The sequence below is a fragment of the Colossoma macropomum genome, unplaced genomic scaffold, assembly GCF_904425465.1.
Source record: "Colossoma macropomum unplaced genomic scaffold, Colossoma_macropomum, whole genome shotgun sequence".
Classification (NCBI taxonomy): Eukaryota; Metazoa; Chordata; class Actinopteri; order Characiformes; family Serrasalmidae; genus Colossoma; species Colossoma macropomum.
This window is the reverse complement of record NW_023494790.1, coordinates 25,347,355-25,419,443: the sequence shown is the minus strand read 5'-3', so window position 1 is coordinate 25,419,443 and position 72,089 is coordinate 25,347,355. Positions and strand designations below refer to the sequence as shown.

General features: G+C 37.7%; 1 protein-coding gene across 1 annotated transcript; it reads left to right on the top strand.

The window, feature by feature from the left end:
* The first annotated feature begins 38,082 nt into the window (after nucleotides 1-38,082).
* On the top strand, nucleotides 38,083-66,637 carry gabrz (gamma-aminobutyric acid type A receptor subunit zeta). The gene is made up of 10 exons (XM_036572761.1): nucleotides 38,083-38,170; nucleotides 39,622-39,699; nucleotides 53,735-53,835; nucleotides 54,114-54,181; nucleotides 55,111-55,328; nucleotides 56,153-56,235; nucleotides 61,461-61,598; nucleotides 62,914-63,066; nucleotides 64,392-64,585; nucleotides 65,326-66,637. Exons 2-10 carry the CDS (start codon nucleotides 39,647-39,649, stop codon nucleotides 65,665-65,667), a joined length of 1,350 nt encoding a protein of 449 aa, XP_036428654.1. The 5' UTR covers nucleotides 38,083-38,170; nucleotides 39,622-39,646; the 3' UTR covers nucleotides 65,668-66,637.
* The last annotated feature ends 5,452 nt before the right edge of the window (nucleotides 66,638-72,089 follow it).

Sequence of the window (72,089 nt, the reverse complement as noted above, 5' to 3'; positions counted from 1 at the left end):
AGGACAGACCTCAAATGTTATTAGATTATCTGGAGAAGACAGCCTTCACGTCTCAGAAATAGTAGTGACACCAGCAGCAGAAACTAGGAATTCAGACGAAATCTGATTGAGATAGAGTGAAGTAAAGCTTTGCCTGTTGTGGTAGTTGGAAAATTTTCACGGCTAGCAAGATGAGAAAATGAAGAAAAAGCAGAATAGACATTTAAAAATAGATTACCTCTCAAAAAATTAACACAGAATACAGACTGGGAAAGCCACTGAATAACTCTGAACCCATTGTCGTGTTCATGAAACTAGTTTGTGTCAACTTTTGATTTGTGACGTGGTGCATTATCATGCTGAAAGTAACGATTTTAAGATGGGTAAATTGCGGCCATGAAGGGAAGCACACGGTCAGCAACAATACTTAAATCGGTTGATAAATGATTAGTATTAACAGGTCCAAAAAGTGCCAAGAAAACATTCTCCACACCATTACACCACCTCCACCAGCCTGGACTGTTGACTCAAGGCAGGTTGGGTCCATGGATTCATGCTGTTCATGCCAAATTCTGTTCCTACCATCTGTGTGTCTCAGCAGAAATCAGGATTCATCAGACCAGGCTACGTTTTTTTCAGTCTTCAAATGTCTTCTTTCCTGTTCAGTTTTGGTGAGCTTGTGCCCACTGCAACCTCAGCTTTCTGCTCTTGGCTGACAGAAGTCGAATCCGACTTGATCTTCTGCTGTTGTAGCCCATCAGCCATCAGGTTTGATCTGTTGTGCATTCTGATGATTTCAGATTTCTGTCTGCTGAAATAAGTCTGGCCATTCTTCATTGACCTCTCATCAACAAGGCGTTTCTGTCTGCAGAACTGCAGCTCACTTGAGTTTTTTTTTATTGCACCATTCTAAGTAATTCTAGAGATCATTTGTTGAGTTATTGCATAAAAGCTGGATATTTTTTTTCATGGGAATCCATGATGTGACCTTTCTGGTTCTATGTGGAATAACCCACATGCTTATCCTAGATTCAGTCCAGAAAACAAGTGTAACAACTCAGCTCTTTATTGTGTCTTTATTTTTAATTTCAACACAAAGGCAACTCTCAAAACTATCTTAACTCAGACTCATACTTCTTTTGACTTTAGTCTACTTTCTTGCTAATAATTACTTCTCTTAACAAATATATTCTCTCTGACATTAATACCCTACTCTTTCAACCAGTGCTACTACAGTAGTATTCAATAGGCTCAGTACAAAACAGTTACAGGCAGTATCTTTCCTGACCCTTGCACAACTGCGTCCATGAATCAATGAATTCAGCTGATGTTATTTTTAGGGAACTGGATATATTTCAGAAAACAGACTGTTTTGGTGCCGAGATTTGACCGTGACTTGCCTAGAGGTCTGTTCCTACTTTCAGAAGCAGAAGCAATCTTTGGTGTGGGCTGCATGGATGGAAGCATGGGAATGAGATTTCCCCAGGCCATGGCCTATTACCGTCCCAGGTGGAGGGAAGAGCCAAATCCTCACCCACCAGTTCAGATCTATCAGTGGGAGGGAGGCAGGCAGGCTTTGATCTCTCCCACATACATGAAAAGTGAGGTAAAGAGGCCATCGATAGTCATTAGATTATATGCTTCTCAGTTTCAGCCTGTTGTAAGCATTTTAGCATGATTTTAGATGGGAAACCTTGATTGTGTATCCAGGCAACCTTTACAAATGGGCACATGCAAATGTTTTGCTATTTCAAAAACACAGATTTTAGGCATCTCGGAGAAGGAGCTGGGAGGACATTGGGTTTATTTTTCTGGTGATTCTTGGTTGAATATGCTTGGAAACTGTTGGCTTCAAGCCATAGGCAGCTTACCAAGTTGCTAAGTAGCTCATGAATGAATGTCTCACATCACTGTCTCACTGTCTTGGTTCAAAAGAACGGGGTTACCATGTGTGTCTTCAGTGCACTGTACGGCTCATAATATATACATATGGCATAATGGTTACATAAATGAACAACACCACAGAAAGCAGAGTGCATTTTTAAGTGCTACTTTCTAAAAGCTAAAAATGTTCAATCTTTCTGTTGAATAATGAATTCTTCATTTTAATGAATTTATTCCCTAATCACTCTAATGAGAGTGAAAATATACTCTTTATTATGTCTTTATGTGTAATTTCATTGCTTCATCATGACTAAGCCTATTTCTTGTTGTGATCCTGAAAGTGTTCTCAATCTGAAAGAATTGAGAATCTAACGTTTTCTTCTTGATGAGTGGAAGTTCTAAAAAGTGATCTTTTTCTATGACCTTACACTCAAATCATGGGAATACATACACCACATTCGTGCATTCATGCTACATGATTTATGTGTAACATACATATTTTTTCTGTTTTCTTTCTGTTTTCCCCTCAAACCATTTGTATGTGCCCTGTTCAGCCTTTCTTTTGTCAGCATGAGTGTGTGCGTGTTGTCTCCTCCGTCTCGTCTTCATGCTAATTTCTTTCTTGGCTTCCTGAATCTGCATCTTTCAGTTGCAGCCTCAGCTTGCATTTGTAAAGAGGGAACCCTGTCCTAGAAACCTATGCAGCCTGGGCTCGTACACTCAGCCTCAGTTAGAATTCAGCAGGCTCTTTGACCATTCACATAGGTCAGTGCTAATAGGAGAACTCCACTGCCGGGTGAAGGAGGGCAGTCTTTGCTAGGTCATAAGGGCCTCACCTGCAACACAAAGTAGGCTTATATGCACTGCAGGGTGTTGTTCAACACAGCAGAAAAAGCAAGCATCTGTTCTCTTTTGAATGCTGCTCATGAAGTGACATGAATTTCTTCACTTTCTAATTTTGGAGCTCCATATTGTTCTTATGATATAATCTTTTGAATTAATTACTAACACACTGGTGTAAATGTCTAAAATGTCAAACTTTCTTAGGTCTATATGTTAATCTGAAGAAATCTGAAGAAATTTTCAAACTGATCAAATCAAAAGCTAAAAAGTATTTTGTCAATGTGTATTTTATAAATAATTTACAACAGAAATCTTAATTTGAGTGTAAATAACAAACAAAAACAAATTGGTACTTTAGAAATTTATCCAAATTATACATCTCATCACTTTAAACCCATCAGTTCTGCAGCATTCGTCCATCTAACATTACATTTAGTTATTGGACATGCAATGATTAATCATTATACCAAAGAATGAAGAAGCTGTTTGGATCAATCTGTGAACACACTGGCCTTTGTTAACTCAGATAAGCAATTTTTACCAATGACAAAAAGGGACATTTAGTCATGGTAAACTCTTACCTGCTAGCTGGTTTTCCCCAGTCACACAATTCTACCAAGTTGGGAGGGTGAGGGCTAGCATGTGCTTCCTTTGAAATATGTAAAGCACCTCCACATCTTTTCAAACTGCTACTAACACAAAATCATTGTATAGCTCAACATGCTTGAAGGAGAACACTAACTGCCAATTCTATTACATCAGTTAACAGTTAGCATTGGCTAGCAATGGGCTTAGTGATGGGGCGGTGGGTGTTCAAGGGGAGTTGGGGGGGGGTTGAGTGGGGAGGCCAATTATGCTGGGCTGGGGCATCACCAGATTTCAAACTTCTAAACTTTCAACAATAGGGTCAATGCTTAGACAGTTGCACCACAATGTTGCATTTGTTTTGAAAGTCAACCTATTTGAATCTCACTCTGATTGCTGATATAGATATATGGAAGGAATAGAACCTAAATAACTTAAACTTAAATAACACAAACCTAAATTCAACTTAATTACATACTCATATAATGCAGAGAAAAAAATGTTAGATGAACAAAATGAATATTTTACATTTTCTTTTTTTAAAAAACATTTTTTTTTCAGTGAGTAAAGCAACTCATTACTATTTTTTTATTACAAAAACAAAAACAAAGGTAAAACAATAACCAATTGAAAATTAAATTCCAGAACATTCCGAAATTAAACTACAGCAGTAAAATACTTTACATAACTGAACACATAGATAACTGCATTTTTTATAAATTGGCTTAAGCATAACCAGTCACTTTACAGATCACCTCGCACACTAACTATCATCTACTTGTCATTTGTCAACCGATTTGAACAAAACCAGTCATTTCTAGATTTCACTGATTAGAAGTACAAGCAAAGACTCTACAATTTCTCATGGATGCCAATCAAATCCATCATTAAGAAATGTAAAGTTTGTGGCATCCAGACCAAAAGCACAGAAGGTGCAGTGGTCAGATGAGGCATTGTGATAACAGTTTGGGGAAGGCCCATTCCTGTTCCTGCATGACTGTGCCCCTGTGCACAAAGCGAAGTCCAGAAAGACAGTTTGATGAGTTTGGTGTTTAGGAACACCAGTGGCCTGCACAGAGCTCTGACCTCAAATCCACTGAATGCCTTTGAGATGAATTGAAACATTGATCATGATTGGGACCTTATCTAAGGAGAACCTGCAGCCTTCAGTCAGGAAGCAGAAAATAGGATGCTTTACTTTTCGACATGACAAAAACCCAAAGCACCCCACCAAAGCCATGGCGATGGCTAAAGTAATGAGCTAAATATCATCAAAAGTCTTTGGAATGTCTTTGAAGAGGACCATCTGTGGTTACCACACAGTTTGACAGAGCCTGAACAGTGCTATAAGAAGGTATGGGCCAGTATTCCTCTTTGTAGGTGTGCAAAGTTAATAGAAGTGTATTCAAACAGGCTCAGGGTCTGTAATACAATTCAACTGATCTCATTTCTTGATGGTCTAAGCTAATATGCAGGTGGACTACAGGACTGAGGCAGGACAACACTTCAGTCGTCAGTGTACCGGTCATCCACCAGGTACAAAACATTACAGCCTGAAATAAGTGAGACAAAACTACTGGTGGCTCTAGTGTGTACAGCAACCATTGTATTTATGAAGTGGATTAAGAAGGTGTGGCTCTGCATGTATTAATTTAAAGTTTGCAAAGTTCTAATTAGTTAGGTAGATCATCATTTTCACTGATGAACTGCCACATCTCCATATGTAGGACATCCTAGGATAGATCAATATTGGGTCTGTCTATAGGGAAGATATGAAGCATTTAATTTTTTATTTGCTTTGCATGGGATGACACAAAATCTCTCAGATAATTGCCTTATACACATATAAATGCAAAAGTAAAATACAAAATAACAAAGTACAAAAATTTAATAATGCTTTCAGAACGTGAGAAAATGCAGTGATACTTTTTAATGAGGTTGTATACTTTGTGACAAATCACTGAGTGTGTCAGTATCTTTTCTAGTGCTCTGTTAAACTGCTGAAATCGTTCTGCTTACACATAAAAATCTATTTCTGAACAGGGTCAATAATGCATGTGTTCAGAGTGGTGATGATGAAATATGTAAAGCCTTGTGCAATAAGTTCGTCTTTCACAGAGCTTTCTGTGAATCAGCATTCCCCAGAGGAAATGACTGTAGGATTAGTCAACTGTTTTATTACAGTATTTTCTGTTGTTGATACATCAATACTTGGATGAAGAAGGAAAACCTTGTGAAGAAAGATCTGTTGAGTATAAAGTATCCTCGTTCTAACACTATCCTTCAACTTCAACTTCTAAACTTTTTAAATGAATTTGGATCATAATAATTTACCAGTTGTTCAAAGTGTGAATTGCCTTTTATTCACCTGTACATGTGGTTAAAATCTGGGCCAATGCTGAATCTCTCTTTCCCTGTTCAAAGAAGAGGGAAAGAAATAAAAGAAGCATGAATGTTCAGAGCTATGGGATATGAAATATATATTGAGACTCTTTTTGTTAAATTCAAACATGTAAATTATAAAGCATTTTCTTGTAACATTGCATAAGATTTTCTAAAAATATATGAAACTCTTCATTCACTTCATAATCTCCCATGTGACAAAGTCCTGTCGTACTGCTCAGGGGTCATAGCGTAGAATGGCCCACCGGAGGGGTATGTACATCTTTGACCTTTATAATGGAAATGATTTACACTCACTCCAAGACATATGACGTCGTTGTCTTTCCCTGTTTATTCAAATTATTCTCATTTGCAATTTTGTTCTGTAATATATTCTGTTAGGCTTCTCTAGATCAGGGCTGTCCAATCTTATCCACAAATGACCAGAGTGGCTGCAGGTTTTTATTCTAAATAAGCAGGAGCTCACCTGCAGCCACACTGGAGCAGGTTTTTTGTAAAATTGGGCTTGTTTTAGTCAAGATTTTTTATCAAATGGCTAATTTTGCATTAAACATTTCAAATGACTGTAAAAGGTAATGCTGTTAGGATACATTGAGTGTAACATTTTTTGTTGTCATGTCATTATGCTCATGATAACATGGTGGGGAATTCTATGCTGTTGTTACTTCCTTCTTGGCTGTTTAGTCTGCTGTAAATACACAGCCTCTATCTAATGTATATGCAGTACATGGTGCTTGATGTATACTTCTTTTATAAACATGGGGCGGCACCCCTGGTTTCACCAAAAAATGCTTTCAACAAAACAGCATGTGTAATATGTTTTCTGACCATACTAGGGCTAATGACTTTCCAGTGTACAGAGATATACATGGCCAAAAGTGTGTGGACTTCTGAAAATCACATCCAAATGTGCTTTTTGAACATCTTGTTCAAAAACTGCAGGCATTAATAAGGAATTCCAATTAATTCTATTTATTGTTCCTACGTTTCTGCTATATTTAGCCACAAGAGCATAAATTGAAGTCAGGACCTCAAGTTCTTCTGCACCTAATTTGGCAAAAAAAAATCTTAATGGGTCTCACTATGAGGCATCGTTATGCTGAAACAGGACATTGCCTTCTCTAAACTGTAAGCACACAGTTTTCCAGAATGTCACTGTATGCTGTAGTAATGATTTTCCTTTCACTAGAACTGAATCAAAATCTTGAAAAACAGCCCCAGACTATTATTTCCCCTCAACCAAACTTTACAATTGCGGCTATGCAGATAGGCAAGTAGTATTCGTCTGGCATCAACCAAACCCACACCCAGATTCATCCATCAGATTGCCAGATGGTGAAGAGTGATTCATCACATCAAAGAGCACATTTCCACTGCTCTGGAGTCCGATAATGGAGTGCTTATACACTACTCCAGCTGACGCATGGTGATCTTAGGCTTGTGTGTGGCTTCTCGGCCATAGTGATCGCCATGCAAACTCAATCCATGTTGGCTCCTGATGATTCCTGAAGGAGGTTGGAGCTTACAATATTCTTATGCGCTTTGTGCTTTAGCTGTTCCATTCTGTAAGTTGCTTGTACTTAAAATTTCCCACTTTACAAAAATAGCACTGTAGCAGAAATCTGATGAACTGACTTGTTGGAAGTGTGAAGTCCTATGACAGTGTCAGTATTTGTCAGTGGATAATGCATGGTGGTATGCTTGAGTTTATGCACCTGCCAGCAATGGGTGTGACTGAAATAGACACAAATTAGAAGGGGCATCTACATATTTTTTTGCCATTAAAATGTATATCATTTCAGTCTAAAAGAGACATCAAGAGGCATCAAGACTTATTTGAAGAATTCATTAAAGAAAATATGATCGTAAAGACATTCACTATTAAATCTTGTGGCAGAACCTACTGTTACTACTACTACTACCACTACTACTACTAATAATAATTTGTAGAGAGAGTTCTACACATAAATGTATGTGCTTAAATGTGTATTCTGTGTGTTACACTATTAGTGTTAAGTTATTTCTTCACCAGAATCTGCATAGCCCATATACTATATTCTGATCACAAGAAGGGATATGCAAATCAAATGTCTGATGGCAGTATTTGCAGTTTATATATGTTACAAATGATTGAGCTTCCTGAAAGTAATGAACTGCACTATTGCTGAGCTATCTTCTGCTCCCAGACTAATTTAGTAGGCAGGACCACTTTGAGGTATTAGCTTTGATCCTCCCTCTGTTTGTTGTCCTTTATCCGTTTGGTCTGCCGTTTGTACTGACTTTCAAATACCACAAACACATCACCAAATTACAGATGCCATGGCACGTCGCGGAATTCATTGAAATATTAACATCTCTTTTAGATGTTCACACCTTGAGACCACTTTTTTGGCAGCGGTAACATTTTTGACTTTCTTGGAAAATGATGCTATGATACGCACCCTCAGCAGTGTGAAGTCGAAGCCAAGCTGTAGATCCTTACTTGGTAATGCTGATTCACAGCTCGGCCAACTTAATTAGGAGGGTTGCTTGTTTCTCTGTGGGACTCTTATCCTATCTAGTTTTAAAATTAAAAGTCCACATTATGGAGTTAATTATCCTCTAATGATATGTCCAGAAAGTGTATGAAGTATGATCTTTCATCTTTCAGGAATAGGATACAATTATTGAAGGAGAATGAAATACAGAATAGAAACAAAATTATGTTCAATGGTTGATCAGAATGTAGTAGATTTTAAAATGGACTCTCCAGATGGAAACGACTCTCCAGATTAGCAAAACAAAAAGAAACACCGTTGTCTTGCTGTTTGATTCATAATAATAGAGTTGTAGAGCTTGCTGGCTTCCCTGGATGATGGCACCATGTCTGAGCATCTTTATGCAAATCTAGAGAATGCCTGATCACTGAAGCTATGGAGATTTGATGAATCTGAATTTGATGAGGGAATGGTGAGTAGCCCAGCTGAAGAGGGCCTGAAAATATGAGTATGAGGGCCTGGGAAGATCAGACAGATAAGAAAGAGGGAGGTTGTTAAGAACTTTGTATGTGAGAAGCAGGATTTTGAAATATATGGTACTTTATGGGAAGCCAGTGGAGATTTTGGAGGATGGCCATAATGTGATTATGTGACCAGCAAGAAAAGACTTGCAATAGTCCAGGCAGCTAGAGATTAAGGCATTAATAAATAAAGAATTTCAGCAGCAGATTGAGAGGCATGGTCTAATTTTGACAACTTTGAGCCGGTGGAAGAAAAAAGTTTTTACAAGAGATCTAAAGTGTGCATCAAATGATACAGTCAAGTCAACGATGACACCTAGATTTCAAACAAGGAGGGAAGGGGGCATCTCAATGAGATGAGTAAGAGAACCAGTTTTAAGGATGACTTTAGTCCAATCGCTATTTAGCTATTTAGTTGTGTTTCTAAGTGACTAAGGGATATATTTTTTAACAGATTTAGTTCTAAGATAAATCTGGGTGTTTCACCCAACAGTTAAAATCCAATATGATATGACTGAGAGGGAGTATATAAATAATGAACAAGAAAGGTCTGAGGACAGAACCTTGTGGAATCCCTTGAGTGACACCAGAGGTGGAGGAAGTATAGCCAGAAAGAATAATGAACTGCATTTCACCAGTTAAATAAGATGTGAAGCAGTCCAGTGCAGAACCGTCAATGCCCGGTTCTGGCAGTCTTGACAGAAGGATTGAATGACACACTGTATCACAACCTGCACCTACATCCAGTAATGTAAGGATGCTAAGAGCACCAGCGTCTGCAGACACAAAAAGATCACTGATGACCCTAATCAAAGCTGTTTCAGTGCGGTGGAATGGATGGAATCCTGATTGGAAAGGTTTGAAGAGATATTTGGAATTTTTTGGCAATGGCTCGTTCAAGAACTTTTGACAGAAACGAAAGATTAGAAATGGGATGGTAGTTATTAAAATTTGATGTGTCTAAACGTATGGGAGTAACTGCAGTGAGCTTATAGACAGAGGAAACATGGCCAAGAAATAATAATGGATTAAGAGGAGTTGTGGGAGAGGGACCAGGGCCAGTAGGCAAGCTTTAGATAAGGTTGTAGGCAGTTTTAGAAATAGTAATGATATCAGCAGTTAGACAAGAATCAACAGTATTAAAAGTGACAGATACAAGGAGAAGTGCAGAAAAAGACAAGCTATTTTTAATGGTCGAGACCATCAAAGAGTTATTGATTCCAGAGCTTTTACAAAGTTCAGGAGAAGCAGCTACAGTACTTTCAAGGGGTTTAAACAGCTTGTTGCTGTTATAAAAAGATGGCAGGAATTCGTAGTGGCACTGTTGTCGAGACAGGAAAGACAGGTAGACTCTGTAGGCAGATAAGCCTCGGCATGAATGGAGAGTATTGATTCCTTGTAAAGTCGTTCTAGCCAATGACCAACCTGCTTCGTGGTGCGTAAGTTAGTGGGATACTGGGGGGAGGACAGGATAAATTAAAACCATTTCATAGGGGCTAATGTATTAAGGGACTCAAAGAGAACAGTGTTAAGCTTTACTGAATGTTCTTCAAGAGAAGAGGAAGCAGAATCAAGAGGAAAATCAGTGGAGATAGACTGGATAAGAGTAAAAGCATCAAGAAATTGTTTCTTATAGAAGGAAATAAGTCTTCTAGTTAGGTGGATTGTGAACAATATGAATTTATGATCAGAGAGTGGAAACGGTAGAGAATGGAGATTCAGAGCAGGTAAGGAGGAAGAACAGACTAAGTAAAGGGAATGACCTTAATCATAGGTGGGACAATCAATATGTATGAGATGGAAACAGTCAAGAAGTGAGATAAAGTCATTTGCGAATTTGCAGTCTAAAGTGTTGACATGAATATTAAAATCACCAACTAGCAACAAGCAGGGAGAAATTGACCCAGCAAGTGTGAGTAACTCAGATAATTCAGATAGAAATAATGCATTAGGTTTTGGAGGATGACAGAGTAGCAATGCAGTTATAGAGCTATGTAATTTGGTAGATGTAGCAGAAGTGCGTTTAGATTATAAAGTATGTATTTTATTGTTGAAGATTACAGCCAGACCACCCCACACCCTGAAGAACAAAGTTTGCAGATGTATTTAAAGGTAGGTGGGGCGGCCTGGTTCAGAGCATAAAAATCACCAGCTTTTTGCCATGTTTCAGAGAGCGTATCAACATTATTATCAATTATCAATTCCTGCATATGGATGACTTCTTAAAAAAAAGAGTGTGAGACATTTAGTGGTGCAAGAGAGGTGCCAGGAGAAGCAGGAGGAAAGGTGCAACTAATTTGGATTAGCAGTGTGACACACCGGAAGGGCTTGGGGTGTGACGTACCCCAGAAAGAGCACACATTAGTGCCATCAGAGTAGTGTGTGCTTCTGTTGCGGTTTTGTCTTGAGCCGGTGGACATATCAATGTCAACATAAAATACCGGTTTTACTAGCAGTAGTAGCAACTGCTCCGCCAGAGAGGGCAGCGGCGTTTCTGGATCCTGTTTATATATGTTTTTTTCTTTGTGTGGTAGAGTTTTAACATGCATTTGTGGAGGCAGGGACAAACTGTGTTCACAGACAGTGGTTTTCAAAAGTGTTCCTGAGCTCATGCAGTGATTTCCAGTACAGAACTGTACTTTGTACTATTTTCATCTAAATATATGGTTTAAATGAGCTTCACATCATTGCATTCTATTTTTTTTTTTTCATTATTTACATTCTGAACAGCATTCCAACATTTGTCAAAATGGGGTTGTAAGTTCACAAAATTAAACTGTCACTATCAGATAAACACCTAAAGCTTTCATCTTTGAAAGACAGGAGAAAATTAAGCTCCACTCTGGCTTCAGATCGGAAAAAATCCATGCAAATCAAACAACAACGCTGCTGGTGTTCTCAGAACTATGGACTAGCCACCCCAGAGTCCAGACCTCAACATCACAGAATGTGATCTGAATTGCTTGGATCATGAGAAGCAGAAAAGGCAATCAGCTTCTAAGACTTTGGAAAATATCCCTGTAGATTTCTTTGAAAAATTGAAAGCAAGTCTCCCAAAAAGAATGGAATCTGTGATAAAGGCAAAGAGTGAACACACTAACTACTGAAAACATTGAAATTCTTTTTAGTTGTTGAGGCTTCTTGTTAATTTCATGTTAAATAAATGTTCTCTGCTTTTTCCCCTGATGCTAAAAAGTCAATCTTTTAAAGGCTGTTTTGACTGGAAGTTAAATACAGAGTGGTCTCTAACCAGACTCTTTTATCAGTTTACCAATCAAGCCAAAGTGAGCAGGTGAGTCAGTCTTCATATTATCACTAGTCACATCTTGACTCCTCAGCCCTGTGAAAAAAGTTGACTATTCACAAGCGAAAGTCAAAACTTCCAGTATGACTTCCAAGACTATGCAACATTTACAGTGTGTGTTAGTTGCTGTAGGCAAGATGTTTCTTGTAGCATAAGCAACGGCAAAACAGATTTTTTAGTAACAGGTTCCAGTGTCATCATTATTTTATCCAGGAGCTGATATGATTTAATGTTTCTCTTTGAAAGAGTAGACCTGTTTGCTGTTTTATTCTCACTGTTGTAACAAAACCTTGTACCTATTTCAATATATCTGTTTAGAGTTTCCTCTAGGAAAATCTGATGCAAGTCACGGTGTCAATAATTCATTTTGCCTAGCAAACTATGGGCTGGTCCAGACATTACCTATTGCAACAGCTTAAAATTCAATATTTGCTGATGAAAGCATACTGTTGCTCAAAACATTTAATTTCTTCTGTGCCTTCATGGCTTTTGCTGACTGAAAGTCAAATGTCTGCAGTCTGAGATGCGCACCAGCTTTAATCAGCACTCTTGAAGATAGTTTTTAGCCAAAGCACGGTGGCACGAACAGGAAACCAGAGAGAATTTATCTATCCACTTTTAAGTGTTTTATCGCACACTTTCATAAAAAAGGTACTAAACTGCCACTGGGGTGGTGACACATCACTTCAGACTTCTTATTTTATTTTTCTATTTGATACATACAGGTTACAGATATGCACCTTCCCCTGAGAAAAGTAGTCTACCCTTAACACTTCATTGCTGTCAGAAAAAAAAGATAGAGATCTCCTTAGATCCCCATTTTTATTCATTTTTTATTTATTTATTTATTTGTGTGTTTGTTTGTTTGATTGCTTAATTACAAAACTTGAAACTGACCTTTACAGCATGTCAAAATGTCATGATGAATGGACCAATAAAAATGGTCTAAAACTATTTGAAAAAAAAAAAAATCAGATTTAAGAAAAGTTATTCCTTCTTCTGTATCAATTTTGGGCACAAGAGAGATATGATATTTATAGACAACGCACTCAGCAAGTCTACTACCCTCCTTCGACAAATCACACAGATACAATATCCATGCTTTACAACAGCTATGAGTGCCCCGAACTCTCTCAAACTTTTTTAAAAACTCTTGTGGTGTACATTCTCATACTGTGTGTGTGTGTGTGTGAATGTATGTGTGTGTGCTGCCCTCTGCTGTACTGGGCTGTGGTCTGAGCAGAGCTGCTCTCTGAGGCTGGTTTTCATAGAGAGGTGTGAGGATGTTCTTGTTCTGTTTCTTTCTCAGACACTTCCTGCTCTGCTTTCAGGGGATCAGTAGTAAAAGATTGAAGAGTTGAGGCTCTGCACCAAAATGCTGAACTACTAGAACCAAGTCTTTCAACTCAAGTTTGTATCTAGAGTAACACAGCTTTTCTTTGGTATACCATCAGATGGCAGTGTTTCATCGCATTAGTATTTCCAATATTTCCAGAAGTATGGGTACTCTTCTAAAAATAAAGGTAGCAAAAGGTTTCTTTAGAACGGACCACAGAGGTTTCCATTCACTTTTATTTCATTAAAGAACCCTTTGAGTGGCTTCAAAAGAACCATGGACCCTGCTTAAAAAAAAAAAATATTCAAAGTTTCTGCTGATTCCTGGTGGTGTCCAATAGTCAGTAATGGTATTTTGTGTTTTTGTGATAGGTTAATCTCACAATGTAATGGATTATAATGGTTTAACAAGTATTCTAAGTATTCTAAGACTGATTCCAGATGGATTTGATGGTTTTCTAATGGGATCTTAAGGTGTCCTACAGCTAGGACAACTAGTGGTCTCTAATGGAACCATCAGAAAGCAAAACCTTTAGGGTTTAATTCTAATGGTTCTAGTGGTCTTTTTTGAGCAGTGTGAAAGGTTCTTTAAGGAACCAAAAGTGGGAGTGTAGCACAGAAGTTAAAGCTACTCATCAGCCAGAGACTATGTGCTTGAAAATCATGGAATGCAATGGGAAATAAACCTTTTACTGCAAGGCAGCAGGCTCAGGGTCCCTCCTTGATGAGTTCTTTGTCCCACTGTACCTTTGCCAAAGACACATACTACATGTTGCTAGAGAAGAATCCTCTCTCACTCCACTCTCAGTGAGCTTCCCCTGCAATAAAACAAAAATTGATCTCTTCCCTTTACTCCCTTGATCACCATGTGTCAAATCAGCAATGATGACTACATGCCACAGTATTCCCCAGCTCTACTCTCAGAATATGAAATAGTGAGACAACCTCTATCACGCTTCTTATGCTCATCCATTACGTGCAGCATATCGTTCTGAATCCTCTATCCACACAACTCCTCCGGTGTAATGAGACATGAAATCAAAGCACTGCCTACCCACAGAGAATAAGCTTCCCCAATACCTCCCATCTCTATCTGAAGAGTCAGCAACACTCAAGATATCTGCACTTTTTTCTGCTGAAAATGCAGCGCACATAATGAGAACATTGCTTAGTATTTTTATCTCTGGCAAAAACAGAGAATTACCCAGCTGCAGAGTAATTAATAATTTACCGATAAGAAGGCTGTTATGTGGAGTCAATGATGGTGTCAACGCCCTGAAAACACTAGCATTGATTAAGAGAAATTCAGCTGTAATAATAGAGAGAAAGTGTGTGTTTCTGTGGTGTGTGTGTGTGTGTGTGTGTGTGTGTGTGTGTGTGTGTGTGTGAGACAGAGCATGAGTGGGAGGCAGAAGTGTCAGGAATTGTTCTGGAGTTCAGAGTTATAAAGCCTTAAGGACAGAAAAGCCTCCCTAGACCCTCAAAGGATACTTACTTAGTTGATTATTTATGGCTTATATTAAAACTAGAATGAATGGAATTGGTTATTTATTCAAATCCTGATCAACTTTCCAATAGCATTCTTTAGCACTGTAATGCCATCATTAATAATTATCATTATCACTTCTGATTCTTACACTGGGTACTTTTTCCCTTTTTACTGTATATTACCTTTAGTATAGTATTATGTTGATCAGTAACTGTGCAGTGTGGTTTCCAAACAACTGTAATTTTAATCTCTTATCCTTACGTATGTACTTACTTATAGAGACACTGTAATTTGAGTGATTATCAATGAGATCCATGATTTTGAGCCAGTATGAATCCCTAGGTTTTACAAATCAGCTAATTCTGGAATGATTTAACTTCTATAACTTGTAACTCTGAGCTCCTTCAGTAACAACAGTCCTTTTCTAACAACAAATCCCTGTAAAAGATATCAGTACCTCTGTTTTTTGGTGATGGGGAAGCTAATAGTTAAATTTGAACACTTGTCCCAGTTCCTTTATACTCACATTTAAATTAGGAAAACTGTAATTTACAGTACTTTTAATGATGAGCTAATTAGTTTGATTATGAAATAAAATCTCTGAATGTATTTTTGACAGGGCAGTGTGACTTCTGTCCTGTTGGGTGGCATTTGTTATTAGCCCAATTTTCTAGCCTAACGCTATTCTATCTGGTATTAACTGTAAGTTTAGTTTTGTTGATTGTTTGGATTCATTAAATTCTAATCATAACACTGAAGTGAATGTAAAATGTTTTGATCCAGGTTGTTTGGGTTAATTTGGGGAAATTACACAGATACTTTATCCCGTACGAATTGACCAGTTGAATCTCTTACAGATTACATTACCAGACCTCCTCCTGTAAAACTAATTCGATGTTCATTAAAGGAGCACTGTATGTGAATTGCGTCTGTTGTGACCAAATGACAAGTCTTTGTGTACTGTAATATCTTGTAACATACTTCAGGGAAACTTCATACACAAGCAATTATGACAGTGACTGACTGTGTATGAAGATGTGTACTAATACAAAAATAAACTGAATTGATGTTTGATTTAATTTGATTTAATTTGACTTTAGAAAACTTTAGAACTGCATAAGCACTCACATTCACCAAAACAAACACTGAAACACAGCATTATAGCATGTGATTTTATAGAACATTGAGACTGATAATAAAGGGGTAGAGGAATGCCTAAATAGTGTACAGTAAAAACACACATTAATTCAATTGGTCATCAAATCAGTGACAACAATGGAAGTTGACACCCGCAGAACACCCCCAGCATTGCACAGTCTAGCAGTATAGGCTGGCAAGAGCTCATAAACTAGGAAACTTGTCAGCCGGATGCTGAAGAGCCATGGGAAAGGTTTGTAATAAAGCAAGTTATTGCACAATAGATCACTTCCATTATTCTATAACAGAGCAGTTTGATTTATAGGATTTAGAAGTCAAGCAAGGCAACAGTACTCCATTCACTTGCTCAATCTGACCCAGTTCCATGAGAGAAAACACTGATCTGGGCTTCTAACACCCATGGCCGTAGCTAGAACTTTTAAAATAGGGTTGATACAGAGATTTGATTGGGTGGCACACTGCCAAGATAAAAAACAGTGTTACTGTATTAAAATGACATAAACTAATTGCATTGTTTGTTCTCTGTATAGAACTAAATCATAACATATTTTAATCATCATGAGGACATGATATGTATGAATCATGTAAATTAAATGCATCAGTTTTTTTTTCAATGCAAGCTTTTAACTTTAAGAAAAATGTACCACAGGTTATACATGAGTCTAACGATTAGAAAGCTAGCCAGACAGCACTGTATAAGGTAACCTACAGCAATGCATGACTAAGTTTTGAGCTTATCTTACCTTATCTTGCCTACTTCATAATGAAACTCACAGAGCAGCACTGCTGAAGGGACCCAGTGCACATTCACTCACCTGTTCACTGAGTAAATTCACATCACAGCAAGATATGCTAATTATTAATTGCAGATCTCTAACCGTGCCTTATGGATGTTAGTTTTAGCAACAACAGTTTGTTAAAGTTTTCTAAAAAATGTCAGCCATCTTTTTCTCTGCACGATGTTCTTCCACAGGAGACTCCATCACTATGCAGAGGTGGAAGCAAAATTTGATTTTCCAAAGGTTATGTGCCAAAGCATCAACAAGGCCATAAACAACAATGTAACAAATTTCAAATGAGATTTTCTTTAACTTCATTTCAGGAAGAGGACAGAACAGAACAGCAGAACAGAGGCTGCCACTGCAGAAAGGTTTTCCTCCTGATGAGTGTGAGAGATGCACTTTTAATCACACTGAATGAGGATCAGTGTGACTCCCAGCTGCTCTCTGTAGTATAGTAGAATGCAAGCTCGTTCAGATGTATCAACAGCTAAAAAACATGACATCAAAAACACCTGTTTCAAAGCTTTAATTTCATAAATAAAAGCTTTAAAACAGGTTTCCAATGATGATCACAATGGTAAAGATAACAAGATAAAAAATTAGAGGCAGGTGATTTAGACTTTGACTTCTAGCAATGTGCATATCATCACTGCAGGGATCAAACCTTGTACCTCACAAAACGTAACTTTCAGTGCACGTTAATGTAGCGAGATTTTAGTCTAAGGGTTTTAGGACTATTTCTATTGGTCTGTTTGTCATGCAGTATTCACACAGTAAAAAGTGCAGCGGGCATTTATGAATTCAAAAATAGAAATACAAGATTTTGTTCTGACAGTAACAATATGTTACTGAACCCGGTCTTTTGACACAGTCATGACTGCATTATAAATTTAGCCTTGTTTTACCTTTGCCCACAGTTGGACATGCATCAGATTGGTAAAAGAAGGGAAGATAAAGTAGGTATTGTATCAAAACCTTGAAACTTGTAACCTTGTTTGGCTTTGTTTATTTATTTATTTTATTTTTGTACACTACTGGAAAATGCATACTGCCTTCTACATTGTGTGAACATTTCATGAAAAAAGGGAAGACAGAAATGGTCCAAAGTTACTTGGAATAAAATTTAATTCCAAGAATATTCATTTTTCCATAAAGTTATTATTTCAGACAGAGTTAAATTATAATGCTTTCTGCTTTGTTTAGAAAAGAATACTTTTTTAGAAGTTTTTTTTGTCTACACTCTCAGAAATAAAGGTACTAAACTGTCTCTGGGGCAGTACACCTCTTGTCTCTGGGGGGGTACCACCATTCACTGAAATTATATTTTCTAAGTATCTGTCTCATCTCCAGTTTTTTATTTTATTGTTCTGTTTTAGAACATCAGGTTATGAAAAGGTACAAATATGTAATTTTCCACTGGCAAAAACTTACTTAAGGTACACAATTGGACCTGAAAAAACACTGTTGTACCTTTAAGGCTACATTTACATTGTTTGTACCTTGATGAACGAAAAGTGCGCCTGCATAGTCTCTCATTTCTAACAGTGTATTCCATGCTGTAGTTGAAGGTTCATGGATCTCTGAATTCAGACAGATGGGATCACTGGGTGTTTGGGCTAGAATCCCATCTGGCCTCAGAGTAACCCTCTTCCACCAGCCTCATCTGCACACAGGCTTTTAATGAACCTTATTACAGGAGCTGCCAAACTTACTGGACTGCCTCAATAATGGAGGTTCATCATGTAGCGGGCCAATATTTTTAGTCTCAAGACGTCTCTTAAGCAAGATGAAACAAAAAAGATACGGTTTATTTTACAGCATACAGAAAAGAAAAATTTAATTCCATGCTGAATTTACATCAGGTGCAGTTACAGTGTACCTGAACCTGGAGAATAAACTTTCAGTTCAAACATGCACAGCATCTCTGCAAAAGATCAAAGTCAAAGATGTTGCAAAAGAGAAGACCAGAAACTCAGAGTGTCTGTGTCTTTGGGGGTGTTAGCATTGCAGCTGTGAGGGTCTGCCACATTGCAGCGAGCACACAGTGAGACCTAATGAACATGATCAGGGAATCATTAACATGTGTGCCTGGGCTGCAGAGGCACATCACTAGGGAAGTCTAGGGAAGTGAAGCTTCTCTACAGTCTCTTTGCTTTTCTGCCTCTGCATCTGGCCAACTGGAAAAAAGGAAGAGCTTCTAAACTGAGCTGGTATTCTTGGTACTGTTCAGGACTGGGTTTCCCAAAAGCATTTTGGCACAAAGATCATTGTTAAATGATAGAACGAGCATTATATTTAACCCTCTCTCTTATATTTACCCCAGGTTTTCCAAAAATATGAAATGCATCGTTCTAGAGAAACTTGTAGAGTGTGAATTGTTCACAGTGGTGGTGATAGGAACCAGATGTCCAAAGCTTCTAAAAAGCTCCCACACATAAAAGCTATTTGATGAAATGTTCACGAATACGCAGTCTGATGTCTGAGACATTGTTTTACCATAGTTCAGAGATAAAGTTTTGGCCTAAAACACATGTGGCTCTCCCCATTTGTAGTGGAGAGGTACTGGCAAGGTGTTATACGCCAAAATAGTCTCCAAAAACTTTTTTTCCCAGATATATCATTATTTTAACATTATCAACATTACTTAGAAAAACTCAGAAGGGATTTATTGGTTTACTGGTCATAAATGGTCATGTATTTGCCTTGTAGACATAGTTACCCCTGGTTCCTATCACTAGCATTGTAAAGAAACAAGGAACCATTTTATCAAACTATTCTTAATGACATTATCTACCTCTCATTAATTGAATTGTGCTGAATTTTTGAAACAATTGTGGAATTCCCCTTTAAGATGATCTTAATGATACAAAGCTTTGGGGAAACTTGGCCCTAAGCAGCAAAGGTTAGAAGAACTAAGAATAATTGAGGTAAACAGTTGCCATATTTTTATGTTTATTAAATTATTTATGTTTATTTAATTAATTTTTATGTTATTAAAAATATCTGTAATTTTTGTACTTGTAGAACTTGCAGATTTAGAGTTAGTGACACATATAGGGCTACTGATGTATACGTCTTGATTGCAAAATACCTTAAACAGTGACTTAAAGACACTGAGTGATGGGAGTATTTTTTTTTAACTAAGCTTACAAGTCAAGCTTACATTATGTTGCAAACATTCTTCACTCAATCCAATTAAGTATGCTGTGCCTGTTCGTATTTAAATACAATATATTTGTGTGAAACATACCAATATAGCCACATCAATTATAATTGGTTAAAGACAGAAATACTGGTTTATCTAATACATTTTTCTGCAATCAACTCTTTACACAAATAATGTCAAGTTACAAAATCTAATAATTAGCATTAGTAATCTTTGTTACATTCATTTACTCTGACAAAACTAATAAACATTCATAAACGCTTTAGCTCTTAATGTGCCAGGCTGATATAATGAAATATGATTTTCAAGTGAACCCCTCCTCCTAGAGTAGATGAGTAAATGTGTTAAGAAAATTAAATCGGGCGGATCGGATGTGTGCCAAAACATGTAATCGCGTTGATGCCCTAATTAGATGTTTCTTTGTGAGGAGGATAATTCCATTAAAAAGCCTTCACTCTCAGGCGCATCAGCTTGTCTTTACCAATAACAGGCAAAGAATGTGATGGCATTTACATACAGATGAGGGATGGTTGGATGAACTTCACCTTTGGGGAGATGTACAATAAACTTTATTCATGCATGCTCTGCTGAAAGAGTGAACACCAACCCATGTCTTCTTAGGAATGCAAGTGTCTGTGGGTGTTCTTTGAGGAACATGAGGAAGAACTTTGTTTCAGGTTAGTCAACAAATTAAGAGTTCAATAAAAGCTTGAGTGAATGATACCCTTATTAATGTCATTCATACATTAAGGAACCTATATCCTATATGGACCGTTCTAATGAATCAGTTCAAACTGTGGTCCCACTGTGAAAAAAAAAAAACTGATAAAAACAATCAAGCATTCAGACCTTACCTATTTGCAAGGGTTTTGTTATCTATTGCAACCCAACACATTAACTGAGATAGTAATAAGTTAGATATATATAAAACACATGGGGTATTTTCTACTAGGAGGTGTCTGTCCCAAACCCTTTTTCAATTTTTTTTCAATTATTTTCAAAAGACTGTTTATTTCTTTTAACATGAAGCTAAAAGATTTAGATTTGTCATTAGTTTAGTTTTTAAATATAACTTCATTTCCAAAAAAGTTGGGACACTGTGCAGAATGTAAATAAAAACAAAATGCAATGATGTGCGAATCATTTAAACCCTATATTTCATTGAAAATACAAAGTACAAAGACAACATATCAAATGTTGAAACTGAGAAATTTTATTTTTTGTTGACAAATATATGCCCATTTTGAATTTGATGCCAACAGAATGTTCCAAAAAAGTTGGGACAGGGGCAACAAAAGGCTGGTAAAGTTGTGTGCTAAAAGAAAAATTAGCAACAGGTCAGTAACATGACTGGGTATGAAAAAGCATCCCAGAGAGGCTGCATCTTTGAGAAGTAAAGATGAGGAGGGGTTCCCCACTCTGTGAAAGAGAAGTGGGCAAATAGTGCAACAATTCAAAAATAACATTTCTCAATGTAAAATAGAATAGAACTTTTCATCATCTACAGTACATAATATCATTAAACAATTTAGAGAATCTGGAGAAATCTCTGTATGCAAGGGACAAGGCCTAAAACCAGTATTTGCTGGACAAGATCTTTGGGCCCTCAGGTGGCTCTGCATTAAAAACAGACATGATTCTGTAGTGGAAATCACTGCATGGGCTCAGAAACACTTCTGAAAATTACTGTCTATGAAAACAGTCGCTGCATCACACAAATGCAAGTTAAAACTCTAAAATGCAAGAAGAAACTGTACATAAACAGGAAATGCTGCCACCTTCTCTGGGCCCAAGCTTATTTAAAATGGACTAAGGGGAAGTGGAGAAGTATCCTGTATCCATTAGCGCACATGGCATGGGTGACGTGCACATCTGTGAAGGCACCATTAATACTGAATGATATATACATGTTTTGGCAACATATGCTGCCATCCAGACAATATCTTTTTCAGGGAAGGCCTTAGTAAGACAATGTCAAACCACATTCTGCGTGTATTACAACAGAATTGCTCCGTATTAAAAGAGTCCGGGTATTAAACTGACCTGCCTGCAGTCCAGACCTGTCACCCACTAAAAATATTTGGCGCATTATGAAATGAAAAATATGACAAAGGAGCCCCCGAACTGTTACGCAGCTGAAATCCTGTGTTAAGCAAGAATGGGAAAACATAACACTTTCAATATCGATCAATTTCAAAAACTACAGCAGTTGGTCTCCTCATTTCCCAAACACTTATAGAGTGTTGTTAAAAGAAGAGATGATAAAACACAGTGGTAAACATGCCCCCGTCCCAACTTTTTTGGAATGTGTTGTTGGCATCAAATTCAAAATGGGCATATATTTTTCAAAAAACAATAAAATTTCTCAGTTTCAACATTTGATATGTTGTCTTCATAGAATTGTCCTTTAAAAATATGGTTTACATGATTTGCACATCATTGCATTCTATTTTTATTTACATGCTGCACAGCATGGGAAATGGGTTTGTAAACATGGCTGTCCCATGTTTTTATGTCATTATTAAAACACAATAAGTTTTAGTCCACACTCGAAGCATTTTAGCCACACCCCTGGAATTTAGAGAAGGAAGTAAGACTGCATCCCTATCCTTGTGGCCACATGGTTAGCAGTTAGATCCCATTGATTGAAGTAAATGTGTTCCAAAGCTATTTTCCTGCAAATTTTAATGCACAATTTCTAATCATTATACAAAAAAACATAAAATTTAAAATGTGGTATAACATTTGCACAGGTCATATTTTATGACATAATATATAGTATATAAATACTACGTATATATATATATATATATATATATATATATATATATATATATATATGGGGTGGGAATCTCTAGGCACCTCACGATTCGATTTGATTACGATTCAGAGGGCTGAGATGCGATTATAAAACGATTATCGATGCATCTCGATGCATCTTATTTTTCTATACAGCATTTCTATTTTCTTACTGTCTGAGGACTTGGTAATGTTAAAGCAAAGTATTTGTAATGATCCATAATGAATTTACTTCCAATATCTTTTATTAATAAATCAAATGAAACGATGTGGCAAGTGAACTGGAAGGCTCTCATTCACTGCTCTTGATTGGAGTACATGAGACGCTGCTGCCACTCATCTGCGATAAAACGCGCAGTTACGGTGAAATAAGATCCAGTGGTAGTGGATGACCACACAGCACGTTACAGCCGCCCTACCCGCTTTCTTTAGTGATTTTATCACTTCGGTTTTGGTCTCGTTGCAGAGACGGGAGGAGGGGGCGGTCGCTGTGTCAGTGAAATATCTTCGAGACGGGACGTGTGCAACATAGTTGTGGCTCAGTTTATAAATATGGACTGTGTGAACTGGAGAGTGAACGGCAACCATTAACATTGTTAAAATACTACAGCAAGCTCTTTAATGTTATGCCCTTTAATGTTATGCAAGCGGTCTTTACCACTGTATCATTTGCCACTTACTCTAACTCATGCATGCACTCTTTGTTAAAAACAAAGGACACAACATATAACATAATATCTCATGAACTATTTTATAACCATGTAAATGTCACCTATATTACTGAGGGAGTCAGTAGGCCACTTTGTTGGGCAGCAGAAGTCTTATGTAACCACTGGCCCAGCACTGAGTTTGTATTCTTTAAGGGAGCACAGTGCATTTAGAGATTAGTTCATAAATCTGAGGTTTTTAAGTCTTTAATACCCTTGCAGCTTTGATATGTCTATGCTTGTAATAAGGACACAGAATGAATGACTGAATATCCCTTATGAGCCTTGTGGTATTTAACTAGTTTGCCTTAAACCCACATCTGCTCGCAAAGCAACTGTTGTCAAAGAACTAAGCCAACATGAGCACAGCAAGATGTAATCTTTCAGCTTCACTCTTAGGTTCTGTTGTCCTAAGCTCTAGTACATTACATGATGATTTAGAATCACTGTTTTAGGCACATGCTGGGAGGCTTCATTCCCTAACTATTTAACACAGATGAGCTCTTTCTGTCTTAATATAATTTGTCTCCAGAGTGACACCATGAAGTGTTACATTTCATCTGCTGCATGGCAATCTGCCTCATTTAAACCAATCAGCTTTATGACCTTATGCGAGGAAAGCAGCGAAGACAGAGAAAATGAAACATAGACATGAAGAAAACTGGACAGCGCTTGTTTGCCAAGTAGACCAACCATGTGATTCAATGCCTATAAGCGTGTTCAACTGTTACGGCATTTCTCATGTATGTTTGTCTGGGCAGGAGTCAACACAGTTCTTTGAAATTGGGGCTGACTTTTATTTTTGGCCAGGCAAATGCAAATTCATTGAAGCCAGACATCTGACTTTGTAACACTTCAATGTGCATAACCTTTTTCACATCCCTCAAGCTTCTTAAATCATTTATATTGATGCAAATGGATGGCAAAATCAGTTCACAGATGATGGCTCTCATTGCCAACATTCCAGCAGATTTTAATAGGAAAAGTGTCAGTGAGTAGTGACAAATTCTTTTTCTGAGTCGACAGTTTGGAGGTGAACTGTCCAAATGTTTTATTTCAAACTACAGCATGGATACCTGGAGAAAATCGGATTATTACCGAGAGACAGTTTTGCACACACTTCAGATATGTGAGATATATGTGCAGAATTTGTCCTTTGCTAATGAGTAGGGAGAGTCTAAACCAATTCACCAGTTGATAGTGAGTGTGGGGGTGGGGGTGGTCTCAGTGGTGTGTTTAGTAGTAATGGCTGTCAGCTGTCCTGTATTCAGTTTTGGCTGTCTTTCACTGAGGGCTGCTTTCTTTTAGAGCTGTATACATTTCACCACTTCACTTTCATCCCAGAATGACAGAATGAGGAGAAACCTTTTCAAATGTCTGTCACAACATGGCATCACATCTGTTTCCTTTGTAGTAGATTATAAATGTGAGTGTACTGAAAGTATTTCCCAAAATAGTACTTGAACTATTGTATCATTGTGTATGATTCTCTATACACTGTTCAAAATGAAGGTGCCAAAAAAGCTTCCAAAAAATGTCATAGAAGAACAACTTTGGGTTCCCTATAAAAAAAACTTGGATGGTTCTTCAGTGGAAACTGTGAAAAATCCTGTTAAAATGTAAAGAACCTCAAAATATTGAGAAGGTTCTACAATTAAAAGAATGGTTCAGTGAAAAAACTAATTTGTACAATCTTCCATTTACCCCAGATGTAGTCAGTGAGCCAAGGCATGTTTGTTGTTGTCCAAATTTTACTCAAATTTTACTTTATTCAAATGTCTTTGATGACATGACCACATCTGTAGGCCTATTCCTTTGTAGCACAAAATAATCAGCATTAGTGTGTAATCACAAGCATTAGTGTGCTTGAAATCTTTCTCTAAATAGCAGTTGTATTATTCAATATGTTCCTCTATATGTGTCCTAATGTGCGCAGGCTACAGTATGATGCAGGCTGCTGCAGGCTGCTATCATCATCATCATAATAATAAAGCACTGCAGAAGAAGTGAATGGTCACAGAACACTGGGAGCTAAGCTAAGACCAATATTTAGTAATGCTAGCACCAGGGGCTCCACTGGGTACCCTAACCCCACTCTCAACCCTCAGAGACCACCTTAGGGGCTCTTGCTCTGTCACTTTCTTATATAAGTCTGGAGCTGTTTCTCTATAAACATGTGCATGGGGCTGGAGGCAGGACCATATGGTGCTCTCTGCATAGCGGCGGCCTTCAGCCTCAAACCTAGAGCTTCTGCTCTGCTGCTGCTGTCCTTCTCAATAAAAGCAGCTGCCCAGTATGGTGGCAGAACAGCTACAGCTACAGGGACAGTGCTGATACTTTCTCCAGTGCAGGCCCTATAGCTGTGGTTCCACATTTCCCCAGCGGTGGATACCGCAAGTGGGCGTTACTGGAGTGCCGAGCTTATGACAGATCGCTTTGAAAGCATTGTGTGTGCCTACACTGTGAGAAATTGGCCTTGCTAGGTTGATATGATGGCTGTGTAGGAGAGTGCTGTAGGTGTTGATTGTGAACTACTAGCTTACTTGGGCTGAATTTTGAAATCTGTCTCTCTCTCTATCTGTCTTTGTATCTCTCTCATTCTTTCTCGCTCTGTCTGACAGGCCTCAGCTTGGTCCAGTTAATAATTCATGCAGTTGTTGCTTCGTTTTTCTTTTGTTACAGTACAATAATGCTCTTGTTGGATAGATTTTTTATCTGTTTTCCATGGCTCATCTACTTCTGACATCAAAGTGATGGCCCCCTGGGATTTCCTGAAGCCAGCCAAAGCCAAACACTCGTCTTAGGTGTATTCTTTTCATGGCACATTTGAAAATAGAATTTTTCACAGGAAACACATAGTACAATAACTGTTCTAACTGTGCGCAAGTCTAACCAGTAGCAGCTTCATTTTTAAGAAAATTGGGCTTTTGAACCGCCTTGAATTATTCAAAGAGATTCTGCAATCCATGTGCAATCACTAACACAGCAGCAAATGAACTGCATTACTGTACTCATGCAAAACTTCTGAAAGGTATAATTATTTATTTGCTTTAATTAAACTCATTCACTCTCATACAGTATATCTCACCAGGATCTATCTATTCCAATCAGATCAAAAACAGAATTGGTAATAATTTTTTGGACTTCATACAAATGAAGAAAAACTGAAAAATTCTGACAAATTTGCTATCATGGGACCATGATGTCTATTCTTCAAATGAAAGTTTTATTAAGTAAAAATAGGCAATTATCCTAGTGGCTACACCAGATAATTAGCTCTCAAAATAGGCCACAGTTTGAAAGCTGACTTCATGGGAAATAGGCATTTAAATAAAACATTTAAAATCACAGCACACTATTTTAATCGTGCTGTGTTTTCTTCCTCCTGGCCTTTCCTCATTTAGAACCTGCTGGGGCTGTGATGCTAGCCGCTAGGTGACAATGTGCAGAGTTAAGCCTTTTTTCTGTAGAAGAATATGTGTGCTTCTGTACTTATTAAATGCAACATGTTTTCAGATCAAAGATCAGTGAAGACGTGGTCTTTATCATCATGACATGTTTGCCTTTATATATACAGAGCTGCTGTTTTTTGCACTTATATGTCAATATACCAAAAACATATACATAAACCACATTTTGTAACAAACCACAAGGACACTTGTAGAGAAGTTCGGAAGCGACCACACTCAACTCATTCCTATGTTTCCTAAGAGGATGGCAAGAAAAGAAATGGAACGGCAAAAGTCTGCTTCTTTTAGCACAAAGCACAAAGAGCAAGAAATGTTTCATATTCAGCACTTGGCCTAATTTTTGCTTTAATACCAAATATTTCTCCATAAATGAGATTCTAAATTCTGTTTGGTGTCATGCACACATAGGTTCAAAAGGCTACATGGTGTTCCTTGCTCTTAAGAGACAGTATGAAGATGTCAGTAAAAACATAAGCAAAGAATGTGAACCAATGTTTAATTTGATTAATGTTGTGTCTTCGCACACCAATAAGGATCTCAGCATTACTGATTAAGAGCTGTACCATAAAATATTGAACAGTTCTTGATCAATTCTTATGAATTATAAAATAGAAAGCTCTATTCTAAAATTGGTTGAGCCATGTTTGAAGCTGTTGTAAATACTCAAAATACATTTATTATATTCTGTATTAAAGTGACAAGTTATTAAAAACCATTGTGCTGTTTACAGAAAGAAATTATTGATTTTTATGTTGTGTACAGGCCCTCACAAAGACATGGCTGGGCACCCACTTCTACTCAAAGACTCAAAGCTTGAATACAGGCATATGCATTCCACTGCTGTGCTTTCTTAACACCGTGCTCAGCACGGCCCCCCAAGTGGCAGGGCCCCTAAAATTTTTTCTTTTTTTCCTCCCTTATGGGTGGCGCTGGTTGTTTGACAAACACAGCTCACTGCTAACAAACTACACCAAACTACAATGTTTGGTGGCAGAATTGCATTGTAACATTAATTGTTATTAATTATAAATTAAATTGTATATTGAGAAATTGTGTATTAGATCATATTTTATTTTGTCAGAGTTGTACAATACCTTGCTTTGTGTTGTGCCTAACAACATCTCTTAACTTTTGGTAAAATCAGTATAATGTGCAACCTCTTGTGACTTGTATAAGCAATAGAATATGAGATAATAACACTACTGTAATTCAAGCTGAAAGCGAGTGCTGTAGATCATCACTGCTGTGATGTTATTCGCGGTAACCCACAACCTCAAATGTTCTATTGGTTTTGTACAGCAGTTGTGTAAAATAAAGAAAACAGTAAAGCAAAGAAGCATGTATTAAACATGCTATAATACTGGAAATTCTTTTCACAAACAAGTAGTTATGGACAGAGTCATAAAGGTAGAGTCACGAAACTTTGCAATATCAAGTTAAGCTCAGATTTTTTCAGTTGTTTTGTTCACAGCCCATCTTGTTTGCTGAATTGTATACAATTCCAGCTTGTTTAGTTGTTCCACCATCACAGCTGCTGACCCAAAAGTCCAACCAATATTCAGTGTATCAAATCTCCTGTCATTTCAGCCACTTACCTTGTGTGTCCCACGATTAATAAAGAATTGAACCTGTGATGAGTTCCTTGGTGTGAGCAACCTCAGAGTGGAGGCTGAGGTGGTGCACTATAACATATCTGGGACAAATTTAAACCGTTTGAGTGGGAGAGCTGCAGTAAGGCTTCACTGCTTGTATTTGCATGAGCAGGCAGAGAATTTGGCTAGATAAAAAAAAGAAAAAATACCACTTACCATACACACTTTTATCGTTTTTTGAACTTATCTGAGAGATTCCTTTCTGAATGCAGGTTGAGGAATATTTTGGGTGACTGACTGTTGTGACTGCTGTTATGCTACCTAACAGATTGCAAACGTGAACAGATGAGTCTTAATTGTTTACTTGCATGTAGGCTTGTTTCATTACTGTCGGATCTGAAAGCTGATACATTTGTATTCAGTTTATGCCTGTGACCAAAGTGACTTACATTAACCGACAGCACGAGCTGTCCCCCGGACGAATCTGGAGTTCATTACTCAGGGGCACATTGACAGAAACCATCCACTGGAACTGAGCCAATTCCACACTGAGTCACAGGCAACCCATAGCCAGTTTCCACTGGGTTCGCCCTGCAAACTGTTATTTTTTCAAGATCAGTGACTTCACCTTGAGGGTGGATATGGACTGACATGTCAAATTTATGCCACAGCAATCAGTTTAATGGTTCTATTGTTGATTAAAGTTTATTTATCAGTGACAAGTATGCACGTTTTGTGTGTCTGAGAGTAATTCAGTTTAAGACGAAGACATTTTCAATAATTCAAGCTGTATTCGCCTATATGGAGATCAGTAATAACAAAATGCTACAAATTGTTTACATTTTATTGAAGAAATTACAAAATCTCAGCTGAACATTTTGTACGAAAAGCAAATTTTCATGGCATACATCGTTCTGCAGAGGAGCTCACACAAGAGGTGTCAGCTTAGCATTTTCCAACGTCTTCAATAACACTGCAAGAGCACTGCTGTCGGGTTCCACACATTTCATCTCCATTTCCTAGTCAGGATCGTTTTTTCTATTGGCAAAAAAGAAAATAAAATACAACTCGCAGAGTATTTGTAACGTCAGTCTAGTGGAATAAAAGGTCTTTATCCCACTACGTCAGTCAACTCTTTTATGTCCAACACGCGTCGACTGTTTTCCCACCCGTATTCCGACAGACTCCGCCCTTAGCGCGCGTATTAGCTAATTGTTCAGATTTACAGTCAACACGCTGTTCGACAACAGGAGCACGCGAAGGCAGGGCACGTGAATTCGAGCCTAGGCTAATCTCAGCTTTAGCTGCGGTCATATTAACCAATCCGACCGCCGGAGGCAAGATCTAACTAGCCAATACCAGCACAAAAGGCGGGTCTTGTCGGAAAACGGGTGGGAAAACTAACTGTACGCTCGCGCATTGTGCATCTTGCCGAGTTTGCCACAGACGCAACCAGTAGTTGCTGCTGAGTGGTGGCGCATCTGGGCTGCTGACTTCAGGGTTTTCTTTGTTTCTTTGTATTTTTGTCAAGAAAACCGCGGGAATTCTATGTGAAAGAAAAAAATAGATGGCTGAAAAGAACAACCAATTCAGCATACACAGATGAGCGCCTCGTTATCCTTCGCAGCTGGCATCAGTCTAGACATGCAAACGGGTGAACGACTTTAAATGTAAGTAGAAAATGTTGTGGAACAACACATGAAACCCTCCTGCATGACGCTTCTCCTTACAGGAATATTTTGGTCAGGAATTAACAGACTCCACTTTCCATGTTTTGCAAACCTTACATTATGTTATGATTATTATTGTTATTATCATTATTAGTGTTGTTGTTGTTACTGTTGTTTATCTATCTATCTATCTATATCTATCTATCTATCTATCTATCTATATATATATATATATATATGTATATATATATATATATATATATATATATGTTATATATATATATAGATAGATAGATAGATAGATAGATATAGATATATATAGATATAGATATATAGATAGATATAATAGCATTTTAAGATTATTGACATTACTGTGCTCACTGAGTATTTATAGTGCAGACAAGGTGAGTGCATAATTTTGGAATCGTCTTAGAGTTTCCTGTTGCCTGTCTTCCTCAGACTTTACGTAACATTTTAAACTACAGCCACAAGATTGCACTTACATTCTGCAAGATTGCACTGCATGTACAGTCTCCTTTCTGCACAGAGGGTTACCCTTTATACATAAATGTGGCTCTGAATTTCTTTGAACCGAGAGGATTTTTGATGTCCTTGTGTGGCTTGGGAGGCTTCTGGCTGTGATGATAGCTGAAGAAAAGACCAACAGGTGCAGAGCTTCTGTAAAACATGCAGGGTGCTGCACACGTCACCTAATCTTTAGGTGACTGAGTATCATCCAGGATGAGAAATGATGAAACATTGATCATTAGCACTGTAGTTTAATATAAAGACTAGGCCTAATCCTTCTCCTGAAACCAGAGTCCTTTGCAGCTTTATTATTATTTACTTGTGCGTCAACTTTGATTTGGATGATGCAGATTTGATGGCCTCAGTTTAGTGGACAGTAAAAATGTTCTCCATATTTTATATTGGCTCCAAGTCTTTAAATGCAGTCCCTGTCATCACGCTGTTTGTAGTATGATGAAAGACCCTCGGTGAACTAAACGGACGTCAGGATCTCCATCTTCTTCCATTTTACACTTGATTTTGCTTTGGACCCCAGAGCTTTCTAATGTTCATGATGTTCTGTAAGCTTTAATATGCAGTTTCTAAAGTAAACTGTGAGGCAGGAAGACACCTTTTGAACCTTAACCTTGAAACATTAGCTGAAAACCTCATGCTTTGCTCCTTAACAAGATGTTCTGACACAAGGCTTGGTCGTGTTATAATACAAGTCAGAATGCGGCCTTTGCCTTTTTTCTTATTGAATTATATGTGCAGCTGGAGAGCTTCTTCCAAGCCTCATTTAAATAATGCCAGTGTGACATTATAATACAAGTCAGAAGCTGGCCTTAGTTTTTCTTCCATTTGGATTACATGTGCAAATGGAGAGGTGCTTCCAAGCCTCCAAACCTTTTTGGATATTAGCTTCTTTCATCTTATTCTTTTTTAGCCACTTTTTTAAAGAGCGCATTTTAAAATTGCTGGACGAACTGGGTCAAAAGTTGCCTTCATCTTTGGGGCTGGTGGAATTGAAAGTTTATCTTAGTTCAAGTAGAATAAATTACCTGACCTGTACAAATCCTTTACATGACTGTTTCTGCAGGTTTTTCTCCTAGATGGGGGTGTTTATGATACAGGCTATTGGACACTACCAGGTACATATTTCTGCAATGTTGCATCAAAGAAATATAAATGCAGCATAGATTTAAGAAGCTCTTTGTAGTTCTTGCTCAAGTGCAGTTTGCGCACGTTCTTGTTGACAACTCACTGGTCCGCTGATCATGTGAACTGGTTAAGGCAGAGAGAGGCCTTTTAATTAAAGAGTTTCAAATCTGATATGCATGTCTGGCATGATTAATTTAGTAGATTCTTGAGGGTGTAAGTGAAAATGTTTTGAGGCTTGTCAAAGATGTAAAGTGAAAGTAATTGGAGACACAAGAGTAAAAGAGAGATGTTTATAGATTTCAGACATACATTCTGACCTAGATTCCCAATGTCTGCCTTCCATATCTTTATTGTCGAGCTTGTGAAGTCGGTACAGCAGGAATAGGTTGCAGAGAAGTAAACTCAACAAAATAAACAAACAAGGAAGCAAATAAAAAAGCAAAGCAAAACACAATAGCTCATCTATTTGTCGACATGTGTCTTTCTCTGTATTGTCAGGTTTGCTCATTTACCTCTTAACCTCTAACAACCTGTCCCTTCCACTCATAACTATTAGCATTAGCATTGTGCAAGCTGCAATCATAAATCATTACACCCTTGCCTTGAACCATGCTGAGTTAAGCAATTTTAAATGGACTTATCCTTTGTTTTCTGTCACTATATCAGTGGTGGTCCATGATTTTTCAAGCTAGGTCTATAGTTTGGGCTATAAATGTCAAAACTATAGTAATGCAGATTTTTAATGGTGACCCAAGGTGGTGTACAATAGTATGTTAGTACTAAGCTTACATTTACATATATTTTACCTTGTATGTTGAAGTTTTATGGTGACTCTTTAAGCAAAGAGCCCTGACATAGAGCTGCCATCACTTTCATAGATTTCTAACAACTGAATGAAACCTACTTTGTCTACTACTTATATTCACAGGACGTCCAGACATCGGACTCACCCACTGTAAATCAGAACATGATTGGTTGATTCCACTGTCACTTCTTAAGTATACTAGTAATTCATCTATGTGTACTTGGCTCCATCTACTTTGCTTGGCTATAGCTACCTAAAAACTGTGGGAAAAACGAATTGAACAACTTTTTGTTTCAAGATTTTGCTCTTAGGTTTTCAAGCAAAAATTGCAAAAATTATGCAATAAGAGTATTATAGAGGGTTTACATACAAGTATGATGATCCTATTAAACACAAATGAACTGAAGATTACAGACTGGTTTACAGAAATCAACGCCCTGAGGGCTCCCTACTGCAATATATGATATAATGACTCTATAAATTGGTAAAAAGTACTTTGCATAGCTAAAAACTGTAGTAGTGTAGCCATTCTGAGTTTTGTCAATAGTTTTGCCCATTTTTATAGATAACAGTGAATGCCTCTAAGGTTAACAAATGAAAAATAGGCCCAGGTTTCAGGGGTTAAATATGAAAGCTGTAGAGCGGATCTGTGCTGTGTGTGGCCAGTCTCAGGTGGCCAGAATTCTTGGGCCTCCAACAAGGACAATGTGGCCCAGTGGTGCTTTAAAGTGTCCAACTTTGTGTGGCCTTGGGTCAGCTCCTCTGTCTCAAGGTCCCTGCTCCCTTGCACATGTCAACTGTCACACAGAGAAACACCTCTGTCCCCAGTCCAAAAGCCATGTAATGGGCGTTGAGTTACATAACCACTGCCTCAGTGTGGCTAAACAAGGGAGGATGTAGAAGAGAGAGTGAAGTACCTGGGCAGATGTTCCAGGGCCAACTCAAGCTCAGATCGTTGCCGACATTTACACAATTGTTGCTGCCTTTAGATAAGCATTATAGCACTCTCCAGGGAAAGATGTGTCAGCCTTGGAAGATTCACACTCCTTCATAAATATTGGATTTGCTTGTTCAAATATTTATCTTTGAGTCTCATGCTTGCACTGTAAATGAAATGGATTTCTAATGGAATGTGGGGCCCTGAAATACAGTATTGTACAAATGTGATAGGGCAGGCAATAATATGTTTAAAACTATGCTCTTAAAAACAAAAGTTACTATATGTTTCTTGGCTTGGACCTTTTAATATGTGTAGAGCATTTACATTATCTGAAGGTTCTTTAAACTTTAAAAGGGCTCTTAATACTCATACAGTTCATTTACAATATTTACAAGTTTTTTTTTTCTTTAAATGTTACAATTTTATAGCATATGAAGGAGGGGTGCCCAAAATGTGACCAGCAAGTGTGTTGAGGGCACTTCATTTAACAAAATAGAAAGTTACCCTAATGCACTATCATCTGCCTAATAAAGAACACTGTTGGTCATTTTGATTAAGAACTTGCCTTTTAGGTTTCTTCAGATGGATTTGAGTTGGGTTAGGTGATACTGAAATACTGTATCATCAAGTGTTCCCTTGTACCAATCAGAATTAAAGCATTAAAGCATTAAATCTTTCATTTTTCTTGGCTCCATTCCACAGCCACACCCCACACAAATCATAGCCACTTTAGTAGTGAGCTAAAAATGCCAGGCAGAATGTGCAAGTAAATTGCCTTTTTTTTGCCTAGTCTAAAAAATGCTCACATCACTTCAATAATTTGTTGCCACCAAGCCACAGTCTGAAACTTTAGCAAAAGCTAATGATGATTGGCCAAATTCCACTTACCACCAACACCAAATACCAAACTTACCAGCACACCCAGTTAAACCTAACTTCACCTCTGTAATCCGATATCTGCTGGAAAATAAAAGCTTAAGACTTGACTTGTTTACAGTAGTTATACCACTATGAATCACTGTGCAGTTTTCTGAACAGTATTCTAGCTTATTATTCCATTTGAAACATGATTTTATTTTATTTTGCACATTTTTAGATCATTGGGCCTGATTCACAAATATCTTCCTAGTTTTTTTCTTAAAACTGTTCTTGAGAAAGGTCCTAAGAAAAAGTCTGTCAGATTCATGAAGTGTTCTTAAACCACAGAAATGTTAATATATTTATGCTCTTGATTGTGCACAGATTCTGTTTTTACCTAAGAACAAATCTCAGAAAAGGAAACATTGGTGAATGTCAGAATCTTTGTAAAAATGTGAATAAGGTTTTGAGAAGAAATTTCTACTTAAGAATGGCTGGTGAATGAGGCCCATTGAAATGAGTTTTAGTGTTCACAATTGATTTGCTGGCCTCTTTAAACATAATTTACTCAAGTGACCTAAGACATAGTACTTGATCTTCAAGAGGAATAATGTCACTGTCCTCTGGAGTCACATTTGCACTTGCACACCTGAGCCTCACTTGCTGTGTATAAATCTGATATGCGTTGGCAGGGAGTTTTGCTCTACCCATTTATTAATGGATCTGCTTTTCTTGATCAGCCCCCTGTTGTCTCCTGCACATTCCAGGATGAGCAGAGCTGGCGGGCAGAAAGAGCCCGCAGCCTAAAAATAATAAATAATGAAATAATAAAATCAAAAGCTCTGTACTTGGAGATGAGACAGTTGTGTGTGGGGACGGCTTGGTGAGCAGGCAGCTTTGACAGTGCTCTGAGGCATCTGGGAAAAGCATCGCAGCTCCATGGAGCCTTTCAGAGTGTGTGTGTATGTGTGTGCGTGTGAGTGGTTGTGTGTGTGTGCGCGCATTGGGACAAGTGGAGCCTGCTGGGATGGGAGTACAATGGGGACAATAATTTGTTATGTGAGTACATGAGCTTCAGCTGGCAGTAGATGGTCTTGTTCACAGCATGTACAGTTGTAGTTTATCTGAGGCAGAATGATTCATGGTGAAGGGCTCATCACTTTGTCATTGAATCAAGATCCAGTGGCTAGAACAAAGGTCACATCAGCAGATGAGAAGATGGCATTAAAGCGATTTTCATGCCTTATGGCATGTGAAATGCTGCTCCAATCCAGAATGGCCTTGAGTATGTTCTCAAAGATGTATGGTTGTATATGTGAATGTATGTGTGTGGGTGAGTGTGTGCGTGCTTATGTGTGTTTCAGACATTTTCAGGACAAAATGTCCTGACTTTATAGGAAAACGAGAGAAAAACAGGAATAACCTAGGGTGTCATGACTAGCAGAAGGATAGGGCTAGGTTTAGGGTTAGGTGTAAAATGTTCTTATTACATGAACATGTAGATATTTACATATATATGCATATACAGTACTGTGCAAAGGTCAGAGACCACATTGCATTTATTTAATTCTCCAGTAAAAATGACTTTTAAGTACAAGGTATTCATTTTTCAGTGTGAGGAAAAAAGCATAAACCATATATTTAAGAGAAAATTACACAGAAGCCTCAAGAACTAAATATAATATCTAATTGTTCAGTACTTAGTCTGTCCACTGCTTTTGTCACAATTTGCGTTCTTTACTGGAGACTTCAATTTTCTACACAGATATTTTTTCACACCTCCGAAGTTCAGTTGTTGATGTTGATTGCATTTTTTGCGTCTCATGATTCAAGTAATCTCAAACACATTCGATGATTTTGAGGTCTGGATTGTGGTGGTCAGTCCATTGTTCTGAGAACACCAGCAGTTTCTTTGCTTGATCTGCAAATGATTTTCTTTTTTCTTACTATCTGCTTATTGACAGCTACACATTCTTTTAGACACAGTAAATATTGTCAGAGGGGAAGGATAGACAGAATCTCATGTGAATATTTTCAGATTTGAAGCAAGAGTGGAGCTTGATTTTCTCCTTAGCTTTAAGTCCTGAATGTCTGATGTTGACAGTTTTGGTAGTCTATCAGTCCACCTAACTGATGTTCATATGTTCCGTATATTATTCCTTATGTTTTTAAATATATTTTTTTTAATTTTAGTTATGGAACGTTTTCTTTTTATCATAATTTTCTTTTGACTTTACCCTTCTTTATGTAAGTGGATTGTCTTGTATCTAATCTCCTCAGAAATATCTCTGGAAAAAGTAATAACTTGTGCTTAATGGTTGTTTTGACTGGGAATTACATAAATGAAGGGTAATCTCTGACTTTCACACAGAACTCTGCTCATCTAGGATCTAAGATAATTGATCCTTATAAAGCAAGACTATAAAAGATATCGAAACACTTCTTGCCTACTGTATTCACTGTCTGAAATGTCTTTAAGAAATTATCTTTTAATTTTCTTTTAAGAAATTAAAGAAAAGTTTAGGAAGTCAAGACAAGATTTGGAAGACCAAGAAAAACCGCTGAAAAAATGTTCATAGACTGGCCATGTATGCAAAGCAAAACCCCCACATCACTCCCCAACACCTACAGGAAGATTTGGCTGGCACAGGAACTGTGGAGTGTTGTTGGACAAACATCATCTACATGGAAGGATCATTAGTAATACCTTGACTGTTACAAAAGTTTGTATGTCTGAAGCATACAAAACAACATGTAGATAAAGCAGAGGCATTTTGGAATGACATTCTGTGGACTGATGAAACAGAAATGTAACTCTAATCCTACAATTACGAAAGATATGTTTAGAAGCAAAAGGAGCAGCATTTGAAGAAAATTACACCTTGCCAGCTATTAAGCATGGGGTGGATCTATTATGCTTTGAGGCTGTGTGGCAGGCAGAGGCACAGGGAGAGAGGGAAGAAAGGCTTCTAATAAATGTTGCACAGCCAGTGAAAAAACTGAGTATGGAAAAAGGTTATATATTACAACAAGACAATGACCCAAAACATACATTTGGAAATTGCCTTCACTGTGTCCAGACTTAAATATTACTGAAAATCTGTGGTTAAATCTCAAACATGATGCGCATACAAAAAGACTTTTTATTTCTATTTTTATTTCTGAACTAAGTGGTCTGCAGGGAAAAGTAGGGGGAAAAATCCTAAATCAAGGGAAGAAAAGACTGTTTGCTGGCTATAAGAAACGTTTGAAGTCTGTGATTTTAACCAAAAAGACTGACTGAAAGGGTATGAAAACTTTCTAGTATGTTAAATTCAGCAAATAAATGATAATCGACCACTAAAGTTTGCATTAAAGGGGCAGAGGTCAACATTAGGAGTGGCTCTATGTGTGTGTATGTGAGATAATGTGCTGCAGGGCAGAGGTCTGTTGTCTGGCACACATCTCCGCAGCTGCACATGGATTATCCTGATGCTGGAAGACTGAGCAGAGATTCTGAGAGTAAATCTGCCGTCCAGGCTCAAAATAGCAATCGTGGACATGCAGCGAGGAAATTCAAGGTTCAATAAGGACTGTATTATGTACTGCCATGTCATTTTCATCTGTGCTGGTGTCCAGCTGTAAGGTTTTTCTTTTTTTGTGGGGTTTGGGTCAAAGCAGTGCACTGAAAGATGAAAGGCTCATCTTGATTCTGTTGAGACAAAAAGGAATCGCTTCACTGGGTACCAAGAAGAGGTGCTTGTCAGAGGCCAGGGCATGGGAATGTAATATTCAAAAAGTGATGTAACCATTTAATCTGGGTTATTTCTATGAATTCTGTGATAACACCTTTGCAGTCCTCTAGGAAAGGGAAGCTAAAGAGATGGGATTCAGGAACGGCAGGGCAGAGAAGGCCATATAGCAACAGCACTGGTTCAACAGACTATAAGACACATAGCGCATTTTGTATATACTTCCTTAGGCATGGACAGGCATGAGTTATGGTTCATGCCAGTGTTAGGTAAGCAGGTTCAGGATTCCATTTCTCAGTCCTATAACTTAAGGATGTAAGGGGTCAATCAGTTTAGAGAATGAAATGAATTATGACATTCATTTATCTGTTCACCTGACAGATTGTGGTAGTGTGTGCATACAGATTGTAAAATGAATACACCTTTCCAGTCAGGAGAAAATGTTGCACCAATGGTAGTGATGCAGAGAGATATGGGAAAACTCCAAATCTCTAAAATTGCAGAACTTTGCTTTTACAGACTAATTGAATGGCCTATTGTAATGTTTCAAACACGGTCAGACGCTTGCAGATGTAACTTACAGAAAGGGCTTTACTGGTAGAAACAGAGTTCAAAGTCGTAGTCGATAAGCAGGCAGAGTTCAGATCCGGAAGGCACACGAAAGAGACAAAGTTCAGCCAAGGCAACAGTCCAAAAAGGGAAAAGCAGTAGCATGGTCTAAGGTACAGGCAAGTGGTCATAATCCAAAATCAGAGACAATAGCAACCAAGTCCAAAGGGCAGAGCAAAAAGGGCAGAGACGAGAAAACGATAAGCAAAGGTCATACACAAAATACACGACAATAGAATAAACGCTCAGTAGGTCACCAACTGGATACAATACTTCGCAACTTTACTAAGCTAAAGCCCGGGCTTATATACTATACTAAGTATATCATATGACACATAACACAGGTGAATCACATCAATACTCTGGAGAGCTAGAGCGCTGATAGGAGCGCGGTGTCACATGAGATGCCATGTGACTTCCCATAGGATCCTGGGATATTGAGTCCGTTTTAGTCTTATCGCCTACGGGAAGATCAGAAGTCATGTGATCTCCCAGAGGATTCTGGGAGATCGAGTCCGAATCTACAAGGGGTTTCGGAGGCTGTGTGACACCTATTGCAGTATGATCACTATTAACATGCATCCACTAGTTTTTCAGATCTGATTTACTAAATAAACCTCAGAAAGTTCCACAGAATAAAATACAGCCTTTGTTGTAACTCCAGGAACCAATCATTAAGCTCTATTACGAGAGCTTCTTAAAAAAAGCCTAGTGCCAAGAACAGCTGGCCTATCACAGTCAATACTAGAGCTTTTGAAGTTCCACAAGATGCTGTATTCTTTTATCACTGCATATCTTTATTCATTGCATGATACAAAGAGTTTCACTGTTTCTTTTCACTTTTAGACAGACGCCTGAGACTCCTGCAGCCATGCGTTCATGCAGCCCTCCAGGCTCTGTAGTCTTCATTCTCATCATTAGCAGGTAAGGAACTATTAAAGCCTGTTCTGACCTTCTCTGCTTAAACATGCACTCATCCTGATTAGTATGTACTGTGTCCTACAAAATTCTTGGCATCCTTCTGAGACCTTGGATTTGTGGACTCGGGTTTAAATCAGGGGACTGATTATCACAAAAGCTTGATTCTTTTGCCAGTGTATCATTTTTTGTGTGTATGGAGTTGGAGGTATGTTTAAAGTAATTGTCCTACTGTTAGATCCTTCCGCATCTTTAGTCTTTAGTCTTTTGATCTGATATTTAATAGAGTCAGAGGTGCAGACCTAATGAAATGTATGTTCTGTATAATCACTAGAAAATGATTAGGATATGTAATCACTTAAAAAGTGGACATAGTTTTATTAGACACTTCTGTAACCTAAGAAAACGTAGCCAGTTTGCATTGAAGAACCTGTAGTTACTGAATAACATCAGATCAAGTTGTTAAACAACCTTTGTCATTTAACATAAGATATTTTTTCATTGCCTTTCTGGCCAAATTTTACCAAAGGTGCCATTAATTCTGGAGGGCTGTTTTTCTGTAGGCTGGGTCATCTCTATTTCTGCATGTTCATTTGCTTTGATGACCTGGCGATAACCTTCTCACTTTAAAAGTCATTTTCCAAGCCTACCTTATGTTCTTAGGAGGTCTGCTGACAAACCTAAAGTAGTGTGTGGGACGTGTATTTATTTTGGTAATAGGATGCCAGACTTAAACACTGCAATGCACCATGCTAGCAGGAAACCTGAGGCGGAAACCCATTTTTGTCTGCAACTTCTCCTGGGTGTTAAGCGTACATGATGACGTACCCGCTGAGGAGACAAGCGCAGTATAATTTAGCTTTTGCTACTTTGGCAGTAAATGAAAGACTAGCTGCCTTAAGTATCTATTCACACAGGATTATGTGGGCCTGGTAAAAGGTGTAGCGATGGTAGGATGGAATTACAGCTAATCCGTAAGGACTTTTTGGTCGAGCTTGAATGGCTGTACTGCAGTGTGAGTGTGTGTGGGTACAGATGAAAATAACAGCCTTCATATGCTGTCCGTTCTCTTCTCTGCTTGCTCAATGTTATCCTCGCTTGCAGAGGTACAGTAACTAAAGCACTAACATGATTACAGATAGCCCAGTTTAGCTCGGATGCATTGATTTACTGCTCCTGGTTGGGCTTAACCTTGCATGTCCAGGCAGATTTGGGTTAATGAGATGTGGGTCTCATCAGGGATCTTGCTGGTCAGGGCTGTGTTTTTATGCTGGTGGTGAGTGATTCTGAACCAACTAAGGAAGCTCTGCAGTTCATGCTTTCTGTGAATGGCCAGTCTCCTCTGGAGCAGATCAAAGAAGGTGGAAGGGCAAACAGCAGTGCCAGTCTGCCTCACCATCTGTCACCCTGCATACACCTCCCATTCACCTCCTCTTGCTTGTAGACAGACCAGCAAACCAAGCAGACACGAAGGCTCCACTGAGCATGCTCAGATGGGTGTCGAGTATTCCAACAGGCAGATGTTAGAGACAAAGTCTTTCAAAGGTATAAATTACTCTGGGGATACAAAACAATATCCAAGTGTTTGAATCTCCCAGTGAGCTCTGTTGGACCAATAATCAGGAAGTGAAAATTGCATCACGTCATCCAGACTCAATTCAATGCCAGACACCTTGTGTGCTTCAGGAAAACTTAGATTTACAATAAAAAGTGCACAGTCAGTATTTACAATAAGTCTTGGTAAAGAGGAGTAGGTGCTTCATTTTAATTATACTGTGCTCCTCACTCTATTTTGTAGTCTGAGATGCATTGTAGCAAAAGCATAACAAGGAGGTGACTGATCTTTTAATCTTTTCATTAGCACTGACGCACCATTGCACCTATTTAATAAATCTCAACAGCCCCTTTCCAATGCAAAAACAGTGCAAAATGTTAGTAAATCTGCCCCAGTAACTTTGGAATTGGATAGAGTGGTATAAGACTGGGTACAGAGGTTCCAATCACTTGTCTTTGAGCAGACAGTCCAGTCTACATGACTGCCCGGAGAGTATGTTCCTAAGTTAAGCTTTAGCTAAAACATATACATTGTAAGCTTGCTACTTTCTCAAATATAAAATAGATATTAAAGAGTCTGAGTTTAAACTTAGAATTTAAGCAAGTTTTAGATTTGTGAAGGAGACCAGCATTCAGGTAGACCAGCCATCACCTCAAAAGAGGCAGTTCAGTGGCTGAAAGTAGAGTAAAGGTGCACCAGCACACCTTTGACTTGTGCAAGGAGGTGGCAAGAAAGACTCTATCACTTAAGTAAAATTTGCCAGAAAGCATAACATTTACCCAACTAGGATGTGATGACATATTTTGGGAATTGGAAATGGTATACCTGATGTATATGTATACGTATTTATCCCAAATAACTTAAAGCTGTTAACACAGCAAATGGAGGCCCTGCCAAATATTAATGTGTGCACTTATACAAACAGCATATTTTAATTTTTTTCTTTTCTTTAATGTATCTACTGACAATAAAAATATTGATTGGAAATATGCATCATTAAGTCAGAGGGGACAGATAACTTTCAAGGGGCTTGAAAAATTTCGCAAGAAGCTGTAAGAGGCCTCTGTCAGCACAGTCAAAAAGATTAAACAGAGACTTTCAAAAGGTGAAAGCTCAGTAAAGGGATGACTAGAACTCACAATTCAGTGCTAAGTGTCTCATATCTAAAGAGATTTCTCTCTGAAGGAATTGCTTGGCCTGGGATTCTCTGTTTGTGCTAGTTCAGATGACCTGGTTTGAGAGGCCTACAATAGCATCTTGGTTTGGAGTAACATCAATATTTTTTTTTTTAATTGGATGCATATTAAAGCACTGAAACTGCAGTTGATAAATTCTGCTCCTATTAGCATTTCAGTATTTTAGATTCACTTCTGCTTCTCTCTGATCTGTTTTGTTTAGTTTCTTATGAAGGTTGAAAAAACAGCTTATGTTATGCAAACTCAATAAATAACTTGATGCAATTTTTCAAGTCTTCAAGATGTACAATAGTACATGGTGCTTTATTTTATGAAAGAATATTTAATTTTTGAACAGCAGTACAGTAGGAAGACGTTTCTTTGAAAAAGGGCTTGTGGGTTTGAAATTGTCTGAGAGATTTTCAAAAGCAGCTGGAGGTTGTGAGCTAAGTCAGTAAGTCACACAAGTGATTACACACATACTTTGTAAGATGTTTATGCTGCTTTGATAAAATAAGAGGGACTAGTGAATGAGATCACATCTGAATAAATGTTTCTATATAATCCCTTTCAAAATCTGGGTGCTAAACTCATCCCAAAATATTAATTTCACGGTCAGATACTAGAACTTTTGAAAGGACAGTGTGGAGAATGTCAGTAAAACTTTTTACAGTAAAATTTATTTATTATTGCAATAAACAAGAAACAGTTCACTGTTAACTAAAGCGCATGTAGTTTTAGTATAATAACTAAACATTTTTTCATAATCATGGCTCAGTATCTCAAAATTACAAAAGAGCATCTGATACTATCTAATGCGATTAAATCGTGTAATTATGAAATTGTGTGACATAAGCATAAAAAATCATTTTCATGACATACTAATTTATTATAAGACTGAATAATTAAAAGACAGTACATCAACAATGAGATAGTAAGTCATTACATTTCTGAAAATCAGAATGACACAGGTTGAAACATTTGGTCAAAAAGCAATGGCAACAAATGAATAGATGTTCATGCTTGCATAGGAATAGCTACATTTCTGTGGAGGAATATTTACATCAGTATCTGTGCATTAACATTTACATATCTGTGGAGGAGCAGTTACACATTTGTGGAGGAGCAGTTATACAGTTATACACAGCATCTGTGCAGAAACTGTTACATATCTGTGGAGAAAAAAGACAAACCTCTTTCATATGTAGAAATTACCAAGGCCCTCTTTCTCATGCCTTACCAGAAATCGAATGGACCAGATGGCTACCCAGCAGTATTCTATCCACAGTTTTGGCTCTTAGCTTTGTTTGTAAAAGTAATTTCAGAAATTTTCCAAAATGCAATAATTCCTCAACACATGGACACTGCACATATCACACTTATTCTAAAACCATTCCATTGCCTCCTTGTATCATTAATGATCTCAGACATAAAAATCATATGCAAAGCTCTATCAATTAGAATGGATTCTGTAATCTTCTTACTCTTAAGTACAGATCAGACTGGATTCATTAAAGGGAGGCAGTCTTCAGAAAACACACGAAGACTATCTGACTTAATCCACATGTATAACAGCAAAATCTCTCCAAATGAGTCGCCATTTATATGGCATCCCTGAATGCTGAAAATGTGTTTATTTTGCAATAAAATCTCTGGTATTTAGTCAAAATCACACCATCATAAAATTATCTTACATGCAGATGACATTTAATTATATATCACCTATCCTTCACTGTCTGTTCCGTCAGTCCATAGTCTGATCAGCAGCTATAGCAAGATGTCTGACTTCTCCATCAACTGGTTGAAATCCGAGTTTCTGCCTCTGAGAGAATTTAACTGGGATGCCTTGGTCCTGGACATACCAGCTAAAGTATCTTGGTATCTCTTCACATCTTCCCAGTCCTATGTGATTTATACAAAATCAATGTGTCTCTACTGCAAAAAATCAAAGACAAACTAGAAAGATGGAACTACCCTTATCCTTAATTAGCGAATATCCACAATTAAAATGAAATCAATCATCTGTTTTTGTGACCCCACCCTCTGGCTGGTTCAGTCCAGTTCTTAATAAAGAAGTTCTTTGGAATCACCAAAAGGCCCCAATCAATTTATCCACCCTCCAAAAGCCGAAACATTTGGGAGGTCCTTTTATTACTATTTCTGATCATATCAGCATTTCACATTCAACATTAGACAAGTTACACAACTCAACTTCGGTTAGACATCAGATACAATTTAATTCAAGAAGTAGTCATTAACGGTAATCCCTTCATAAACCAAATGATCAAATCAACAGATTGTTAAAAATATAACACAGTAAGGACCAGCATAATTGCCTGGTGGAAATCCAATGATATCCTTAATCACATTTTCTTTTCTTCAATGCACACTCACTGTAATCAACAGTAAACAGTTCATATTTTCAGCCTGGAGTCAGAGATAAGTAACCCACCTGTGACCTGTTTTTCACTAATGGCTTGTTTATGACCTTCGACATTGTCAAGGAAAAATATAATGTACCAGATTACTGTCATTATACAGTCAGTGAGCACTTTATTAGGAACACCTCCTTATATCTACACTCATTGTCCGTTTTATCAGCTCCACTTACTATATAGGTGCACTTTGTAGTTCCACAATTACAGACTGTAGTCCATCTGTTTCTCCGCATACTTTGTTAGCCCCCTTTTACCCTGCTCTTCAATGGTCAGAACCCTCACAGTACCACCACAGAGCAGGTATTATTTGGGTGGCGGATCACTCTCAGTACTGCAGTGACACTGATGTGGTGGTGGCATGTTAGTGTGTTTTGTGCTGGTACGCAGCTTCGCCACTACTTAACACTATACAAAACTATAAACTGTGAATTGAATGAGCCAACAGATATTGGCCAGGGTTTAAAAAAACAATTTTATACCTGATATGTTCTTACAAATCTGTTGAGGAGCAGTTATATACAGTATCTGTACAGATACAGTTACATATCTGTGGAGGCAATTAGATACATTATCTATTTAGAAACAGGTACATCTTTGTGAAGGAGCAGTTACATATAGTGTCTGTGCAGCAACAGTTACAAATGTTTATCTGTACAGGAACAGTTACATATCTAAGCAGGAACAGTTACGCAGGAACACTTACATATCTATGCAGGAACAGTTACACAGGAACACTTACATATCTATGCAGGAACAGTTACATACAGTATCTACACAGGAACTGTTACATACAGTATCTACACAGGAATGGTTACATACAGTATCTATACAGAAACAGTTGGCTCCCATTGTGAGGCTCAGAGGCAGCAGAGTGTTATAAGACATGTTTCTTTTGTCTCAGTGGGGGGTTTAGCTGAGGAGAGGCTGTCTCTCCTGACCATAGATAGAGGCAAGAGGGGGTTTGAATAATGTGAGCTGGAGGCACAGCCTGTCTGGTTTGGAACTGAGCTGCCTCTGAGGCAGGAGGCAAACTAGCCCTCAAAGAGAGCTCCAGTTACACACACACACACACACACACACACACACACACACGTCTATCAATCTAAACACCAGAGACACAGGCTAGATTTAGAGCTACTGTTGGCTCAAAGTCAAGTGAATGGAAGGAGAAAGGGAAGAGATAAGTGTGAGTTTTCAAAGCCTTATCTGAATGATTCTTACTGTTCAGTTTGACTTGGGAGATTGTGAGCAGAAAACTGAAAAAGCCCCAGTGCTTTCAGTGCTTTTTGGCATTTTCCTGTTTTGCCTAATGAGTCTCAGATCAAATTCGTGTACTGGAAGTCCCTGATGATATTGTACCATTTTTTCAGCCAACAAAACCACAGTTTTGCGGTTAACACAGGCAGAAGTTGACGCATCAGGAGAAGATGAATCCAATGAATGAGAAAATAATTCATTTAAATGTGCGTCATTCCTACCAAATGCAGTCATGTGTATTAATGCTGACAGGAGTGAGGAGTGAGCTGAATCAGAGCGTGTTCATGTATATGAATGTGTGAAGCTGTTTTGTCAGATGCCCATGCAGATGAGATGGATGATTGTCAATGGTCAGAGCTTGCAGACATAATCTGTTTCTAGCCAGCATTCTTGCCTGTTCAACTCAGTGACCAATTACCCAGGATTCCCTCGTTCACGCAACGGGCAGCAAGCAGAAAGCCTCCCTTTTGATGGGCGATGAATCCCTAATGATCCTTTGAAGAGCTGTGTCCACAGAGAGTAGGTAGAAGGGAGTCAGCTGCACACTTTTCAGAGAGGCCTCAGTCTATGTACTAAAAAAAAGTGATGCATTAAATTTACTTGAATCAAATGTGTACATCATTTCCACATCAATAAACCTTTTGCTTTTCTGTGCACTTACTTCTGGCAATAATTGTGTTGATGTAATGAGAAAGTTATGTACACATATATTTTTTTTTAAAAATCACACTGTACCTGATCTTAATTGAATTATGGAAATATTTCAAAGCAATTAAATGTCTTTCAAAATAAGGCAGTTGTATTGATCCAACAAAATTTACTTAAATTGGCTAAACTAAATCTACTATTACATTTCCAACTCAATTAAAGGTCATTGAACTAGATTTACTAGTGTTGATTTAACTTGGGCCAATTTGTTTTCCTAGAGTTTAAAAGTGGTCACTATAGTGTCCAGTCAGTTTAGAAACATGACCACAGAATAGAACCAGAGAGTAAACGTAGATCTACAGGACCAGGTTTGGTGACCACTGTTGTAGAGGATGTGTTAACTTATTTTTAGTTGGAAAATCCACAAAACGTTTGACCAAGGATGTTCAAACTTTTGCATACATCTATATAAGTGTATATATTTATAATTCACAATTATTTTGGCCTACAGGGAAAAAGAATAAAGCAGGAAAACACTTTTAAACCTTAGAAGTACAGCGATTACAAGGTGAAGCGGCATCTTTGCTTGGGTAGGTGCTGCAGTGTTCAATGAGATGGTTAATTCAGCTCCCCTAGCATGTAATGTATACCCACTAGGGAGCTGACTCTGACTGTACAACCGAGTTTGGTGGCTGAGTTAATCTCACAGAAATCTTCCATGTGTCTAGAGTCACCCACACAAACATACTGTAATTAGTTTTCTGGATATTTTTAGATTCTAGCTGTAGAGTTACTGCTGAAAACAAATTAATGCATAATTTAGAAAGCCCATTTCCACCCAGCATGCAGTCCTGCTATATATAAAAGTGTGCGCTTTCAGATGTCTTGAAAGTGATGGAGAAAATAAGCATGTGCACACTGTGGAGAGTATATATAAAACACAGCCTGTGGCTTGTATGGCCTTGCTTTAACAGCAGTATAATTTGGATACTAATGTGCTGAAGCATAAAATCTTAAACAAACAGTATTAGTATGAAGCGGACTTGGGTGGGCAATGTGATTATTCATGTTTTTGCCATAAACAATGTCACAGTATGCTTTTGTGTGTATGCTGTGGAAATCATCTATATATAAAGTCAGTGTGTATCTGAAACCCATACTGTGATGTATTTCTGTATAAAACACAGTATCAGGGAGGGTCTCTGAACTAGTTGGGAGTTTTAGCTTCATGATAGGTGGGGGTTATGTATTAACATATTATTGCTTAATATTGCATTATCTGTTTTATTTCAAGCTTTTTCCCCTGTCCACAGGGTGACATAGCAAAAAATCAGAAGATGTTTTAGAGGTGGGCAAAAGATCAGTAGAAATACAAGAATTTTGACTTTCGACTTTTAAATTTTATAATGTGATGAATTATGCTTAATAAAACAACTGGCCACTTCATTCAGTACACCTCCTTTTCTCTACACTCACTGTCCTTTTTATCAGCTCCACTTACCACATAGATACACTTTGTAGTTCTACAAATACAGACTGTAGTCCATCTGTTTCTCTGACCATTATAGAACAGCGTCAAAAGAGACTAACAAAGTATGCAAGTATGCAAGCTAAATAGCTAACCCAGCTGAAGGTGTAGTAAGTTTTAAAGGAATGTGATCTCTAGTTTACTTAAACTTCAGCTGTATTAACCAACAACTTTAGCTAAATTAGTTATTGTTTTAGCAAGAATGTTTGCTACTCAAACTACATGCTAACAAACCATTTCAAGTTTTGCTTCTTTTCTTCAAAGACAGCATGAAGGGCTTCGTCCATCAGACTGAAGGTTGTTATTATAAGACTCGTTATTTGAAACCATATCAAACCTGATGTCGCTGTGAGCTGCTGGAGAACAGCATCAGTTATGACTGCACATGACTGTAGCTTAACTGACATGCAAAGTCACAGAGTTGAGGTTACCTTAAGTTACTGCTTTGAGGTTAGTTGTTCTGATTTGATCAATTTTATTCATTTTTGTTCTCAGCCTGAAATTTCACGTGTCTGAGTCAAGTCTCGAGACATAGATTTGACTGTAAAGGAAAGTTGGGTGGTTGAGCTTGGGTGAATGGGACAGGCACAGGAATATTTTTTCTAATGCAGTTGCAAAATGACCTTAAATTTATGAAAAGCCTTTGAAAACGCACATATCTCATGGCAGCTCGACCTCAAGTGTATTACTACACCCTTATTTTTAGATTATACCACTTTTTCACTTAGATTACACTTTTACTCTTAGATTTTGAAACATTTACGACAGAAATATAAATAGAATCAAAAAGTTAATATGAAAAATAGCTCCGATCTAGAACTGCTGCATAAAAACACTACTTAATTAAGTATCGCATCACAAAGTCTTAAAATGAATATGTTACGTGGCTGATCAAGACAAAATGTAAACAAACTACAGATCTATCAGCAAATGGTTTTAGAGATCTTGTATTGCTTACAAAATAAGTATTTTGAATTTCGTTTTTTGCTCTTTGGACTGTATGTGTTCTAAATTTCTCCTCTCTCTGTCTCTCTTTTGTGGAGTAAACAAGTCTCCATGTCTGCAGTGCAGCGGGTATATGAGCTTCATTTGAGTCCCTGCTTTAGAACAAGCGTCCCCCAGAGTGTAGCGCCATATGTAAGAAACGTTTAGAGATACACTTATAAAAAAAGGCTGCATGATCGACCCCAGCACAACACCCTCATAAATATTCCAGAATGAAAAGAAAAGGCTTGGTGTCTCTGGGCAGAGCGGGAGACAGAGAGAGAGAGAAAGAGAGAGAGAGAGAGCTGCTGGCTGCCTCTTACAGGCAACAAAACATACGTGGGAACCATCACAGCAGCTTATTGACTGCAGAACTCGCTTAACCAGATCTCTCTCTCTCTCGCTCTCTCTCTCTCTCGCTCTCGCTCTCTCTCTCTGTATCTGCCTTCTTCCCAACACACACAGCCTCAGCCTCCCCCATCACCCCGCACATGCTGACTCCACCTCGTTTATCTAGTGGAACATACAAGCGCGCACACATAAACACACATGTGCACGCACACACGCACACACACAAACACACACACACACACACACACACAGACATACACATACACTCACTCGCTTTCTCTTTATTAATAGTAACAATGCTTGAGGGCCCCCTAATTAATACAAGAATGGTCATTGTGATTACTTGAGTAAAGAAACATGCAGTCCAGCAGATTTACAGATGCGCTGTAAAAAGAATCACTATGAAAATGAAATATATTGTATATGTTGTCATCAACAAAAATATAATATATTATAAAACATTTTCAAAGTGTTTAAGGGAATCATTCACCTTTTGTAAGTACACCAACACAATTAAAATTGAATTACACAAAAGTTAGTGTAATGTGACTGGCTGAGAAGTTTTCTAATATGACCCGATAATGGCATTCCAGATTAATCACTGTATGTATCATTCTGCAATCAACAGCACCAGCAAAAGGCCTTAAAAAATAACAGTCACTTCACTTTTGTTATGTGATGGTATATTCTTCTTATTCTTATATGACAATGAAGTCCACTAGCAACATCCTATTAACCATCTGGGACATCATCGCAACAACCTAGCAACCCACTAGCAATCAACTGGGATACTATAGCATCCGCCTAAAAACCCCTTACCACCTAGGATACCTTACCAAACACCTAGTAATACCCTAGCAACCACATAGGATACCATAGCAACCTCTTAGCAACACCCTAGCAACCACTTGGGATACTATAGCAACCGTCTAGCAAGCCTAAGTTGCACAATCACTCTGCATTTTCTTCCAGAAAAGCACTTTACTAGTTACAAGTATGAAGTATTTTCTGCCAAAAAGAACTACTTGTTGACAGCAAGCGACAAAACTTGACAGCAAGCAACAAAATGAGAAAACTAAAACCACTGTAATCAAGAAAGCTGTTTACACCAGATGCCATGGCAGAGCTCAGTGTTTGTCGGACGTCCTGTTTCTATTTTTGACATGTCACGTCACGCTGATGTTCCACCGTAAATACTACAGTTAAGACTATTGCCTATCATCAAAACTCGGTTAAACTAGACAAACACAGATGAGGGTTCAACTAATCCATCAGTTGAGCTGTATGACCCATTCTCCAATTTTTATAAGGATGCTGCTAGCCCGCTGGAAGTTTAAATGTGTTAGATACCTGAAAAGAGCCCCTGGTCAAATTACATGTTTTGTTGATTTTCTAAGAGAACACACTTCTGAACTTTTTTTTTAATACTGTGTATTTGCTGAATTTAACATACTGAAAACATAAAATGTGACCTGTGCAAAAGTTATGGCACAGTTAAGGTTTTATTATTGTTTTTTTTGTTTTTTTTTCACAAAATGTTAAACTTGTTTCCTGCAGTGGATGAGTATTTTCACTTAGAAAATCATTAAAGCATGTAATTTGACAAGGTTGTTCAAACTTTTGCCTACAACTGTATAACTTCAGTTGTAACGAAGTCTATGAAGAAAAAGCTGCCCCAAATGATACCATCCCAGATGGCATTCCTTCGTGTGCTGTCCCAAAACCAAAATACAGAAGTGATTTTAGCACTCTATATTGAAAATAACAATAATTATCATTTGTATACTTTAATTCTTTTTAGAATACATCCTGAAGATCTCAGAAATATATCATGTGTTAAATTTATGCTTAGGATTTGTGGAGAAAGACAAAAAATGTCTCAAATGACCTTAACTTAGTCTGCGTAATGAAACTCCAACCTATAATCATTAGGTTGAAGGGATTTTAGCATTTTAATGTTTTTGTAACATCTGTTGTGAAGGAATGTGTTTGTGGGCAGAGGTTTTTCGAAAACACTATTCATTCTGGCCATAGAGAAATCCAGCTTAGACCTGGAGTTCCTGGTGTGGGCATGACGCAGACTACACAATGACTTCAGTGGTCTATAAAGAAAGAAATAAAGCGACAGCATTTACGGACAATGAGTGTGAAAAAAAGGCCTTAATTAGTGCCGCAATGGGTAATTGGGAGAGTCGGGAGAATTCCTGGTGGGCCGCTTGCTGTGAGCTAATAAACTCAAGCATATACGCACAAGAACACTCAAACTATATTACATTCAAGTGTATGTCTGTAGTAATTTAGGGGTTAAACCAGCAGCCCCCACCTCAAGCGATACAGCTCCAATTTGCTGATTATAACTGAGACTCGTTAAAAAGATAACTTCAGTTAACTTACGTTTAGACGCCTAGACAAACGATAGCGAGGATTTTTTAAGGTGGAACAGAACATTTGAATAAGCTGACTTCAACCTCGAGAGATTAGCGTCACTGTGTGAATCTGACCACAATTTTATCCAATCTGCTGCTGGCTGATAGAACAGGCAGCTCTACTGAGTTTTTTGCTTCAATCCTTCAGTTTGTTATCAGCTCACCAGTGTCTGAATTTTTAAGCTCCAGTTGCGTTAAAAGTTGAACTGGTTTTCTTCCTGTCCAAAGCCAAAAACAAATGTAAAAAACGTCATCGTTGTCGGTTTTCTGCGAATTTGGTCCTTTTAGTGCTGTTTCATTACATAAGCTGGCCTGGGCTTTGTGAAAATGTCAAAGCAAACATCTAACGTAGTTAGTGTGTCAGGTCATCACAGGTAAGACCATAAATAAATCATAACCATGTTTCATATCTGCTGTGGCAATATGCTTTTGTCTACAGTTATTAAGTTTAGGTGTTTAAGATGATGGTTTTTAACTTTTTTGCTGATGTTTTTCAACTTTCATGTCATCTTCATTGAGTCTGTCTGCTTTGACAGTAACCTGTTTTCTTGGCTTTGATAAGTAGTAGGTTTTAAACTGGAACATCTTTAACTGTCTGACAGTTCTCGTCTTCTCTGGGCAAAAGTTGTGTCTGTGGTGAACATGCTGTATACTGAAGCTGCTGCAGTGTTGCAGTGTTGCATTTCTGATTGATTGTTCTTGTTTAGTATCAGGGTAGCAGTGTTGGAATATGTAAAATAATGACTGCACTGCCAACAGCCTGTAGCCTGATGTCATGACATTGTAGGACTTTAGCGTGTTTTGTGTGAGTGTGTGTGTGTGTGTGTGTGTGTGTGTGTGTGTGTGTGTGTGTGTGTGTGTGTGTAGTTTGGGGTGGGCTGATCTGCATCATTTAACTCCTGGGTTGAAAACAAATCCCATTCCGGCCATGGCCTTACTTAGCAGTTTTTTCTTTGTTAAGATTCCAACAATGTCCATCTCAAATCTCAAAGGTAACCTGTTTGGTGCTCTCAACAAGTGGATTTTTGTGGATGATGCCTGCAGTTCTAGTATAAACCATCATGACCATGTGTATGCTCAGTTTCAGGGATGTGTGCCTCTGACCCTCAGAAACAATATATCCTTTTTAAAAATTTGAATTAGCAATGATTTTTTTAAAATACTTGTGCTTTTTAACTTTGAGTACATTCAGGAGTATTAACTTTTATACTTTTACTTGAGTAAAAATGTAAGTCATACTTCAACTTTTACTTGAGTATTTTTTACTAGATTGCTAGTAAGGACCTTGTGTACTTCTGCCACCTCTGTTTGTGGGAGGAGGCTGGAAAGGCACTCTACCTGTTTTTTCTGTATCATTCTGCTGACTGGTTGCTAAGAAACAACAATTGTGGCTTTACTGTAAGGTTACCAGGACTACTATTTTGATGGAAGAAATTGCCAATATTAAAAACACATAAAAGAAACAACGTTAAGGGCTTCTTTATTTTTCTATTTTTACTTCGCAAAATTGCTGTATAAAATCAATAGAACACTCAAGGTCATGTCACACAGCTACGTTGATTTACAACCAAATGACAGCCATGAGGTTTACATCATGAATCACTCCCTCTTCTATACTATTGCTTTAGTGCAGCATGTGAGAAAGGGCAGTGATGAGCATTTCCATGTTGCGTCTGCAGGATCATCGAGGGCTCAAGCTCCAGCGCTGAAGAGGTGCTGCCTCCCACCATTCAGAAACTGATGAAGGGATACAACAAGTACCTGAGGCCTTTCTTCGGCGGTATGGATGCCAAGCTTTTACGTTTACCCACACAATTAAGCAACATAAGTGGTTCTTTAAAGTTTCATTTTCTCTAAAGGCTGTGTTAGCATTAAGTGCACAAGCAGACAGAATACAGAATTGGTTTTACTTAGCGGAAGTGCCTCGGGCATGAGCTAATGTAGTCCACTATAGTAACGCATGTGCATTAGAGCTTTTCTTTTCCATGAGTTCACTTCAGCCTGCCTTTAATTCTGCTGCTCTTTGTTATGCTGTGCTTTTGTATGGCTCTGCTGCAGATGGCCCTGTTACTGTTGGAATGAGTTTGGACATCGCCAGCATAGACACTATATCTGAGATCAACATGGTGAGATACTAAGTTGCAAAATATCCTGAAGAACAAAGTCCTATAGGTCATATATACAGTAGCTGTATTCTGTATATAAAACTGTATACTGTATCTAGCTATAAGTATCTGAAAGTATGTTTCAGTTTTGTGCAAGTACATATGTTTTAATGTCTTGGCTATGATACAGATGAAGGGTTTCATTCCAAAATGCTGTATATCTTTTCGTATAAAATTTTGGGCATAACAAGTTTTTGAGAAGAGAAGCAACTGACTTATTTTTATTTCTCTAATAAAATAATATGAATTATGATATATGATTAATATTTTTTGTATGTGTAATGTATATGTATAATTGTATGTGTAATATTATTTACATCTACATTGAAATTTTGCAAAATGTGGCAAAACATGCAATGGATGTTTTTTCTTTCTGCTTTCATTATATTTAAAACAGAAAAAATCTAATCTTCCACTTATGAACACAAACATGGCACTATTTAAGTGCAGAACCCACATTTTGGACAGAATTTCTCCACCTGCTTAAATGAGCTACAAGTGGGAGATAAATAATATTGAATTACACAATGTGTTTATTATCACTGGACATAACTCCAACTTCTAAGGATCAAGATTACAATTAGATTTAAAAGGCTGATATCATAGAAAACTTACATCAGTCTTAAAGGCACGGTAACAAAAATAGGCTGTTTAATTCTAAGGGATGATCATGTAATAAAGAATAATGAATATTTTTTGGTACAAAAAACACACACACACACACACATATATATATATATATATATATATTCGCAGTCACTGTGCAGAAGGGTTACAGAGTGTCCTAGCACACACTGTCCTAGCACACATATACAATGCGGACACACACTCACAGCCATGCACAACACTAATGTAAAGATATATTTGTGCATGTTCTGGGTCCCTTTCAGGACTACACGGCCACTATCTTCCTGCGGCAGCGGTGGACAGATGAGCGTCTGTGCTTCGATGGCAATAAGAGTCTAAGTTTGGACGGCAGGCTCGTGGAGCTCCTGTGGGTGCCTGACACATTCATTGTGGACTCCAAGAAATCCTTCCTGCATGACATCACTGTGGAGAACAGACTGATCAGGATATTCCCCAACGGAACCGTGCTCTACGCCCTCAGGTCCTCACACGTCTCTCACTGTCTCTCAGCCTGTCACTCACACCCTGCTGTTGTTGTTGTATTAAACATGAGTAAGGAAGAGGAGGGGGATAAAAGAGAAAGAGAGGATTTACCGTGAGGAGGGCATGGAGGGAGGGGAAGCTGGATGGGGAGAGAGTGAGGATGAGTGCAGTTTAGAAGGGCAGTGAGGTAGGATGAGAAGAGGAGAGAGGAGGACAGGGCAGAGTTTGTGCTCACTGAGCAGCTGGCATGCAGGATTAAGCTGGAAAGTGCCGTTACAGCGGATTGACTGTCATAGAGCTGATTGCCAACATAGCACTCACAGTGACATTCTGTCTCTCTCTTTCTACCTCCTTCTATTCTCTCTCTCTCTCTCTCTCTCCCTTTCCCTGTCTCTGTCTCTTTCTCATTCTTTTGCTCTGCTTTACTCTCTCACTTTTCATCTTTCACCCTCTCACTCTCTCTCTCGCTCTTTCTCTCTCTTTGTGCCCTCTCTCTCACTCTCTTGATCTCTATCTCACTCCTGCTTTTTCTCTTTCTTTCTGTTTCTCTCTTGTCTCTCTGTCTTTTTATCTCTGCATCTCCCTCACCCTCAACTCTCTCTCTTTCTCCCTCTCTTCTTTTTCTCTCTGTCTGTCTCTGTTTCTCTCTCTCGCTTTCTCTCTTTCTCACACTTTCTTCCTATGTAATTTTCTAATTTTCTCCTTCTTTCTGTTTGTCTTTCCCCCTCTTTGTACCCCTCTCTTTCTCTCTCATTTTCTGTCTGTCTGTCTGTCTGTCTCTCTCTCTCTCTCTCTCTCTCTCTCTCTCTCTTCTCTCTCCAGAATCACAACCACAGTGGCCTGCAGTATGGACCTTACTAAGTACCCCATGGACAAACAAACCTGCACACTCCAGCTGGAGAGCTGTAAGCCTCACATATGAAATATTTATCCACACATGCCAGGCAGCGTTTCTGTAAATTGCACTGCTTTATGGAGGAAAAAATTAGTTTTTACATCGAAAGTAATATATTCCTTTACATTAGATTTTAATATGAATCCCCCTTGTAGATGAAGTGAACATAATGAATTAACCAGTACAATAATCTAAAGAGAGAAGATTCTCCAGACACTAATTATATATATATTATATATAATAATATATATATTTTATATATATATATATTTTTTTTTCGGTGGAGAACTGTTTAAGTGTGTAATCTAGACCAAAAGTATATTTATCCTGTTCATTTATATTGCTCTGCTTGCTGTAGATGTTTGGTCTTTGAAAGTTTTGGGTTTTTTAACTCCATTTTTTTGAGAAGAGACTCTGGGGTTTTTCCCTGTACTTTCATGCCAGTACCATCTCCTCCATCTCCTGCAGCAAATACATATTGATTCACTGCCAGTTTGGTAAAGGGGTGATATAAACATTCATCACATACAGTTTTTTGCACTGGAACTAGCAGAACAAAGTGCAGCATGTGCTCCACTGTAGGATGTACAAAACAGTTCAGAAGTTTGGAATCACCATTCAAAGGTTTACTGGGAAGCACTAGAAGGAATTACTTTATTCATTAACCATTTAAATGGCCAGAGCCGAAGATTTATTACATGCTTCTATAACCTAAGACTCGCTCAGCCTGATTGCATTGAAGTCCCTGTAGTTACTGAATAATAAGCCCTAGTATGTAATAAGCCTGGAATTTTAAGGAGTTAAATAGCTCATATCCCAAATTTTCCTTGTACTTTATTCTTTTGCCTGAGGTCCACTTTTCAATATTTATGAGGTTCTATGCACCCAAAATAGTTATTATTCATATCTACATGACCATTTTCCAACCTCTCTTCATCCCTCAAAATTGAACAGGCTGTTTATGTTACTTTGCTTTGAGGCTGATATATGTAAATTACCTTGCACTGATTGGCTGCTCTGTATTGTGTCTCATTCAAAAAGCAGTCTTGGCTAAAATGGTCCTTATAACTGCAGCATGAATGATCAGAGCTAATCTGCTGTACACTCTCAGAAATAAAGGTATGAAACTGTCACTGGGGCAGTACCCCTCTTGTCACTGGGGTGGTACGCTCAAGGGTATGTCTCAGTACTTAGTCAGGGAACATAATTGTGCGATAATCCATTGAAATAAACCCATTTCCCAAAAAGTTGGGACGCTGTGTAAAATTTAAATAAAAACAAAATGCAATGATGTGCAAATCATTTAAACCATTCATTGAAAATAATACAAAGACAACATATCAAATGTTGAGACTGCCCATTTTGAATTTGATGCCAACAACACATTCCAAAAAAGTTGGGACAGGGACAGCAAAAGACTGGTAAAAAAACAATAGCAATTGGCAATAGGTCAGTAGTGTGATTGGGTATAAAAAGAGCATCTCAGAGAGGCTGAGTCTTTCAGAAGTAAAGGTGGGGAGGGGTTCACCACTCTGTGAAAGACTGCATAAGCATAAAAAACAGTTAAAGAATAACATTTTTCAACATAAAACAGCAAAGAACTTTTGCTTTTCATCATCTATGTTACATAATAACATTAAAAGATTCAGAGATTCTAGAGAAATCTCTGTATGCAACAGACAAGGCCAAAAAGTATTTGTTGGCCATGATCTTTGGGCCCTCAGACAGCTCTGCATTAAAAACAGACATGATTCTGTAGTGGAAATCACTGCATGGGCTCAGGAACACTTCTGAAAACCACTGTCTGTGAAAACAGTTTGTCACTGCATCAACAAATGCAAGTTAATACTCTAAAATGCAAAGACTAAACCATATATAAACAGGATCCAGAAATGCTGCCACCTTCTCTGAGCCTGAGGTCATTTAAAATGGACTGAGGTGAAGTGGAAAAGTGTCCTGTGGTCCAATAAATCAACATTTGAAATTCTTTTTGGAAATCATGGACACTGCATCCTCTGGGCTAAAGACCACTCAGCTTGTTATCTGTGCACAGTTCAAAAGCCAGTATTCATGATGGTATAGGGGTGCATTAGTGCACATGGTATGCATGATGTGCACATCTGTGAAGGCATTAATGCTGAATGATATACACATGTTTTGGCAACATATGCAGCCATCCAGATGATGTCTTTGTCAGGGAAGGCCTTGTTTATTTCAGCAAGACAGTGTCAAACCACATTCTGCATTTATTACAACAGCATTGCTCCGTATTAAAAAAGTCCAGGTGCTAAATCTGCCTGCCTGCGATCCAGACCTGTCACCCACTGAAAATATTTGGAGCGTTATGAAATAAAAAATACAACAAATGAGCCCCCGAACTGTTGCGCAGCTGAAATCCTATATCAAGTAAGAATGGGGAAAAATTTCACTTTCAGAACTACAGCAGTTGGTCTCTTCAGTTCCCAAATGCTTACAGAGTATTGTTAAAAGAAGAGGTGATGAAACACAGTGGTGAACATGACCCTGTCACAACTTTTTTGGAATGTGTTGTTGGCATCAAATTCAAAATGGGCATATATTTTTCAAAAAGCAATCAAATTTCTCAGTTTGTACATTTGATATGTTGTCTTTGTAGTATTTTCCTTTAAAAATATGGTTTACATGATTTGCACATCATTGCATTTTGTTTTTATTTACATTTTACACAGCGTCCCAACTTTTTTGGAAATTGTATTGACACCCCCTCTCATCTCCAGCCTTTTTATTTTATTGTTCTGTTTTAAAACATTAGGCTATGAAAAGATACAAAAACATACTTTTCACCTGGAAAAACTTTCACAATTGGACCTTAAAACCACTGTTGTACATTTGAGGGTAAATTTACATAATTTGTAGCTTGAGAAATGATAAATTTACCTGCACAGTACCTTTATTTCTAACAGTGTAGGCTGAATAGGTGGATATACTTAATACTTTTTTTTCGTGATATCACAAAACCAATGATTTCAATATGGGTTGTTTGCACAGCTTTGTTTCCACATATGGCCTGGGGATTAAACAGTATGTTTTAAACTTTAAAAATATCTACATGCTACATCATATATTTTTACTTGACATAAGTGAGAACATTTAGTTTTTGTCTTTTCATGATATGGGTCCTTTATTATATAGCCAAATTAGTTGCATGTATATGTATAAAATGATTCTATTATGATGCTGCCGTGCTCCTACTTGACAATGTCATAGAATTCAAGTAATTTGTATGAAGCTGTAAAAATGAAATAAATTTAGATATGCCCATATTGAGCTATGGATGATTCCATTGATTGAGAAAGCCCTAGAACATTTAAAATTAAGTCATACAAAATAACATCAAGAATTCCTCATATTTAAAAATTAGTTATCAAATCTCGAAGCACATAACCTATGAAGAAATTGCTGTAAACAGATAATTACAGTATATCATTTATCATTAATTTGTAATAAATGAAAAAGTACTGAATAAAACAATTAACAACTTAAAGTACCTGCTAGTGTCTAACTTGTACATATTTCAGTCTACAGTGTGTAAGATATTATTGTATAAATAGCAGAAATTATTAATATAACACATGATTCCAAACTTTTGAATGGCAGTGCAGGTTACCTACCTCTGTGAGACAGTGATGTCTAACTCTGTGTCATCTCTTGGCAATACTTTTAAAGTGCCCACAACATGGAACATCGAAATTTCTTTTCCTTTTATTAATTTTTCTGTAATATTGTTGAAGATTGAAAAACATATTACATACTCCTCAATCCATCAGGTCCATATGTAGAAACTAGACTGTGAAACGCAGCCCATTTTAAATTTATATGCAGATGACCACCCATTCAGCCTGCTGCAGTTTAGCCCTCCCATTCACACTGAAGTGGTAGGGAGTGTTGTTACTACTGACAAGGCAGGCTAAAGTTAATTCTATGAACTTTTTTGAGCTTAAAAATGTGTTTATACATTTCAGACCAAATAGTAGAGGGCAGCCACTCAGAACAGAGATTGTTTACATCAGTCTTAAAGAGACAGTAACAGTTACAGTAACAGTTAATTCGGTATGGACAAAGTGAGGCTACAGAATGGTCAAGTATAAATTCATTATGAATTATAAGTTCTGGGTGAAAAATAAACAAATCAATCATATCAAACAGTTCATGGAAAATGTAAGATAAGGGCCTTTTTATCTATACAGGTTTGTTTAAATGCTAACATCCCAGCTCAAAATGGTCAAATTTCAGTGAAAAATTCATAGTCACTAACTACAAGCACGAGTCCCAAAACACATACACTGTGCAGATTTCATCATGATGCAGGATTTTCCACACACATACACAAGCCCTTGTAATCACATTAACTCACCCTGGCATACATGAACTTTTCAGAAGGGGCTTATTCTATATTGTCTGCTTATATGATTCTGAGGTGCATGGTTAACACCTGACAGATATATGCAGAATGGGCTCAAATGCATCAGCGCTGCCCACGCACTGAACACCCAGTGCCACACTGCCACCAGTTCACCTCCAAAAAAAATTTAAATAACCCTCACCCTCTATTTTTTGGCTCTGGGCAGTCGTTTTCTTTCTGCTTATGCAACTCAGAGCTCAAGCATTTTAAATAATTTTTACCCAAACATTCTGGAGGATTCTCTGGTTTGAAGGGAGCCAGTGCAACATGCCATATGCAGAAGAGATAAATAAGGAACAGTGCTCTAAAAAGCAAGCATGCTAAAGTTGCTTCACCCTTCACAGATCAATTATGGATGCCTCTTTTCTTTAGTAAAATATGCTTTGGCCTGGGGGAAACTTGGGCCAGCAGCTTTCATATAGGATGTGTTTTATAGGGTGCAAGCAGGGAAAAAGTATTCCTTTAATGCAAAAACCTTGTGTGCAAAAAGGTTCATGCAATTACAGGCATGCCTGAGAGGCATTAAATGACTAAACAGTGCCTTCTTGTGGTGAGCCTGAAGACCTACAAAGCAGGCTGTGGACTACTGTTACTGAGTTAATAAAATAATACTGAGTTATGCATGAGCCTAACCTATAAAATGCACATTACTGTTGATTGAGTATTCTAATCTTGTGGTAGATCGGCAATGCCATGAAACATAAGCGAGTGCATGGGTATAGGATGATCTCGCAGCACTGGAATTATGAGATGATAATTAGTTTTTAATTGATGCTGTGGTTTCATCCCTGCAGGGGGTTATAATGTGAAAGATGTGGTGTTTTATTGGACTCGGGGGAACCAGTCAGTTAGCGGACTTGATACTCTACAGCTGGCCCAGTACACCCTGGAGGACTATTATACTTCAGAGTCTGAAGCCGTCTATGAGACTGGTAAGTTCACATACACATTTATATTAGCCCGATTCAGCGCAAACTTTCACATACAGACAGTTTATGGGTAATATATGTCCTAGATAAAAAGATATGAAATGCACAGATAAGATATTAAAAGTGCAACATGACATGTTTCAGTGAGTGCAAGATTTGGGCTCATTTAAATGCTTCATGAAGAAAGGAATTTTCAGTTGGCATGTGAAGACAGTAAGGGACTCTACTATTTGGATAGTCAGTGGAAGAAGAGATGGCAGAAAAGGATGAAACTAAACTTTTAGTATGCTGCTATTGCTTTTTGTGCACACCCAATATAAAAGGCTACATCAGTTATAATAGCATGTATTACTCTGTATTAGCTACACTACAAGCATGCACTGTATGTTTTGAGAAGATAAATTAGCAGATTTCCTAAATGGACAGACCTTTGTTGATTTGCTGTAAATCTCACTTTCTTTTTGATTCTCTCTTGAATGTGTGGCTGCTGTGGGCAGACCTATGGAACATTTTTCTTAGAAGCCCCACTAATGATTTTGTTCTGGTGCTCAGCCTGGTCTTGATGGATGGCAGGTCAAGTCAAGGTTTGCTTAAAGCTCAAGGGCTCTAGATATGGATTGAATTTTGACCATTGCCATCAGTTTGTGCAGGACAGGTCCATTTTTGGCTTTGTAGGCAAGTTAACATGGTTTAAATCTGATCTGACTGATCACAAGCCATGCTGCTGCATTTTGGATACAAGGGTTTGATGGCCTGCATAGGAAGACCAGCAAGGAGCAGTAGTCAAGCTTTGAGATGACAAGAGACTGAAAAAGCACCTCTCTGGTCTTCTTAGAGAAAAAAGGGTCAAATCTTCTGTGTGGTGTTGAGGAGAAACCTGTATGACCAATTTAGGTTTACAACATGAGTTGAGAACTTTAACTGGTCATCCAGAATTACATCAAGGCTTTGTGCATCTTCAGACAGAATGTCAAAGGAGTTCTCAAAGGATGTGATGAGATCATAGCAAGGGCCTGTAGTTCCAGGGATGTAGCTCGGCCTTACTGGAATTCAGCTTTAGGTGGTGGGCTGTCATCCATGATGAGCTATTAGCCAGACACGCCGAAATGGAAGCTTGAGTGTCAAAAGGTGGGAAGGAAAGGATTAGTTAAGTGTGATCAGCATAGAAGTGGTCTGAGAAGCCATAACAGCACCATCGCAAGAAACTTGAATGCAGTTGAATCACCACCTTCAGATCGAGGCATCACAATGGTGGTTGTATATAGAAGTTGAAAGTTGTCAAGTTGTCACCCATATTAATTCTGACACATCTTCACAGGTAACTACCCGAAGCTGATCTTCCACTTCCAGTTGAGGCGAAGCATCCTTTACTTCATTCTAGAGACATATGTGCCATCTAGTGCCCTGGTGGTTCTCTCCTGGGTCTCCTTTTGGATCAGTCAGTCCTCTGTTCCTGCTCGCATCTGTATAGGTATGGACAGAAAAGTCCTCTCTGCGCTTTACCTCAGTCTGCTAAACATTGTAAAATGATTACATTTTCATTTTTATTATTATACTTACTCTGCCTTGTAAATTTGATGTAAATATTGTTGAAGTTTCAGAACAAACTATTCACTTCTATTCACTATTCAAACTATTCACTTCTATTCACTATTCAAACTATTCACTTCCCAATTCGTCATGTCCCATTTTTTTTGTTTTTTACATACAACCACCAGTGTAGTCTATTGCAGCTTACCAGTTCAAGTTTAAGTGGTAAGGAGTCATGCTAATGATGTCTTTATGAACTTATTCAGAGGTGGGTAGTAACTAGTTTACTCAAGTACATGTACTTCAGTAAAAATATTGATTAACTTTTTCTTCTCCTGAGTATTTTTCAAATCGTATTACTTTCACTTCTCCTAAAGTGAGTGATCTTTTTACTCTGTTACATTTTAGTCATTCATATTTAGATACTACTTCCATTTTTTGTGAATGTTCAGTTTGTTTTGATGGTGGCGATATTTGTACTGCTTTGTGATCTCTGACTTTGGAACTTTGTATTCTGGACCGAAAGAATCCCCAAAAAGAGGAAGAACAGAGCCGCTCTTAGTTCCTGTGCTGATAAATGCTGGATGTACAAAGAAGTTCCACTGCAGTACTCAGTACTTAAGTAGATTGTCAACATGCTTCTTTGTAATTCTACTTAAGTTTTTTTGGAACCTTTACTTAATTATTTTATTCAGGTATCAATATTTTTACTTGAGAATTGATTTGTGCTACTCTACAAACCTCTGAACCTGATCATGAACAGTGTCAACAACAGCAACCACAACAACAACATTTGTTTGTATAGCTCTTTTTACAACTAGTGTTGTCTCAAAGCAGCTTTACAGAAACGCAGTTTATGGAAGGAAAGCAGTTTACTGAAGGGTTATCAAAAGAATAAAAAAGAAAATAAGAAAATAAAAGAAAAAGAAAAAGGAGTCCATGTATAGACGTAAGGCGTCCTGAACTCAAAAAGTGGTGGGGCGTCGCCACAGTTCTTTGAAAAGTGGTGGGGTGGATGCCCGCTTGCCACTGTGGTTCCGGCAGCCCTGGTAAGGAGTGCTGTTACTGGGACCGAAATGGCGCAAGTTTATTTTTTCTGACTTCTTTGAGGATTCCAGTCTGAACTATAAAGCAATACACTTAGACAACTTATAATAATTTCCATTTCTTTATTGCTGCATAAATTACTTTCTCATTCTATCAGGCTTACAGCCCTCTCAATACATTTTTGCACAGTTAACTCTGAACATGTTTGTTCTCCTGAAGGGGTGACGACAGTCCTAACAATGACCACCTTGATGATGGGGGCACGCACTTCTCTTCCCAACGCTAACTGCTTTATCAAAGCAATTGATGTGTACCTGGGCATCTGCTTCAGCTTCATCTTTGGTGCCCTCATTGAGTATGCTGTTGCCCATTTCTGCACTTTGCACCAGCCAAATGCTGCCAATGCATATATGGTAAGACTTTATCTTCATCAGTGACAGTCATTGTTTTCTTTCTGGCATTATTATGTTTCTGGCATTTATTTATTTTTTGGCATGAAAATAACAACATCTTCATGGTTATTATTGCAAAATATTTCTTTTTCTAGATCACAGTTTTATTGCCATTATTACCATCATCATCATCATCATCAACATCATCATCATTACTGAGGATTGTATACAGTAGTTGTCTATGTAAGTGTTACTGTAGCCACCTCAGATTTGAAATTTTGTTTTAATGGGGCCACATCATTAAAAACTAAATGTGTGAACACAATCATATGAAAAAGTTTGTGTGCCCCTGGTAAAATTAGATATTTTTGTTGATTTTCTATGTGAAAATAAGTACACATACTCTACAAAGAAAAATGACCTGAACAAAAGTTATGGCATGTGTTATATTTTATGTTTTTTTTCTAGTATGTTAAACAAATGTTGCACAAGTATTTGCATAAATATGCCATGTTTAAGATGTGTTGGATGTGTTAAATTTTTGTAGTCACAGTAACAAAAACAGCATTTTTAATTCTGAGGCATAAAGATGCATCATGTAAAAATCAATGATGTGAAACCGCACAAATATTATAACTGGATGTCAAGGGGAAAATCAAATACTAGAGAAATGCAGAATATTGGCTCTGTAAAAGAGTTCATAACACGCTCTGCTACTATGTCCACTGAGCTCTTCTTTCATATCTCTTTGTGGTTATCAGTATGGGCAGGAGATGCAGGAGCGTGAGGATGAGATGAATGGGATCGTTACCTCCATTGGAAGCTCTGCGGCTCTGCGGGCGCGCAAGAGGGAGGAGATGTTGTCCCGCGCAGGCAGCACCAGCAGCCCCTCTCCCAGTGACAATAAAGAGGAGAAGCCCTCCTCCTCTCAGCCCCAGAGTGGCTGCGCCAAGTCCCTGTCAGTGGCACGGCGTGTTGTGTGCTTCCTGAACTGCTGCCATGTGGAAAACCCACACTACATCGACAACTACTCACGTCTGACCTTCCCCCTGTCATTCATCTTCATTAACCTGCTCTACTGGACCTACTACCTGTACTTCTAGTGTGTGTAAGGGTGTGTATAGGTAGCTTGTTGCTTGAGTGTGATTGTGGCCAGTGGGGATGAATGCATATTGTTGCTGTCAGAACAAGACAGTTTAGTAACACTTTGTTACAAGGATTTATCAAGGTATTCTTCTTTGTTTAGCAAGGAACCTAATTGATTTTTCTGTTGTGTGAATATAACTAATAATGGCATTATTAGTGTAATAAAGCACAATTAACACTTTATTAGGACTTTATGCAAATTATTGTGCATGAATTATCATCTAAATTCATCACGTTTTAGTGCATAATCGGCAGATTTTGATTACTGTCGACTCTAGATAGTGTCAAGTGACTTCTGTAGTTAATTTTTCTTGAGTTGAAAAAAACCCTCTATTGCATGAATTATTACATGATAAAAATGTTTTGATGTGTTTTTGTTATTTAAAATCACTTAAATAATGGAAATTTTTGAAAATAAATAATGCATGTATTTTTAAGGGGGGTAGTTGATAAATTGTTGCCATATGGCAACAATGTGCAATCGTGGAAAGCACCATATAATCTAAAAAAAAAGCACCATAAAATCAAATTTTTCTCTAAAATCATCCTTTTATTGAAAACAAGACTGAACTTATACTTAGTGAAATGTACAACCCGATATTTACAAATATTAGAAAGCAATGAAATTTAACAATAATAACAATATAATAAGATTTCCTGGTCATGTGATGTCCTAAAGTATTTGTCCCTTCAAAGTGAAAGACCCTTTTTCCACAATTAAATAGCAAAACAGATTTTTTTTACTGCCTTTTGGTAAAATTGAGATGAAGTAATTGTTGCCATGTGGCAACACCGTGCAATAGAGGGTTAAACTTCATGATGTGTTCTGTATTCTGAAGTTTCAGTCATTATGAATTAGCAGTGGCTAGAGCTAGAGCTGTGGTTTGGGCCATAAATGCCAAAAACGAGGAAAAAAAACCTCTATGATAATGCTAATTTCTGCTATTTAGGATTCCAGTAGTATGTTAGCGCTAAGCTAACGGCAATTCACTTGAACATTTTTTGACCATTCTAGATTAAACAGGCCTGTGAAAGACATTAGCATTTATTTTTCCATGTAGCTGTTTTACTGTGACTCCTTTAGTGAAGAGCTCTGGTATAGAGTTGCTGCTGTTTTCCGTTTCAAACAACTGACTGGAACGCATTGGTCAGGCTGCTCATAGTCAGCGACAGTTTCAGGACTTCCAAAAGACTGAAAGTGATGTTTCTCACTAAATTGGTCCTACTCATTGTAAATCAAAGTAATTCATGATTGGTTCATTTCTCTGTCACATTCTAATTATGTTGATGGTTAATCTAATGTGTTAGTGCCTCAGTTCAGCTCCTAAAGTCCTAACCAATGGGAGAGCTCGCTTCACTGTATCTATCTAGATACGATGAGGGAAAAATTATCCATTGGGGATTTCAAAAGTTGAACTCTTAAGTCTTTATTGTAAGTATTACTGCAATACTTACAGAGTTTAAACACAACAAACATTATGATTCTAGTAAATAAAAATGAACTAAATGATTACAGAAAATACCGAGAAATCATTAGGCCTTTTTTGAAGGCATAGAAGCCCATGGGTCCTTCCCCACTGCTAAGTCCATTTGGAGCACAAATTCAACACTTACTCATGGTATTTTTGTTGCCAAAATAAATCTTATATATCCTGTATAGTGAAAAGGTGTAACTTTTAGTGCAAGTTAATGTAACAAGATTTTTCTTCTCGTAATTTTGTTCCGTTCATCCTGAAACTTCACACAATGTCAAGGGTAGCTGGTGTTTTCATAAAAGATAGAAAATGTAGTTACTACATTTTTTCTGACAGCAGCTATATGCTAATTCTTCAATAGGACCTGGCCTTTTTGGGTTTGTTTGTACAATTTTATCTCAGCATGTGTTTCTGTAGATGCTACATGTGACTGATGCATGTAGTGTGTATTCTACTTGTTCTGTTGTGCCGGATGTGTGTGAATTTGGACTGTTCAGGGTTGTGAGGACGTTTGGATGAGTGTGCGTGTGCCTTGGAGGTACACTTTTATCCTGGAAATATGTGGCCTTTGTTTTCCAGTAGAGCTTTACATATACTTTAATCAAAGTCTTGAGCTCTAAATTGCAATAAGATATATAGTATGTCTAAAATTTTCTACATATAACATGAGAAATTTGTCAGTTTATTTCTTTTCATGTTAAATGTCAACAAATTTTGGTCAGAAAAAAAATAGCTTGATTGTTTGTCTGAATTGAATTGCCTGCCAGCCCTAAGCGTATAATTAATGTACTACAGGTTACACAATGCAAGTAGAAGAATGGAGAGGTGATAGAAAAAACAGCTTTTCCATTCAAATATGAACATCTAAAGTGTTTTTCACCATGTATAGCAGATCTCAGATGTAGTAATAAAGAATAGCAGGACCAAAGATTTAATGTATCTCCAGTATTCATAAATAGAAATATCTCAGTGCATGCTAGCACAAGTTAAACATGTTGCATCATACGGATGATTTCTGTTGTAATTTGAGCAGTTAAGCAGCCTGGTGTCATGTTTTGTGGTTTGCTGCCTTTAAGAAAACAAAGCAGGTGATTTTACACTAGCTCTGAGTGTTCATTTGAGGAGAGGAGAACATCCTCTTGCCATGTTTTTCTTGAATTCTGCTGTTTAATTATGCATGACAGTTAATGAGGCCGTCTTAAATATTGAATTAAAATATTTTAAAGAGCAACATATTCTGGCTGGCAGCTTTCAAATATATGTACAGTTGAAAGACAAAAATTGTTTTGCATAATGTGCATACATATTGCTATGATGGTGTTTATTTTGTGTACATAATTAGCGGTATTTATTTTTTAACCACCTCTCCAGCACTGTGTACATTCTGTAGAGGGTTACAGGGTTATGCTAGTTTTATGACTATATGTTTTCTTAATGTACATGGACCTCTGTATGGAAGCCCTTTCTTTAACTGTGAATGTCACACTTCTTGCAGGTGGATATTAGTGTTTAATCTTAACTGTACAGATACTAGCCTATGTCTTCCTACTGCATTGAATTTTGAATTACAAATGCATTATTTATTAGCAACAGTTTAAACAGTTTTTTTCCAGTAAATACTGATTCTCATTAAGGACTTTACAGTCACTTTTAGGTTAAATATTTCAGTAGTCATGCATGAAGGTTGTGTAGTGCAAAAATAGAGAAATAAACATGTAGCTACAGTATGTTTTTCATGCATGGAAGATTCTGATGCACCAATTGCACCAATAAAATAGAAGGCTACAGCGAGAGCTATGTTATACTGCTTTAAATGGGTATTTATGTGCTCATTTTTACTTTTATTTGTTCATGTTTTATGTCTATAGCTGCTCCCATCTTCCACTGCCCCTGAATGGGAGAGGAAGGGAAATTATGTAGACTATATGGATTAACTCAGGAAGTATTATTCTGATCTGTCAATACTGAACGAAGCCAGTAAAGTCTTAAATTTACAGTTTTTCACTTAGACCAGATGTGGTCAATCAGCCAAAACATGTTTGGTGTCCAAATTTTGCCTGCTGTGTTTATATACATGGTGAAGGGTTTTTCATTTTTATAGTTTGCAGTAAGTCAAACTGTGCTCTATAGCACATTGACAAGTCTGCACAACCTTAATGAAGACCTGGATGCAGTGTGAGCTGTTTGAGAGAAGCTTTGGGGATGTATTTGTGGAAAAGATTTGGGTGACTATTGACTTCTAGTGTTTGCTCTGACACACACAGCTGTGATTAAATGAACAGTCATTGCTCTAAAGCAGTGTTACTATAAAAATGTCAAAGCTGAATATACATAGGACAATAAGAGATCTTTATAAATACTATAGAAATATTAATTTAGATAATTGCAGCTTTAATTATGGCTGGCTGTAATTACTAAACCTCCCATTTAGTCAAACATGAACAATTTCCCCATTTTAAAGAAGGTGATGTTTTGAAGAATTAACAACATTTGAACTCGCCACTACTTTCTGACTGCTTTATGTATTCGTTACTATGACTGTCAGCTCTTTTATTTAAAATCCTGTGGTGCAGATACACCAGTCCTGACTCACCTGGTATTTCATAGAGCATATCCTACAGTTTCAGTGTTCTGCAACATTAAAAGTGCAAGCTTTGCAAATTATTTACACATTATACACTTTGGGTTCTTTCATGCTGAAAAATACAGTGAAGAATTGAATCCCCGCATGAAAAAAATATGTTCATTCATTTCCACATGAATAAAATGTATTAAAACTTGTCTTTCAGTTTACTTACTTTTAGCAATAGCTGTATTCATGCATTTTTTTTTCTTCATGTGGAAACAATGCACACATTTGGGTCAAGCACATTTAATGCATCACCTTTTTCAGCGCAAATGCAACAAGATAAAAGCCTAGTTCTCACAGAAAAAAGAAGATCATCACTAAATGGTCGCTACTGATTAATAACTTTAATTATTGAAGTAAAATAAAGAAATAAAATAAAATAAAAACATATCCCCTGAGTCCTTGTGTTATAAGTTTTTTTCTCCCAATTTCCAGTCATTGTAATATATCACATGTGCCACTATGCATGTAAAGTTGATGTTGCAGGGAAATAAAACCTTTTTACTGAAAATTGAAACATTGCTCGCTTCTCTTTTCCACACTTTTCATTGTTTCCATTTTCAAAGTACAGTAAGTGCAATGTGCACTGTAACCTGGTGAGACAAATCACCCTCACTTAAAGGGGAAATCTTTCAAATGATCTCTGCATCATTAAATGCTAAGATGTAAACATAGTCATTCAGATTGATTAATGTGTATGGCTTCATTCAAGAGATACTTACCAAGTCAGAGTTGTTCACAGTGGTGGTAATGGGAACCAGATGCATTTCATGCTTGTAAAAGCTCCCTCAGTTATTACATGATTGCAAAAAAACTGTTTGATGCTTGAGACATTGTTTTACAATGGTTTTGACGTAAAGGTTTTGGCCTAACATTTTTTTATTTTTTTTTTTTAAAGTATTCATAGCAGAGAGGTTCATGCAGGGTGCTGTAAGGCAAAATAGTCCCCAAAGAAAACTTTTTTTTTGAGATTTAGCACTATTTTGCTGTTATAAACATTACATATGAAAACTCAGAAGAGACTGGTTCACTGGTGGATTTGGATAGTAAATAAAATTACTACATTTGTGCTGTAGACATCAGAACCCCTGGTTCCTATCACCACCACTGTAAAGAAATAGGAGTTTATAGGTTTCTCTACATTGCATTATTTTATGTTTAAAAAATAAATAAAAAAATAATTAATTGATATAATGCTTATATCTTGCTAATTAAACTGTGTAGAAAATTTGAAAAATCAGTGGAATTCCCCTTTAACAGATGACCTCTTTAGGGTGACTAAATCACATCCACATGGTGGTGCTCTTGAATCAGACTTACATCTATGGCAACCATGGTTCATAAAAACATAATGATGATAAATAAATAAAAACAGAATGCATCTCCAGTCATGAATGTCCTGTTGGTCATTTTATTCAAAGTGGTGCTCATTTCTCCATTCAGGACTGAACTGTAACTGGTTTCTAACCTGTTGTCCTCATTATGGAACTCCAGCTGTATTTTGAAGACATTCTCTGTGTATGGTGTGGATGTATTGTAGTAAATTTGGTTGTTAACATTGGAAGGTTAGTATTCACCCAGGCTGCTGCTTCATCAGAAGCACAATGAGGATGCAGAAGGAGAGGAGAGGTTGCCACGGCAATAATCAGCTCATCAGAAACACCCCACCCATGACCCGTCACTCATTTGAGAAGCGCCTCCAGACGTGCGAGGTGAACAGGCTGCACATTCCATCACAGCATTACCTTACACCATATCAGCTGATGTGAAGCAAACATCAATCACTGATGCCACAGTGATGAGGTCTAAACAACACAACAATATATTGCCACAACAAAGGCAATTACAATGGCAATACATTTCATTTCTGTGATCATTACTGCATGACACATTGCAACCCAATATAACACAGCAGCAGAGGAGAACAGCTCACAGATTCATTTCATAGAATCAGAGATCTTTCAGGAGGAATTTTGGAGGCACGTGCCAGTGCATTAGTGTTTCTTTGTTTACTTGCTGCAGTGGAACAAAGAGAGGAGCAGCAACAGTGCATTAATGCACAGAGACACAAAACAGCACCTTCTCTACTCTGATAAAACCCCATTCTCGGTGTGGGAAGTGGACCCCTAAAATCTTTACTGGGTATGTAGATACTGACACAATTGTACATTCACAGATCCAGTTTGTTAATGACATAAATTACAGTTCTGTGCAAAAGTCAGAGACCACCTTTCATTTATAAGTTTCAGTTAAAACAGCCATGAAGATAACCCAT

Excerpts from the sequence above, each read along its gene's own strand:
- gabrz (XM_036572761.1), top strand. The coding sequence starts at position 39,647 with ATGCGTTCATGCAGCCCTCCAGGCTCTGTAGTCTTCATTCTCATCATT. Across the intron at positions 39,700-53,734 it reads TTCATTCTCATCATTAGCAG|GATCATCGAGGGCTCAAGCT; the intron begins GTAAGGAACTAT and ends TTGCGTCTGCAG. Across the intron at positions 53,836-54,113 it reads CCTGAGGCCTTTCTTCGGCG|ATGGCCCTGTTACTGTTGGA; the intron begins GTATGGATGCCA and ends GCTCTGCTGCAG.